This window comes from Podarcis vaucheri (assembly GCF_965113315.1).
Source record: "Podarcis vaucheri genome assembly, chromosome: 7".
Taxonomy (NCBI): domain Eukaryota; kingdom Metazoa; phylum Chordata; class Lepidosauria; order Squamata; family Lacertidae; genus Podarcis; species Podarcis vaucheri.
The window spans coordinates 55,282,149-55,354,237 of NC_138765.1; the positions used below are offsets into that span (position 1 = coordinate 55,282,149).

The window sequence follows — 72,089 nt, forward strand, 5'->3', positions numbered from 1 at the left end:
TAATTTTCCCCTTTTCTTCCTAATGTTTCAACAAATGAAACTGATTTGTAAAAATGTTACATGGGGAAAAAATATGAGAGAGAGACATTCCACACACTTTTGTAAATCAAGAAAATCTTTAATTAAAAAACAAACAAACAAATAATTGATTGATTTTTTTAAAAAATGGGTTGGATGCACATCAAGTGATCTGAACTTAGTTCCTGTTGAACTTGATGGGACTTAAGGCATGACTGATTTGACTCATTGTTTTCAACTTTACTGACAATGCAGACCTAGGTGTGTTTGCTTAGAAGCAAGCTCCGCTGTGTTTACTGAGACCTACTCCCAGATATGTGTGTATAGGATTGCAGTATTAAGTGCAATAGACACACCAAGCTGAGAGGGTGCTGTAACAATGACTTCGAATGGAAGGAGAGAGGTGGGGGGACGGGGACGAAGACCAAGTTTTGGCATCATACAGGGTGCCGCTGAAATGTGAACGCCCAAAGTCCGCCACTGCTTACGTTCTTTATAATATTTGAGAACACACACCCGTGGTAGGTAAGAAGTTTAGGAAACTATGCATAGCATGGAGATAGTGGATGGAGGAAAGTTTTTCTCCCTCTCCTAACACCAGAACTCATGGACATCCAATGAAACTGAATGTTGGAAAATTCAGGATAGACCAAATGAAAAACTCCTTTATGCGGTATGTAGTTAAACTATGAAACTTGCTCCCACATGTGAAAGTAATGGCCACCAATTTGGAAGGCTTTTAAAAAGGCTACTATCTATGATGGCTTAGTTCTACCTCCATAACCAAAGGCAGTGGGCTTCTGACTACCAGTTGCTGGGAATCACTCATTAAGACCATACTATTACTCATTCTTTGTAGTTCTATCTGAGAAATGCACCTTGTAATATGGTGCCACGATGCTTCAACCTTGTTAATGCTGAATCTATTCCTGTGCTAACTTACAAATCAAACTGGTTTGCTTCCTGTCATGTTATATTTGCTTCCAGGTTTCCAGGGTAAGCCCTCTGCTATTTGTATTACTGTTGAATGAATGTTGGGCAGCTCTGTTATACCCTTCCCTGTCTGGAGCAGCAGAGAAGCAGAAGTAAGTTAGAAAAGTCTAGCCACTCATTTGTGCCCTGGATGACTGAATCACTGGTTCTTGTCACTTGAAGGTCTGCACTGGCAGCCTAGTACTGCTTCACTGTAAACTCCCAACACTTGTTTTGGAATATTTTCAGTACAAGAACCTAGGCCACTACAAAATCATTGCCACCAGTTAAACCTTAAATGAATGAACCCAAGTTAGTCAATTATTAACTTCAGTGGGTCTGCTCTGAGTAGGTAAAGGACCCCTGGACGGTTAAGTCCAGTCGACTTTGAGGTGCAGCACTCACCTCCGCTTTCAGGCTGAAGGAGCCGGCATGTGTCTGCAGACAGTTTTTCCGGGTCATGTGGCCAGCATGACTGAACCACTTCTGGCACAACGGGACACCGTGATGGAAGCCAGAGCGCACAGAAATGCCATTTACCTTCCCACCACAGTGGTACCTATTTATCTACTTGCACTGGTGTGCTTTCAAACTGCTAGGTTGGCAGAAGCTGGGACAAAGCAAAAGGAACTCACCCCGTCACGCGGATTCGAACTGCCGACCTTACAGTCAGCAAGCCCAAGGGGCTCAGTGGTTTAGACCACAGTGCCACCTGTGCAGCCTCGTCTCCATTCTACAGACAAATTATCCTAAATCTACAATGCAAAAAATAAGCCTAACTTCCCACTTCCAAATATCTATGCAAAAGTGGTTGCTTTTTTGTTGGAAGGGTTGGGATGCAACTTAGCTTGCACCAGGGGCTGATGCGTCTGCACTAGAAGGAGTAGCTAGAGAGAGGAACCTCCATGTTTCCTAGACCAGGCTTCCTCAACCTCAGCCCGCCAGATGTTTTTGGCCTACAACTCCCATGATCCCTAGCTAGCAGGACCAGTGGTCAGAGATGATGGGAATTGTAGTCTCAAAACATCTGCAGGGCCAAGGTTGAGGAAGCCTGTCCTAGACTGTCCTCTCTGACTTGTTCTGACCTTCCCTCAGGTGCTTGGCTCATTTCCTGTTTCCTGCTTCTCACCTGGGGAGAGGAGAAACAGTTTGTTTCTCTCCTGCTGAGATGCAACAGCAAGCATGGCTCAAGGTACATCTACCTACTTTGGATAGAATGAGGGCTCTTTCCTATCATGCATGCATTTCCTATAATAAGTGTAGCTTTCTTGTTTTCTTAAATTCAGAGCCTCAGTGTGATTATATTCAGGGTAAAGTTTGCTCCTCCAACAGAGATTCAGTGTCAAGTGCTAATGCCACCATCCAGCTGGCTACTGCTAGAAGCAGGATGCCGAGCCATTGGTCTTATTCCAAAGAGCTCCACATAAAATGACAGAGAAGAAAGGGAACATCTAGTCCAGTCTGCTGCTCAGGGCAGGAACTATAATGCATCAGCAGAACCGTGAAGTGTGCACTAAATGCCCTGCTTGCTGGAGGACACTTTACCCTGGATGTATACACAGTGATACTTTGAAGATGGAAAATATGGAAGTGTGCTCCTCCAGTAGGGAATCCGCATTGAACTTCTGATGGGCATTTTAACTCCAAATGCCAACAGTTCCCCCTCCATCTGTGAAACAGTCCAAATCCAGTCAAAATTCTACTCTTTCTGGTTTTTTTATCTACAAAACGTGTTCAAATTGATTACCGTATTTTTCGCTCTATAAGACACACCAGACACAAGATGCACCTAGTTTTTGGAGGAGGAAAACAAGAAAAAAAAAATATTCTGAATCTCAGAAGCCAGAAAAGCAAGAGGGATTGCTGCGCAGTGAAAGCAGCAATCCCTCTTGCTGTTCTCGCTTCTGTGATAGCTGTGCAGCCTGCATTCACTCCATAAGACGCACACACATTTCCCCTTACTTTTTAGGAGAGAAAAAGTGAGTCCTATAGAGCAAAAAATACGGTAAATAACTTGAAGTGATACATGCAAAAATGAATATGATTATGATAGATACGTCCCTCCCTCTCTGTCTCTCTGTTTTAAAGAAGTAGTTTCAAAAGGGATTTAATCTGCACAAAGTTCATACTAATTCAGCATTTTGGGCAATTATTCCTGTCTTCCTCCAAGATTCAAGATTTTATAATGCCAGAGATGCACTCCTTTTCAGCAGTTTCAATGGCAATTCAATTTAAATGAATATATAACAGCCCTGTGGAAAATAATAAGGGAAAGGTAGCCTTTTTTTAAAGGGGCATCCACTGGGAAGATCGCCAACACAAACTTCATTTCATAAATGGGACCTGTGTGTGAACACAGAGGTAGGGATAGATGATTCACTTTTGCATGTCTTTATTCATAAATTTGTCCAATCCCATCCGATCCCATTTGCGACTCTTTCATTTAAAATGCACAGTAATTTTGCAAAAATACACCTACAATGCATTCTGGTATGCTTTGAGGTGGGAAATGTATCCCAAAAGTCTGGATAAGTACAAAAGCCAAAGGATAACTGTATTCCAATTCACATATTTGTCTGGGAAATGCAAACTGTTCCATTTTAAAATGCAAGCTGAACAAAATCCTCAAGCATCCAATTCTTAAACTGGAGTGTTCTCACCATGTACTTAAATAGTGGATAGTGATTTTTTAAAAAACTTTTCATAATTTTCTGTAAGATTAACAGTGCTAACTCCTTGCCAGCCTACTGAGAAATAAGCCCATTGAGTTTAGCATGTCTCATCACCAGGTATGTGGGTACAAGATTTCAGTCCTCTAATCTTCCAATTTCACCCATCGTGTTTGCTCCTTCTCTGACCCTAAACCTTACTTCACAGATTATTATATCCTGGAGTATTATTATGATTAACAATAATTATTGATATACTGGAGATACTTCCCAAAAGTTGCAATTTGAAATTGCAGATGATTAAAAAATGGTACAATTAAAAACAACAACAACCATCAACTGCCAATGGCCTACAAAAACAAGAAGAAAGCTTTCTTTTCATAGTTGTTCTAAACTGTTTTTAATATTGTGTTTTAATGCTGTTACCTGTCCAGGGACCTTAGGGCGAAGGGCAGGTTATAATTATTAATTGCTACTATTATTACTACATATTTTTTATATCCAAGACCCACCCTATTCCTGTGAATGCAATTTGTTTTAACTGTTTTTAATGTTGTTATAACCCACCTTGGGACCTGCTGGTGGTGGGTAATAAATTCAATGTTGATGCTGCTGACAATAATAATATTCCAGCAGTAGAATCTCTGGATCTAGTGGTCAACACTTCCCCAATCTTCTGTGCCCCCCCTCTATTTCTTTCAATGGGATCCTTACTGGGAAACTTCTCAATGGATTCTGGCTGTTATCATTTTGCCTTTCAATTTTAGCTTTCTCCGGGCTGAAATTAACTAGCATGAAATCCTAGTTAAAGACTCCCTCTCCCTTCCCCCCTGAACACACCTCCCTCTTCTCCTCTCTGGACCCACCACAGTTCCCGGCCTCTCTGGAGATCTACCTTTCTCGAAGCTGTTTCTTCTCAGACCTGATTATTCTGAGCCCAAGGGGGATTTCTCTCGGCTCAGCTTACAATGAAATTATCAATAACTTCGGCAGAGGCAATTAATGGCACAAATGCCTCGCTGTGTGGATCAAGCTTGGCATGTAGCTGGCCATTTCTGCAGGTTGGGATTGTGTGTGGGTTTTTCTTTTTTTAGTAAAGCAACATTCTTCAAGTGGAAAGAGAAGGAAAGAAAAATACCCCATCACAAGCCCTAACTGAAATAGTAATAGCAAGAAGTCCGGGGGGAGCGGGGAGGAGGAAATGTCAATGCATACTGGAGAAATTTTTCGAGAAGCAATATGTTTGTTCACCTCCCCTCCCCCCTTCCTAAATAATACCTCTCAATCAGATTCCAGAGAAACTTGACATTGAAGCAACCATCCCTTCTAGGAAGTGTACATGTTTGCAGAGTGGTGGAGTTCAAATCCCCCAATGAGAACTGCAGGTTTATTCTCCTGATTATCATATAGATCTGTTGGTCCCAGAAACTTGCTTCCTCTCTTCCCTCCCTGAAAGAACACTCTGCTCCAAAGACCAGTTAACTGGGAGGGAAAAGCAAAGCGAGGCAAATGTTGGCCTCTGTCACTAGCTTCCCAGAATGAACATCAGCAAAGGGCAGGCCAGCTTGCTCCCTTCTGTTGGCCAGAGAAAGAGCAGGTGCTCCAGCACTTTTGTTCTTCTCTCCTCCCCATCCCTTTTCCCTTATGTATCCTTGTAAGCTGGCAGGCAGGGACTGTCTTATCTTTTAATGTATGTAGGCCACTTAGAAAAAGGGTCATGATTACGATGAAGAAGCATTTAGGTTTGGCCTTTACTTATGTCAGACAATAAAGTGTCAAGCCTGATCTCCTGTACCTGTACAAGGAAGGAGGAAAGATGACACATCTTGAATTGTGGGCATGCCTGCCAAGGGGCTTGGTCTGCAGGCTCCAGGTGAGATTTTGCAGTTACAGATGGCTCAGTGTTGAGTGAACCAGCCAAACCAGAAGATGCCTTGGATGCCAACTATTCCACAGGCCATTGAGCTCAGACTAAACAGGCAGGTCCCCTTTTCATGCAATGCACCTTTTGACAGGGAAGTGAAGATAAGGCCCCAAGGTTTCTAGAGTGGATGAGTTCACCCCACCAGGCCTCTGCCCCTGCAAAGACAGAGCCTTCCCCATGCTTTTTGATCTGGGCTTCCATGTGTATTGAACAGACACTGCTACAGGTAGACCCCAAGTAGGCAACAGCCCTCTCCGCTTTTGAGCCTGTCCCCAGTAACTGGCTTCCAGTGGTAGGCTGCCCCTGAACATGGAACATTTAAAGCCCTAAACAGCCTCAGCCCTGTATACTTGAAGGAGCATCCCCATCCCCATCATTGAGCCTGGACACTGAGGTCCAGTTCTGAGGACCTTCTGGTGGTTCCCTCACTGCGAGAAGTGAAGTTGCAGGGTACCAGGCAGAGGGCCTTCTTGGTAGTGGCGCCCGCCTGTGAAACACCCTCCCATCAGATATCAAATAGATAAACAATTATATCACTTTCTGAATGCAGCCATGTTTGGGGAAGCTTTCAGTGCTTGATGTTTTGTTGTGTTCTTTTATATTGTGTTGAAAGCTGCCCAGAGTATCTGGGGCAACCCAGTCAGATGGGCAGGGTACAAAAAAATACATCATCATCATCATCGGCTCTCAGCTGTTGCTGTGCAGCCACCAATGGTGTTTTAGACACCATTGCATTGAATCCAAGGGCACTCATGAAGCTGTCATGAAGACCAATGTTGACGACAAAGGAATGGGCCACCCAGCCAGCTTCCAAAAACTTTACAGACTCCAATGCAGTCTTGTCCCACCAGGTCTATTCTTATCGCAGCAAGAATCCACATCTCTGCTGGGAATCAGACACCAAGTGTGTCTGGTTATGGTCCGTTTAAGCCACACATGACAGCAGTCACCCTGTTCTTTTGCAAAGACCACGGCAGGGGTAATAGGGGAGGGGGAATATTTATTTCGCACAAGGATTTGCCAACTGGATTCCCTCCACCCCAAGCTGTCTGACAGTCATGAACATTTTTACTGGCTTGTGAATGCATTTCAGGGGGCCTGGTAGCTGCCATGACATACCACACCACGAAGCACTGGATGTTCTCTAGCGTTCATGAGGGAGCCTCCATTCATTTCCCTGGAGGAGGGCAGCTTTTCATAGACTCCTCCTGCGCACTTGGATTTAGTCCCCATCACACCAAAGTGAAGATGGAAGGCATCGTAACATGAAAGAGTTCCTTTGGAGCACTCTAAATTCTACTCAGAGGAGATCCAGGTCACACTATATAGCACTTTTTCAGTCCTGGTCCATTCCACCTCCACAGGCGTAGCTTCCCCCAAAGAATCCTGGGAATTGTGGCTTGTTCTAGGTTCTGCGAACCTGAAGGTTAACAGCTCTCTTAACAAACTATTCTCCAGGATTCTTGAGGAGCAGCTGTGATTGTTTAAAGATAACATTAAACAACTAGCGTGGATGCAACCCCATTGGATGTAATTTAGTTGTATATAAACCTCTATGCTTGCAATGATTTTTGGGGCCAATGCATTAAGAGTGTTGGGCTAGGACTGGGGAGACCCCAGGTATAGACCCACAACTCAGTCATGAGGCACATTGGGAGACCTAGGGGCAGTCACTTTCACTCAGTGTAACCCACCTTACAGGGGTGTTATAAGGATTAAAAAAATGAAGAGAACCCCATATGCCACCTGGAATTCCTTGGAGAAAAATCAGGGGGTAAATGTAATTAATAAAGATTAAAACCCAAACATTTTATTTATTTATTTATTTTATTTATTAGACACGTATCACCATCATAAGATCTCACGGTGGTTCGCAAGATAAACATTCAAGGTAAAAGGTAAATATAGCTTGGGGCAGGGCCCGGATGAGGCCCTGATGTGTTGACTCAGAATACCACAGCTCTACAAGGTATACACCACAGCCTGCATCAGTCCTTGTTAAAATTCAGAGGGAGGAATCAAGGAGAAATGGTTATGTCAGCAGTGAGACACACCAATCAAGAGGTGCAGATATTTAATTCTTACCGAATTCAAAATCTGGCACAATTTCAGTACTCTATCACATTTTTGGACCCCCCCCCCTTTCCGATGTTTCCTTGGAACATTACTTAGACCATAACTCCCTGTTCCCTGCTCTCCACACACACACCCCCCCCCCGATGCCCACATACCAAACCTCTCAATTAGTATGACTTTTTATGATCAGTTTTATTTGGTTACTTAAATAACGTCTAACTTACCTTTCCACCCCAAAGAGTACTGACGGTGGTTACCAGTAAAACAGACCATAAAATATAAAAACCGTAAACATAAAACCAAACAAACTGGGGAATGTAGGAGAGGGAATGATAGATGCTTAAAAACCATGCGGAGATGCATGGCCTAAGATTTCAATGGATGTTTGATGCGCCAATTGCGCTGCCTGCTGGCCACTCATGGAATTTATGACTGCTAAGAAGCGAGTGACTTTGGAAAACTCTGTAACGTACCAGCTGATCCTATGCAAGTTTATTTGAAAGTGAGCAAACCTGCATAGAGTTCTAGCCATAAAGTGTTAAAAAAAGAATTATTTTTTTAAAGGTAAGGACCTGCATACCTTTATGATGCTGACACTTTTGTAAATGCATTTACAAGGATGTTGCTCAAAAGGGGGACATGCTGGTGAATTCTAGCCAGGCAGACATATGCTCCTAAATCATATTACGACAATTCATTTAGGTTTCTTTTTTCTTTTTTTAAAAGTATTTCTGGAGTTTTCTCTCCATTTCCTGGTACATCAGATTTTGAATCCTCTTGCTGTTTGGAATGGAAATGAATCTTGAAATGCCAGAAATAGCCCCAAGGTATTGGGATATACTCCTTTCTGTGAAAAGCTCTCCAAATCTAATGGTCAGCAAGCAAAGCCACACCTGGAAGAAGCAGGATATAATAATGCTTCCCTGGGGATTTGCAAGGAACCAGGAGTTTATGTACAATAGGAATTGCTGCGCCTGTTTACATGCAGCAGCAAAGAATGACTCCCATATATCAACAACTTGAGTGATTGTTTCCTTTCGGAGATGAAAACTTTGCTTTCTGTAAATGAAACAGTCCAAAGTCATAGAAATCATCCACGAAGGCAACCAGCTCTTAATATAGCAACTGTTAAAATTCTTACCAAAACAAGAGGAAGGTATTTTTATTTTCTCTTTTGCAAGACTGTGGCACTCCAGTTATTGGTGAGCTCTCATCTGCCCCAGTCAACATGGGCAATTGTCAAAATTGCACCCACCCTCTGGAATACCTTTCTACATGCTGTTTATAAGGCAGGGACAGTGGCAAGCTTTAAGCACCACATGATAACTAACTGGTACAAATTGGTGTGGGAAACAGCTCTCTTAGAAAGACTGACAAACAGATGTGGATGTGCTGGGGACAAAATAAGAAAGACAATTTTACTTCTGTCTGGTTTGATTTCATAATGTATGCTCTGCCAGTGTCCCAGAAAATGAACAACCCCCCTCCTCCTGCCATCTGGTTAACTTAGCTGCAATCTCTTTTTAACAATATCTCTACTCCTCTCACGTATTATAGCCTTCTTACCTGCAAGGAAGTAAGAAACGCAGTTGTCAATGCTGATACCATTTCACAATAGAGAAAAACCACTACCACACCTTTCTGGGGAAACTCAGATACTGGAAAGGCTACTATATCATAGCTACATGGATGTTTTTATTTTATATTTTGTATTCTACCAAAACTTTGTATTTTAATGGTCTAAGTCAATATTTTTGATAATGCGTTATCCACATGCTCTCATATATAGTGGTACCTCAGGTTACAAACACTTCGGGTTACAGACTTCGCTAACCCAAAAGTAGTACCTTGTGTTAAGAACTTTACCTCAGGAAGAGAACAGAAATCGTGTGGCAGCGGCGTGGCGGCAGCAGGAGGCCCAATTAGCTAAAGTGGTACCTCAGGTTAAGAACAGTTTCAGGTTAAGAATGGACATCCAGAACGAATTAAGTTCGTAACCAGAGGTACCACTGTATGCAAGTTATCTCACCATTTTGTTTATTCTATTTATAGGGAAATAAAATTAAAAAGAAAGCAAAAACACACGCCTGCTCTCCACCAGGGACTCCAATTTTACTCAACCCACAGTCTATTAATTGGTCTAATCATTTGCTTAAACAATGTTGCAATTTTATTTTCTATTTTTCTGGCTGATTAGCTATATTTTTATTCCCCACAGAGGTTTCTATAGATTAAAAACCCAGTGTACAGAACAGGAAATGGACCATCCTTTGGATCATCTGACTTGAAAATCACTATGCTTTTTGGAAACCATGATCCCCAACCCAAAGAGTTACTTAAAGTAGGTGGAGGTGGTATGTGTTTACCATCACAAGAAAAATGTTGGCCCCATCTTCTGAGCATTTCCCATTGCATCAGAAATTGCATTTGAAATTTTGCAGAATTTCCAAAGGAGCTTGAAATGCAATATCTGCAGGGTGGCATGGAAAGATGGTGCTACTATTTAAGAAGAGCAGGTTAGAAGCCCCTTTTGATGGATGGAGCTCACACAGGACAGTTCTTTGTTTGACCATCCCTGGGGTCACATGTTCCCTGCCCTCGGAGTAGGTGGCTAACTCTGAATACAACTTAGTTTAATTACAACTTAAGAGTTAGCTACACTCGTTATTTTGAATGGGTCTCCTCTGTATAGGATGAGAACCCCGGATGCAAGCCATAAGCTCCAGTAGTATAATATGGCGAACAGCAGTGGCTCAGAGACACAACAACTGCTTTACACTCAGAAAGACCCAGGTTTGAGTCTAGGCACCTCTAAGCAGGACTGGAAAAGGAACTTCCTGAAATCCCAGAGAGCTGCTGCCAGTCAGTGTTGAGAACACTGAGGTAGATGGACCAATGGTCTGACTCTGTAGAAGGCAGCTTCCTACATTCCTAGTGCTCAAGCTCTTGGGAAAAAAAGAAGGGAAGGGAAGAGGCATTTTCCCATTGTGTTGGTTTCTTTCAAACTGTTGCAGGGCATCAATATAATTGCTTTTAGCTTTTGTTTCCCTAAGGCAAAAAAAGGGGAGTTGCAAAAAAGAGAAGGCAGAACAGGCTGTGGGATTTTGCCCAGAGAGCAACTCTACAACCTTGAAAAGGTTTTCTTTAATGCTTTCTGAAAGGTCTGCCTCTCTTGGGGCATCATAATGGGCTTAAAATATACTTAAGAGTACATCCTGGAGCTATGAAAAATATTTCCAACTCTTGTATTTTCTTTTTCAAAGAAAGAGAACATCGCAATGCTTATTTTGACTTTTTGCCTGAGATCGGCTGCAAAAGAGCTTCTGTTTAGAAAAAAAGGTTCAGCCACAATCCCACCAGTTTTTCAGGAAACAAAGAAACATACAATTAGAGAGGGAGGGGAAATCCAAGAGATTAGTTTTATTCTGTAAAAGGCATTTGTGCACACGTGTTCTAAATGCACTCTTCACATCAACTCTTCCCCACAGAGGATCCTTTCTGAACCTGGTGCTCTCCAGAGGTTGTCTGACCACGTTCCCCATCAGCCCCAGCTAGCATGGCTAATGGTCAGGGATGGTGGGACTTGTAGTCCAGCAACACAAGGTCCCCTATCCCTCATTTCAAAAGCAGCATTCTCTGCTGCCTGGAAGAGACGGAAGAATGACTCTATTCAGAAGAGGCATTCCCCTCTTTCACAAGGGAATGGGGAACCTGCAGCCCTCCAAATATTGTGGGACTCTCACTTCCATCAGCCCCAGCCAGCATGGCCTAATAGTCAGGGATGATGGGAGCTCTAATGCAGTAGTTGTACTCAAATATCAAGTATTATAATTCATATCTGAATGCAGCGAAATAGTAAATAGATATAAAGGGAGCAGCAGCAGAGAGCTGGGCAGGTGCGTATAATTTTGATTCATCAAGCAATACCATGGCCAAATAGGATTTGCACAAAGTGGTCTAAATGGTTTCTCCATAGAATGTATGTTTACATGGTCAGTTCAAAGTGGTTTAAACTGATTTATACCAGCAGAAGTACAAGGTGTCAAGAGCAGTGATATGCTAGAAGGGACTTTTCCATTTCTTGACTGTGGTGATGGGGCATATCACATCTTTGCCTGCTCCACCATCTTTAAAAACTGAAAGAAAACACCTCCATGTCAGCATAAAGCTAGCAAACAGGGAATGGGCTGGGTTAGAACTATTCTTGACGGGCTAGTTCTCGACTTAAGGGAACATGCAGAGGCGGCAGACTCATTGGTTCTGCCATGTAGACCAAGCCCTGACATTGCCCCCTGCTGAGGATTCTGGGTAATGTAGCTTTGATTAGCTTGGGGGGAATCCATGGCCCTCCAGATTTGCTAGACTATAGCTCCTATCATCCTTGAGTGCTGGCTATGCTAACTGGGACTGATGGGAGTTGGAGTCCAACATCTGGAGTAGCTAAAAAAATCTGTTCTAAAGCCTCAGCATTCATTAAAATACCAGTTATTTTTGTGAAGACCCAGGGTCCCTGTCCAAAGAAGTAGCCTCCAAGATCGATAAGATCACCCAATTTTGAAAACCCTTCAAGCACGCTGTACTCCATTGGTGTACCCAGATCTGCACCTGCTTGTCCATTCAGCTTCACCTGGGCCTGCTTCCTGCTTTGCTCAGCTGGCTCCTGGCGAGTTCTACTCTCAGTGGACTACCATGGAGGCTTAAGCCCTGTAGAGCCACAACAGCAGCATCAGCTGCGGCTTTATCACTGTAATTGAGAAATGCCCGGTGTTGTGCTCCTTGCCATGTCAGTCTTGCAGGGATTGCGTGGCACTGTCTCAGGGCAGCCTTTAACTCGCCCACTCTGGTCCCTTGAGGAATGCTGCCCACATACACAGCGACAGGTGCATCAGGGAGGGGAGAGCTGTCTGGTGATGCCCCACCTTCTGCACTTGCTTGGGACAGGCTGGCCTGATCCTGGAAACTGCTTCTTTCAGGTCTGCTCTTCTTGGCAACTCTCACTGGCTTGTCAGCAGCTGGAACATCTCGCTGTTCGTCCTTGAGGGCAACATCCTTGCCTTCTTGTTTCTCTCTGTGGCGGAGGTTCTTGAGGACCGGGATCTTCCCCAGCATTTCGTGATTGATCTAAAGCATGGAGAAGAGTTAGTTCCCCTGCTCCTTAAATTGAACCCAAACTTCAAAACGCAAGACCAGGCAATCACACAGTTCTGCCAGTAGCATTGGATGACGTAAGAGATACACAAAGCACACCTAGCATCTGTGAAGACTAAGCTGCTGCTGAGAAATACTACCCATTTCACCAATGTTGGCTATTCATATTACAGCACATTGTCCTGACAGACTTGCCAGGCATGATCCAGTGCTGTGCTGGATCCTTCCTCCACAACTTTCCCCAGTGGCTCCCCCATTCTAGGTGGGTAGAGCTGTGATGGGGGGCAGGAGGAGAGCACTGTTCATGTTAATAACATTTATAACCTGTTTTTCCTTTGGTACGCTCAGAGACCTTTCATTCTGGCTCTGATCTAGTCTGGACAATAGCACTTACAACTCCATTACTTGCAAAAAATTAGACAGTTTCTCTTCACCCTTCACCTTAGTTATGATTTAGATTGTAAGCTCTTTCAGAGAGAAGAACCCATCTCCCTCCCCCCCTTTTGCTTGAGAAACTCTGGTTAAAACAGCAAGAGATAAATGTGCAGTTTAAAACGTAAACAGTACAAAAACACCATTCATTTAATTATACCTGGCCTTTTCTCCAAAGAAACTCAAGGTGGTGGAAACGCAACACCCTTAAAAAAATCCTCACAACAATCCTATGAGGTAGGGTTAGCTTGAGAAGCAGCAACTGCCCCAAGGTCACCCAGTGAATTTCATGGCTGAGTGGGAACTTGAACCCAGGGCTTTTCACTTCTAGCCCGACACGCCACCTTCCCAAACCTGTGGCCCTCCAGACGTTGTTGAACTACAGCTCCCATCATCCCCTCACTGTTGGATCTTCTGCCTGGGAGCTGATGGGTGGTTTGAGTCCAGCAACTTTGGGGGAGTACACCATGTTGGCTTCCCCTGCTCTAACCACAATACAACACTGGCTTTTGACTAATAAAAGCAGCGCTCCCAGGCAAATTATTAGCGGCATGAAAAAAAGGAGCTTCCAGCCAATTGCTGGACAATGTCAGCGCTTGAACAGCATCTCTGCTGATTCCAGAGAAAGCATTTTCAGCTGTGCAAACTGCCCTTTGGAGAGTATTTGGTGACGTCATATGCAAAGCACACCAAACTGGCTTGGAACAGTGTTTTTTATTTGCTCTGCTTCTCCTGGAGCCCCGATTTAGAACCTCCTGTTGGTTTTCGTCAAATTTCCTTGCGGAATGCACAAACACTCTGCTAAATGGTCCAAAGAGAGTTGTTCTCCCTCCAGACCCACTTTCACATCACTGATCACTCCTGGACCCAATGCAAATAAATGCCTCTTGAGTCAAATCCAACTCCTCTCTCTATGTATTTGGAGTCTTTATTTAGCTAAGTCATAACAGCAAAAGAGGAGGGTGGGATCCTTGTTCAAGACATGGGAATGATTTGCCTCCCTGCTCTCTCTTGAAGACAACTCCTAACTTCAGGCACTATGTCCGGTCCAAGCAGCCATACCTTCAACCATTCCCAGGATTAGCAGAAGCAATGATGAAAAACCAAGCAAAATATATACAAAGAGAGCAGAATAATTCTAATTTTCATAAGAAGAGTCTTTTGGATCAAGCCAATGGTCCATCTAGTCCAGCATCCTGTTCTCACAGCGGCCAACCAGATGTCTGTGGGAAAGCAGGACCCCAGCCCAAGAGCACGCTCCCCTTCTGTGGTTTCCAGCAACTGGTATTCAGAGGCACTGCTGCCTCTGACTGGAAGCAGAGTATTGACATCATGGCTAGTCGCCAACACTAGCCTGATCCTCCATGAATTTGTCCAGTCCTCTTTTAAAGCCAGCCAGGTTGGTGGCCACCACTGCTTCCAAAGTTCCAAAGTTCAGCTATACATTGCAGTAATAATAATAATAATAATAATAATAATAATAATAATAATAATAATTTATTATTTGTACCCCGCCCATCTGGCTGGGTTTCCCCAACCACTCTGGGCAGCTTCCAACAAAGATTAAAAATAAGAAGTCCTTTTATCTGTCCTGAATCTTCTAGCGACCGGCTTCATTTGATGTCCACGAGTTCTAGTGTTAGGAGTTCTCCCCATTGCTTTGATGGCTGCCATATCTAGTGTCAGGATGCAACCTCCATAAATAACTTCCTCAGCCATCTCTGGCTCCCCCACTTCTAATCGCAAGCAAGATCTGCCTAGCTCTGGCAAAGGCTGCCCTCCCTCCCACCACCCAGGAACTCTTTCATCCCTTGTGTTGCTTTTCACACTCCAGCAGACAGGATTGGTCTGCAGGGAAGACTGTATATCAAAAACTCTGTTATCTGGGGGGGGGGGGGAGAGAGAGAGAGAGAGAGAGATTAAAGCCTGTGATCTACCTTGGGACAAAGGTTGTGCTTCCTTTCGTCCTGCCATCTGTTCGCAAAGGCAGATTTGGGTTGTAATCTTCCTCTTTAGCTCAGCAACTGCTGCATTTCTGGCCAACTAAATTTGGAGTTGTTGTGGGGGGGGGACCATCACAACAGCTGCCACGGGAGAGTAAAGACATAAGGAGAACAAATAGATATCCCCCACCCACCCCACAAAAATCCCCACCGCAAACAAAAAGAGAAATAAATTTTACATTTTGTGGAGAATGGGGCTAAGAGAGAAGTTTTCATCTCTCTCTCAAGAAATTTCTGGGTGCAGTTGATGGAAACCTCAGGAGGGGAGGCTGCTCTTGCACTTGGATTGGACGATTCGGCCGAATGTTGGAAGATTCAAGGGAAATAAAATTAAATACTTCTTCATGTAGTGCATAGTTAATCTATGGAACTCACTCCCACAGGAAGCAGCGATGGCCACCAATCTGGATGACTTTCAAAGAGGATTGGACAACTTTGTGCAGCAGAAGGCTATCAGTGGCTGCTAGTCACAATGGCTATGCTGTGTGTCCACTGTCAGAGGCCCTGTACTGCTGAATACCAGGTCCTGGGGTACAAAACTGGGGAGAGAGCTCTGGTGCTTGAATCCTGCTTGTGGGTTTCTCACAGGCATCTGGCCGACTACCGTGAGAATAGGATGCTGGGCTAGACCTTTGGTCTGATTGCTTTCTGACGTGCTACTTTTGCTGCAACCATTTTTGGTTCTGCAACAAACCACTTGCAGGGCTATGCAGCGGTAAAGGCAGGTGGAGATACTTTTAAACAAACAAGGAAATAAAAAGAAATCTGCAGGCTCCCCTCTCCATCCCTCAGTGCTTTTGTTATGAAGTAATGAACACAACATTACTTCATTAGGCTGAATGGGGCTCTGACCTACCAGCTTCAAGCCTGCCTTCTTACTTACAACCAATCAGGGGGCAGTGGTGCCCGTCAATGGCTCATTGGCTCCACCTACTGTCGGTTCCCCTGCCTTCCGCCCCACCAGAGCCAATGGGCACCACAGCAACACACCTGAGCCAATCAGCCTGAAGATTCAAATTGAGATGTTTTTTGTCCCCACCCCACTCTGCTTCCAATATTCCTGAGCTGCTCTCTATTCCTAGACATCCTGGCAGTATTTAACAATGAAAACAAACAGATTCAGACAAGAATGTACAATGTTTAAAAAACTTTGGAATGGCAAACAGGGTGGGGGTGGGATGGAGGATTAGCTGCAACGCTTTTTCGGTTATGAGATGGTATGATAATGATTGGCAGGGGGTTGGACTCGATGGCCCTTGTGGTCTCTTCCAACTCTATGATTCTATGATTCTTCCCAAACTTCAAATTATAAACAACTAGTATAAATAAATGGCAATAACTTAAAATTTTAGCAGAATTACTCAGGCAAACTTCCTCACTTACATTAACGTATTTATAAGTATTATATTTATATCAGGATAATAATTATTATTCTGATGCAATTTTTTGTATATTTGTATGATTGTATGAATCGATAAACTGCTCACTGCCTCTGGTTGAATTATTTGTCATTCTGTTATTGGTCTTCTAATATCGTGCTTCTTCCTCCTATTTATTTTTCGTCTCAAATTTTGTATGAATGCAAACATCAAATCAATTTTTAAAAACCACACATTGATATACTTTATAAAACAACAACAGGCCCATACGCCTGTCCACATACTAGCTTTATTCTCGGTGGGTGGTAAAAATAACAGCTCCCCTTAAAAATGGAAAGTCACACTCCCCCCCTGCCCACCCCCACACATAGGGCTATCTTTGCTTCCTCTAGTCCAGCCTTCTGCTACCAAATTGAATTAAATAATAGACTGTACCCAGTGTTTTTCCTTTTCAGAGCAGAACCACTGAAATCAGAAGACGTGACTAATTTAGGCCCATTCATTTGAATGGGTCTAATCTGCATAGGACTAACATTGCATCTAACCCACTAGCCCTACGCCTCAGACTTTGATGCTAATAGTTAGTTGTTGTCACCAACAAGCTATTCATTTATAGCACATCTAATGCACATTCTGCAAGACACTTGAAATGCCCAGCAAACTGCTGATTACAGAACAGGCCGCCTACCTTGTGCCAGAGGATCCCTTGTGGCTTGGGGTGGTTGCACCCTGTCTTGATTATTCTCGTTGGGGTAAGGATGTAATCCACAGTTAGGTCATGGTCGCCCAGCAGATCTTCTGGTATGTCAACCACCTGTATTAAGGAGGAGGAAAAATATCATCAGTTCATAGGTGGCTTTCAAATGCAGAGCCCTTTAGCACCATAAGAAGGCAAGGAGAGCCTGCTGGATCAGGCCAATGGCCCACCTAGGTCAGCATCCTGTTCTCACAGTGGCCAACCAGATGCCTACAGGAAACTCTCAAACAGGACTAGCACAAGAGCATTTCCCCCTCCTGCCATTTTCCAGCAACTGGTATTCAGAAGCCTCTGACTGTGGAGGCAAAGCATATTCATCACAGCTCTAGCAGCCATTAACCACTTATCCACCATGAATTTGTCTTATCCTCTTTTAAAGCCATTCTAGTTGGTGATCATCATCGCCTCCTGCAGGAGTGAGTTCCATTCAGAGAAGAGAAGAAATACTGCAGTCAGAGCAAATAGCTCAGCTGAAATTTAAATCCATTGCCTGCTTCATCACAGAGGCTCATGATCTCCTCTAGTTTTTGCTTCCACGGTTGATCTTGCATCCAAATATTTTTCCTTTACAAAGAGATTATTGAATTTAGGAAATCAGTAGGCTTCTGGGGAGTGCAATATTTGGTGCTTCGCTTGTCTCGTTTCCCCTGACCATGATCTGAAGGGGCAGAGTTTAATTCTGCAAAGTGCTTACTTTGAATATCACACAGAAATCACCAAATTTGTTTCCTAGCTCAGATCTTGCCCAGTGCCCAGGAAGCCTCACCCTGCCAGGTAGCGAGTTGCCCCAGTTCCATGCAGCTGTTGTTACCTGGCAGTCATGAACGGCTGTGACAACTACTGTGTCCTCTCTTACAGCTCCCATGGAGACCATCATTGCATACTCCAGGTCTGCAAAGCCTTCTCCTTTCCCGATTCGGAAGCCTGCAGTGAGAAAGTGAGAGACCACAAAAAGAAACAACCACAGGGATGAATTACTTATATAAGCAGGAATTGCCTGCTGGATTAGGCCAAGGGCCCATCCAGGCCAATACTCTGTTTTCACAGAGACTTAGCAGATGCCTCTATTGGGAAGCCTACAAGAAGGACCTGAGAACTCTCCCCTCCTGTGGTTTCCAGAAACTGGTGTTCAGAAACATTACTGCTTATGCCCAAGGAGGCAGAACATAGCCATTGTGGTTAGTAGCTATTGGTAGCCTTCTCCTCTGTGAATTTATCCAATCCTCTTTTAAATCTGTCCAAGTTGGTGGCCATCACTGCCTCCTGTGGCAGAGAGTTCCATAGTTACTGGACTAACAAAATCTGTTAGGTTGGCTCATCATAGATGCTTTTGTTTATTATTTCATCCACCCTTCAGCTAAATCTACAAGGATTCTTCTGAAGAAAAGCCAATACACTTGCTTTTTTTTCTAGATTATGCAGCCAGTGTCAGAAGAGGGATTCCTTGGCAGACCTTGGGCTCTCAAATTTTAGCGGTGCCCCATGCGGTGCTAAAATTCAGCACTGCCCGACACTCGTGCACCATTCTACAACATTGTTATGGCACCCCCTGCAGCACAAATTTTTACCCAGTGTGGCCGCCTCTAAAACTACCTCTGCAGGATTTATCTTTGCTGGAGTCAGAGAGATAAGTACTGTACCTTTTTCTAAGAGGAAGTCTGCCACCTACAGTCCTGGAAAATCATTACACACACTCTCTCTTCTCTAGTCATAAACTTAGCTGTACAAATGTGGTGACTGATGCCACCAGGATTGGTAGGGCATAAGGCAAGGAGAGCAATTGTAGGTGGAGCCAGAACCAATAATAGGCAGGCCCAGAGCCAATGAGAGGCAGACTCAACTACTTCCAGTTTTGTCCCCATCCTCCCTTCTGAGTTCTACAAGGGCAACACTGAGACTGAGGAGGAAGCCACCCCCTGGACTGGGGGCTGACTGAGGGGAGACTGAGGTTGGTTGGGCAGTATCCCATGTGACCAGCCTCCACTGCAGCTTATCTAACCAAAACAGCATGACTCACCCTCAGGAGGAAGGTCTCAGCAGGCTAGAGATAACTCCAAGGTTTGGAAAAGTGCAAGGAAATAGCTAGTGTGTGTTGGGGGAGACCCTGAGAGGGCAAAAATTCGGCCATTGGAGCCCAATGAGAACTGAGCATATTCAGTGGGCATGGACTACTGCAGGGGGAATGGAATATTGAGAGGAAGGGTGAGGGAATTGGAGTAGAATAGCCTGAACAGAACCACTGCACAGTGTGGACCCAGCCTGGAAAACTAATTGCCTTTATTTATTCATAATGAGGTCTGTATAGTTCAACTAACTCTCACAGCAGCCAGCTTGGATGGCTACAAAAGAGGACTGAACAAATTCATGCAGGATACATGATCAATGGCTGCTAGCCATGATGGTTACGCTCTGCCCTCCATAGCGAGAGGCAGGAATGCTTCTAAACACCAGTTGCTGGAAACTGCAGGAAGGCAGAATGCTCTTGTGCTTGGGCCTGCTTGCAGGCTTTCCAACTGAGGCACCTAATTGGCCATTGTGAGAAGCAGGAAGATGGATTAGATGGGCCACTGACCTGATCCAGGTAGCATCCACTCTTCTCTTCCTTACATTATAGTAAAAATTCAGCTGCTGACTTTCATTCAGAATTAAAACTTTGACGTAGCCTTGCATCTAGCCAGTGGCGTAGCGTGGGGGGTGCAGGGGGGGCCGGCCGCACCGGGCGCAACATCTGGGGGTTAGGGTTAGGCGGCACAAATCCACGGGTTAGGGGCGCAAATTACTTGCCTTGCCCCGGGTGCTGACAACCCACGCTACGCCACTGCATCTAGCCAAGATACTGATGCTCCACTGGCTCCCAAATATGACCACCTCATATCTCACTCCTCCTTTTGTGATTGGTAGACATTCCTTGTTGCAAGCCACGACTCAAAGACAGCGCAGGCTGGTCTTGTTAGGGTGAATGGGGCACTGTTCTAACAACCTTGGCCTGCCCTCAGCCAGTCCCTACCTGCCTGCCTTCTTACAACCTTTCTGGGAGTGCTGCAGCCTGTCAACTTCCCTGTTTGTTAAGTCTCAGTATTGCCCTTGTAGAACTCAGCAGGCAGGAGGAGGATGGGACAAAACTAGAATTAGTGGACTCTTCCTGCTATGGGCACCACCTACTGTCAACCTCCCTGCCTTCGGCTCTACAGCTCCCAATGGGCACCAGTCACAACTGCTCAAAGACCATGATCTTACACCGTGGTCTTTTCAGACCCGTGGCCCACCTTTGCATGCAAAAGACCCCACATGTTCAATCCCCGGCATCACCAGGAAGGTCTGGGAATGTCCTCTGTCTGTAACCCTGCAGAGCTGCTGCCAGTCCGTGTAGACAAGACTGAGCTAGATGGACCAATAGCCTGTCTTGATATGAAGCTGCTTCCTATGTTGCTATCCAACTTGGGGGTATACTGCCTTGGTACATGGGGGCTCTGATCTCAAGTATAATGACTAATATGAACATACGAAGAGCCTTGCTGGATCATATCAATGGTGTGGCCCACCTTGTCCATCTTCTCAACTGGACACTTCGAGGAAGCTCATAAGCAGGGCAGGAAGGCAACAGCCCTCCCTCACTATCTTTTCACCTGTCAACTGATACTCAGTGGAGTGTATACTACCACTAAACATGGAGGTTCTATTCCATTTAGATAATCTGCCCAGGCTTAGCTATCTGGAATTTGTTTCAGCAGCTTCCCTCTGGCTGAAGTTCCCAGCCACATGGTTTTCTGCCAAGTACCTTTCTCAGAGACAGCCACAGATCCTACCACAACTGGTCCACGTGGACCTTTGCGTCCAGCCCAACAGGTACGCTGTAATCCCGAACACCCTGAAAAAGAAAAGAAAGAGAGGAGGGAGAGAAGAGTGGATGCTCACCGTCAGCCTGAATTGCTCTCTTCTCCCTCCCCCTTGCAAACCTCCCCCCACCGCATGAAACAACAGTCTATTGAGAGAGAACAGAAGCCTCCTCTATCCAGCACAGCCGGTCCTGCTCTCTTCTTGGAAGCCAGCCAAGTTGTTCTTCTGGGATTCTCAAGCAATTGGGAATGTCAGCTTGGAGGAAATCCCATCCTAAACCCAATTTCAGAAATGCCAGGTTTTCCATTCTGCCACTGACCTGAACGTGCTCATTCTCGAACAAAGGAGCTTCAAAGGGAGTTTCCAGCACAAGCTGCAGAAGGACAACTTAATCAGGCAGTTCAGTTCTGTCACCTGCAGCTTCCATTGCGATCATGGATTCCTCTTCCACTGGAGTTATGTTACTATCAGTTTTTGCCACGGCGGATGGTCATCTTGCTTACATTTAAACTTATAGTGGATTTATTCATATCCACATTGTATGTTTAAAGCACTATCCTACCACTTTAACAGTCACAGGGAACCTTGGGAACTATCGTTTGTGCTGGCCTCACAGGGTGCTGACCTCACAGAGCTATAGTTCCCACACCCTCAACAAGCTACCGTTCCCAGGATTCTCCAAGACTGTTAAAATGTATGGTGTGAATGTGACCATAATCAGAGACTGCATTTTTTACATTTAGTTCCATTTGACAGCACTGCCTATATGAATATACACCAATATATGTATGTATATATGTACACGTATGTGAACCTATTAACTAACTACTAGCTAAGTAACACAGGTGGCGCTGTGGGTTAAACCACAGAGCCTAGGACTTGCTGATCAGAAGGTCAGCGGTTCGAATCCCCACGACGGGGTGAGCTCCCGTTGCTTGGTCCCTGCTCCTGCTAACCTAGCAGTTCGAAAGCACGTCAAGTGCAAGTAGATAAATAGGTACCGCTCCGGCAGGAAGGTAAACGGCTTTTCCGTGCGCTGCTCTGGTTCGCCAGAAGCAGCTTAGTCATGCTGGCCACATGACCCGGAAGATGTACGCCAGCTCCCCTGGCCAACAAAGCGAGATGAGCGCTGCAACCCCAGAGTCGGTCATGACTGGATCTAATGGTCAGGGGTCCCTTTACCTTTAACTAAGTAACGTTTTAGCTATTAATAATATTTTGACTATATTAATATCCCACCTTTTACTCCAAGGAGCACAAGGTGGTGTACATGGTTCTGTCCCTCCCTATTTTATCATCACAACAACCCTGTGAGGTAGCTAAGGCTGAGAGACAGTGACTGCCACCAAGCCACCCAGTGAGCTTCATGGCTGGTTGGGGAACTGAATCCTGGTCTCCCAGGTCCTAGTCCCGTGAGGTTAAACACACTACATGCACCTGACAAAGTGGATTTTAGCCCACGAAAGCTTATGCCATGGGATAAATCTGTGGCTCTTTAAAAGGCATTGCAACAAGATCCTGTGCTTGTTTGTTTTTCTGCAACAGATTAACACCGGCACTCCTCTGGAAAATATATCCCATAACGCCTGCCTGCTTTTGGCATTCCAACACTGGAGGGCGCCAAAACCCCACTTTACGACCTACAAGACAGCAACAAGCCATTCCTTATAGGGGATGCTGTTGATTTGGCCTGGAATGGTAGAAATGCTTTGCAGTCTGCACATACCAATACGAAAAAATCAAGAAAGCGAGGAAACAGAAACATCTAGCAAATCACTTTTCAATCGCCTTCTAGCTAGTCCCATTGATGCTCAGCAGTCTTTTTGAAGCACAGTAGAAATCAATTAACCAAAAAAACTGTTCTTGCTTCCTCCTCCCTGCCGTTCTTACTTGAGAGGTGGCACATTTTCTTAGCATCTCTTTGGTTGCTCCAGGGGGAGGGATGATCCTGTTGAACAGCCCCGTCCGCAGGCGTGGGGTTGGCACCAAGAGAGCTTTCCTGGCCTGGGAGAAGAGGAGACAGGAGGGTGTTCACACAAAAATGAGCCTACAAAATCGCCCCTCGCGAAGGTCTGGTTACCTGCAGCGCAGCCAGCCGGATTCCCTCCAGAGGTTTGTCAGGATCCACCTTGACCTCCCTGGCTTTATCAAAGACATCCCATGCTTGGGCGGAGCCGCTCATCTCGAAAGATCCCTGCGCCAGGGAGAAAGTGGGGAAAGCAGCATACTCACTTCCAGAGCTAAAAAGCGGGCATTCTTCTGGGGGGCATCAGGGTTGACTTTAACAGTCCTGGCACTTTGGAACTCCTGCAAATCAGGAAGCCTTGCAGAAGCACGTGGTGCATCCTGTTTTGGTGAGATATCTCTCGTAAGAAGCGACATGTGGAAGAGGCTTAGCCCTTAGGATCATGAGAATCTGCTTTCTACCAAGTCAGTCCATCCGTATTGTCGACAGGAGCCTTTTGCAACCTTGGGTCCCCAGATGTTGTCAGACTACAACTCCCATCATCCCTAGCTAGCTGGACCAGTGGTCAGGGATGATGGGAGTTGTAGTGCAACACCTGTGGACTCTACAGTGGCTCTCCAGGGTTTCAGGCAGGGCTCTTTGCCAGCCCTGCATGCTGGGGATTGAACCTGAGACTTTCTGCATGCAAAGTAGATGTTCTGATCACTGAGCTATAGCCCTTAGAACAGGGCGGTCCAACTTCTCATACCAAGTGGACCACGAGATTACTTTGACACAGAACCCACGGGCCGCACACTGCCTTGTCACACAGTGTGGAGGGGGAGCAAAGCCAAAATTTGATGACCCCACAATCCTCACACTGCCTTTCCTTTGGAATAAGAAAGGCTCTAGGCCAGGGGTAGGCAACTTAAGGCCCGGGAGCCAGATGCGGCCCAATCGCCTTCTAAATGGTCCGGGAACCAGCTTGTTTTTACATGAGTGGAATGTGTCCTTTTATTTAAAATGCATCTCAGTTATTTGTGGGGCCTGCCTGGTGTTTTTACATGAGTAGAATGTGTGCTTTTATTTAAAATGCACCTCTGGGTTATTTGTGGGGTATAGGAATTCGTTCATACTTTTTTCCAAAATATAATCCTGCCCACCACAAGGTCTGAGGGACGGTGGACCAGCCCACGGCTGAAAAAGGTTGCTGACCCCTGGTCTAGGCTTTGGGAAGGAGATGCATGGCTCTGGCAGGGTCCTGGAGACTTTCCAGCTTCTTCCCAAAGCTGGAAAAAGCACTAAATAGACTTTGGTGGGGAGGAGGAAGGACTCTAGGACCCTGTCAGAGCCCTCATGCCTCCTTCCCAAAGCCTACTGCCTCACTTACCAGGCTTTGGGAAGGTAACACAAGGGCTGTGGGAAGGGCATCAAATGTTGCCGAGGGCCACCCCAAAAGGCCTCAAGGGCCGCATGAAGAAGCCGAATGAAATTTGCAGGTGATACCGGATGCCGTGTTACTCAGTAAACTCACTGTCAGTATTTCGTCAAAACCTGTCCCAACCATTGACAGCCTTCCTCTGTAGGAATAAGCAGGAATGTGTTCCAATAGATGTTGTGTGTTTTAATTTTCACCTGGAGGCCATGTTGTCATACCTTGAAATTGGGAATCCGGTGATGGACAGGTCTTGGGAAATCAGCCAAGTTATTTGCTTCCATGTAGTCCCAAATTTTATGGCGGATGTCCCACTTGGAAACTCCTTGCAATAAATAAGAGAACGTAAGAGTCAGGATGGATTCACACTGGCATTTTCCATATAAGCCTGGACAAAATCCAATGCTAGACATATTCAGAGCAGACCCTTGAGAAGTACACTGATTTCAACAGGTCTACTGAAGGAATTGGGTGGCGCTGTGGGTTAAACCACAGAGCCTAGGAGTTGCCGATCAGAAGGTCGGTGGTTCAAATCCCCATGACGGGGTGAGCTCCTGTTGCTTGGTCCCTGCTCCTGCCAACCTAGCAGTTTGAAAGCACGCCAAAGTGCAAGTAGATAAATAGGTACTACTCTAGCAGGAAGGTAAACCGCGTTTCCGTGCGCTGCTCTGGTTCGCCAGAAGCGGCGTAGTCATGCTGGCCACATGACCCGGAAGCTGTACGCCGGCTCCCTCGGCCAATAAAGCGAGATGAGCACCGCAACCCCAGAGTCAGTCATGACTGGACCTAATGGTCAGGGGTCCCTTTACTTTTACTCTAGGTATACCTTATAGTGCAAGCACAACCATTTCTACTTAGAAGCAAGTCCTCTTGAACTCCCTGGGGCTCAGTTACGAAGAAAGTGGGGTTTGGACTGCAGCCTTAATCAAGTATTTATTTATTCTTTATAAATTTAATAAATTAGAAGCATTCTATTTTTTAACAGTTTCCAGCGCCCCTTCAGAATCTAGATCAGTCTAGATGGTGGGGAATAGGCTATAGCTCAGTGGGAAGAGCATCTGCTTTGTATGCAGAAGGCCCCAGGTTCAATCTCCTGGCAGGGTTGGGAATGTTCCCTGGAGAGCTGCTGCCAGTCAGTGTAGACAGCACAGAGCTAGATGGACCAATGGTCTGATCTAAGGCAGTTTGATATGTTCCTATGCAGATTGCACAGAAACCTGCACACAGCTTCCTCCCTTCCCTCAGCACCTCTGTGGTTGATTTATTTGCAATTGAAAAGGCACACAAGTGCCCCAACCCCCAGTTTAGCAGGAGTAGACCACCTGCACCTAAACCAGAGGTAAGAGCAAGCCTTCTTCCTGGCTTAGTTTCCCAAGTAGGAGGCAAACAAAGCGGGAGCTAGTTGGCTAGTGAGCCAGGTGTTTACAGAATAAGGCAGCATGTTGGACAGCCAGATATTGAGGTGGAGGGACTGAATGCATCCCTGAACCGCAGGGCCTAGTTTCCTGGCTCACCTCCCTTCATAGTAGAACTCAGGACTGGCCCAAGACATTTTGGCACCCAAGGCGGACGGCAAACTGGTGCCCGCCCCCCCCCCAGGGAAGAAGGAGTAAGTGAAGAGCTATTATCAAGAATGGGGGGCAGGGGGGAGAGAAAGATCGACATTGGTATTTGCCACCCCTGTGGGATCCTGCCGCCTGAGGCAGTTGCCTCCCTTGAATAGCTGTCAACTTTTCCCTTTTCTTGCGAGGAATCCTATTCGGAATAAGGGAATTTCCCTTAAAAGGGGGGGGGGCGTTGACAGCTATGCTCCCTTGGCCTCATAGGTGGGCCGGTCCTGGCAGAACCAACTACCAGAGCTCCAGTTCTGCCCCATGCACCCCACTTGCCACATAGGAACAAGGGGTCAGAATACTCCTTAACCGCCACGACTTGGATTCTGTTTCGGGGCTGCCTCAGCAGCTGATGCCCAGATCGGCCACCTTTTGCACATCGAAGGTGCCAAGGATTGGCATTCTGCGAGCAAAGCATGCGCTTTGCCAGGAAGGTCCTTGCCCCACTTCGTAAAGACCAGCGTCCCCTTCATTACCGGGGCTGCCCGTTTGCTGCGCCAGCTCCATGCCTGCCCCGGAGCTGACCGAGTCAGCCCAGCCAGTTACATTGTCGCTCCTCCTCCAGCTGCCGTTCGCTCCACGTGCTGACACGGACTACGGCAACCCAGAAGGGACAGCACTGAGCGCGGAAGAAGGTACCGGAGTCCGCAGCTCCTCCGGCGACCGCTGCATGCTTACCTGCGCGCAGTTCGGCAAGCGCAAAGGGTGCGTTGCAAGCGGCAGAGTCTGGATGTTTCATTCACCACCGCCGGGAGAAAATGAAAGAAACGTTAAAAGGTCCAGCAATGGCATCTAAATACTGCAGTCAATAAAGGATGAGAAGTTTGCAGTTAAATATTTGATTAAAAATTGCATAGAGGTGAAAACAGTGCTCCTGAAGCAAGCAAGCAAGCAAGCAAGCAAACAAACAAACAAACAAACAAACAACCCCCCTTCCTCTGTTACTCACTAATGTTCTTTCCAGCAGACTAAATACGGTTACCCCTATAGAATTTTCAATAAACTGGGCACTTTAGGATAATTATTTGTTTACTTTGAATTTATAGCTTGATCCGGTTCACGCACGTTTACTTGGAAAAAACATTTGTCAAGGATGAATGATGCTCGCTTCCAGCCTTTAAAGTTCAGATGTTGCTCTCTATTGTTTTCTTCCTTCCTTCCTTCCTTCCTTCCTTCCTTCCTTCCTTCCTTTCTTGTTTTACAAAAGTATGTGGAATGCCGCTTTTTTTAAGTTACATTTTCTAGGAACAGAGAGCGAGTGATAGGTGAAAAGAAAGATGCATAGCGCAATCATATGCTTACTCAGAAGTAGGTCCAGGGGTGCTAACTTGAATAAAATATTGGGGGCGCACACACACCATTTGAACGGGAATGCTCATCAATTGGGGTGGGGGGATGGCCTCCTCAATTTTTTAAATTTTTTTTGGGAGGGGGCGAAGTGACCTCGGCCCCTAGGATTTGGTTCTTATGAGTAAGTCCTACACCGTCCAATGGGTGTTACTGTACGGGCAGATACGTTCTACAATGTGTGCGCTGCTGTTATTTACCCATAAGGTGTCGCTGTCTCCATTCCACAGGCGGGAGGGTTTTCCAGGGCATCGTTCAATTCACTCTTTTAAGCTGTGGAGGGCAGCAAACTCCAGCTCGTGAGCTTGGCGCGAACGCCTTTAGATGATGCTCCAAAGCAACAGGCGTTATAACTGTTGTCTTTTCCGACAAACATATCCCCGAAGACGGCAGCAATGGGAAAGTTTAAAAGGGGATGAAGGAAGCGATCAAGGTAAAGGTAAATGCCACTCTACCCATGCAACATCCGCTGAATTTATTTAAATTTATTTAAATTAGATAAATAATAGTAAGTCCGAAGAAGCGTTCTGTGTATCTGGGAAGCTTGCTTCGAGGATTTTAAAGACGCATCGGAGCGATATAGCTTATCCCTCCCGTTCCAATCACTCCTATTTTACGATAAGGCGATTATTTTAATTTCGGAAGGAGTTAATCTGAGATACAAAACATTGTTTGGATAGTTTATTTAAAGGTGCGTGGGATTTATTTATTTCCCTTTCCCTCTTTTTGTTTGCTTGCTTGTTTGTTTTTGTGGGAATCTATGAATAATTTTCTTTTTTCTTTTTTTCTTTGGTAACTCAGTTAAATAGTCTTGGAACTTCAGAAACAGGGTAGAAGAACGGAAATCAGGAGCAATCATTCCAAAAATAGATGGGAAATCTCCCCGTCTCTTTTCATTTCAATTTCTTATAAAATACTGGCTAGCGAGTCTGTTTTTCAGAAATAAGAAGGTTGCCATTTCCCGTTACTGTGTATCCAGTTTGTCTGCATTGCCTGTCAAATCCGTGACATGCTTTTCACATATTCAGTTACATTCCGAGGGAAATTGGGAAACTGGATTTAATTGTAACAGCGTGATGGATTAAACAGAACAAAGTTTGGAAGAGGGCATTTCAAGAATATTTGCAACCTCATCATGTCTTAATTTCAAATTTCCTTAGCAATTTTATTTCTTTTCTTCTTACAAGGCGTATTTTGGGTGTTCTTATTTGAAGGGCTTCCATGAAATCTCAGGACCATGAAATCTCACGACAACAAACAAATTCTGATATATGGTACTATTCCCCCCACCTCAAGTCATTTATCCATCCTTTCACAAAACAGCTGGCTACAAGACCAATGTGTTCCAAAAGAAAGAGTATTTATATCCCCCTCCCTCTAAAAAAAGAATACAGATTCAGAATCTCTAGAAATACTTCAAAGGATATGGATATTTTTTCTTGTATTTTTTTGTTTAATATGGTCGGTATTTTGAGGCTCTCTCCTTTTCAGATAAATAAATTCCCAAATGGGCCTCCTAACAGTGAAATGCTCCTCTGCCTCAGATCTTTCCAGTTTGCAAAAGATCCTGTACTAGCTATCAATACCTTGGAATCTTTCTCCCAAGATCCTAGAGGCTTGCCATCATCATTATTTTAGAAGCACTGAAAAATAAAGGATTGAAATCAGTCACATCAAGTCAAATAGAAGCTTGGGGCGGCAAAAGGAGCCGTCGACACTTATAGGTCTGTTATCAGTTTGGAAATGTTCTGCCTCACTTTCTAGCCTCACACTTACCTAGGAATAAAGCCCCCCTCCATCGTAGTGGGATTAAAAAACATACCCGCCTAGGAATTGCACCGTAAAACATTCCGGTGAGCACTTCACCCGTCCCCGGAGCCATATCATTCATTTTAAAAATCGCAGCAGAAATTTTGTGGGAAAAGCACATTTAAACCGGGGTGGGGAGGAAGGAATCAAGCCTAAATGAGTTTGGATATGGTTTAAACATCGAAATTGACTGTCAGATTTTTAATAATAATAATGGAATTGGAAGTGAAGGAATAAAATATAATTGTTTTCCTCTCCTCTCCACCCCGTTTTCAGTTGTTTTGCACAGCGGAGCGTCCCGACCCGGGAAATTATGGGGGGGGGGGAGAGAGATCACACCTAGGTTGCGGTCTCGCGTCCCTAATTAACCAAACCTAATTGCCTCTAATGGAATAATTAGAGGGTCGAATTGGGCGGCGGCGAGGGGGCGTCGTCAGTCTAACAAAATCCCTTTCAAGCCATCTTTTTAAAGAAACTGAATGTCTAAATTGAAGCACATTAGCTGTGAAGTCGTTAGGCACTCTCGACGCGCAAGAAATCTCAACTGAAATCTACACAATTTCATTCGAAGCAAGAGCCTCGGTGGTAAAAAGAAAAAAGAAAAAAAAGAGAGCGGGGGAAGCACTTTCCTTGGAACTTAATCTCAGGTATTTAGGACCGAGGTGTTAAATGAGGTTAGGACGGAGGTGTCAAGTAATTCTATTTTTAAAAAAACAACTTTGCTTTTTCCTTTGCAGTGCAAATCGATTTGGCGCATCGGGTACACGGGAGCGAACAAATCCCCTGCGCTGTCTTAAGCGCCCTTTAAAATTTAAGAAAAGAGCCTAGACTGGCGCTCAGGCATTGTTATCGCTGGTGTCGGATGAGGAGAGATTTCATTTTTTAAAAAAGTCGAACGACCCTGAAAAGGAAAATTCGCTTCATATAGGAGATTTGCCAGTGCGGGGAAATATTTTAGAACAGTAGCCTTTTCGGAGATGGTGGCTCCAATCTTTAAAATAGATGGAATTAAATTGAGAACGCGGATGCCTTTGCGTAATGGCTTCTGATTCGGCTTTAAACCGAATCAGACCTCGGATCCCACCGATCGCACCTCTCCCACCCTGCTCCTCGCGCTCCAGAATCGCCCCTGTTCCACCCGCGAAGGCGGACGCCAGAAGCCACCCCGAACTTCGCCGCGCTTCCCGGAGCCCCGCCGCGTTCTTACGGCGCTCTCCTCCGACTCTCCCATTGGCTCTCCCGAGCCCGAGCCGGGCCGCCATTGGATGAGACCGCAGGGCGGAGGCGTGGCCAGTGAGGAGTAAAAACGGGCCTTCCGCAAGGGAAGTTTTGGAAACTTTTCTCCAGCCCTCGATGGGGAGTTCGCCTGGCGCGGGGCTTCCCGGAGGCTCCCCTCGCGCTGTGCTCCAGAGTGGCGCGCGCGTCGCCGGCACAGGAACCGTTTATTTGGATTCCGACGGCTTGTTTTTGTTTACACGCGCTCCGCTTTCACCCGGGACAAACGGAGCCGGCGGGTCGCGAGCCTTTGCGGGCAGAGAGAGCGGAGCAAGCGAGAGCCCTGAGCGATAGGGCTTCATCCCTTTCTTCTTGCAAGATTATTGCTGTCATTCCCCTCCCTCCTTTGCGAAAATCTGCCTCTCCATCCATCCAGTTGGCCTGTCGTCGCGCTTTTTTGTTTTTGCTTTTTTGCTTTTGCTTCTCAGAAAGAAAGAAAACAAACAAACAAACTTGGTACGCCGGTGCACTGATTGCACTGCTCCTCTTTCCAAGAGCATCGTCGTCACTTTTCAACCATGCGGGAGGAGATCCCAGCGACAGATCGCCGCGCAAGAGCTTGAGAGTTTCGACCATTTTGCAAAGCAGCTTCGGAGAATGTTTTGGCTCTGAGGAGGAGGAGGAGGAGGCCTCGCTCAGCGGAGGAGATTGGAGGGGGCGGGCGGGGGGCAGCGATTTGGCCTCCCGAGAACAACGCGACTAGGCCATAGGGGGGCACATTTCCCCCTTCCTTCTTCGCCCTCCCTCTAGCAGATCTGACTTTGTTGTCGTTTTTGGAGGGAGGGGATTTTTTTTGAAAAAACCGACGCCATGCAGGCCCGCTACTCCGTCTCGGACCCCAACGCCCTGGGAGTGGTCCCTTATCTGAGCGAGCAGAACTATTACCGGACGGCTGGGACTTACGGCAGCATGGCGGGCTCCATGGGGGTCTACCCGGGGCACCCCGACCAGTACGCGGGCGGTATGGGGCGCTCGTACGGGCCTTACCACCCTCACCAGCCCACGGCGCCCAAAGACTTGGTGAAGCCGCCCTACAGCTACATCGCCCTGATCACCATGGCGATCCAGAACGCGCCGGATAAGAAGATCACCTTGAACGGCATCTACCAGTTCATCATGGACCGCTTCCCTTTCTACCGGGAAAACAAGCAGGGCTGGCAAAACTCCATTCGCCACAACCTCTCGCTCAACGAGTGCTTCGTGAAGGTGCCTCGCGACGACAAGAAGCCGGGCAAAGGGAGCTACTGGACCCTCGATCCGGATTCTTACAATATGTTCGAGAACGGCAGCTTCCTCCGACGCCGCCGGCGCTTCAAGAAGAAAGACGTCTCCAAGGAGAAGGACGACACGCTCCGGGAAAGGCACCTCAAGGAGCCCCTGAAGGCCGCCGACGTCTCCAAGGACACGCCGCAGTCCAACAACGCCGGCGGCAACGCCTCCTTGTCCGCCTCTGCCCCGCCGCCGCCTTCTTCCTCGGCCGCCCCGTCTGAGAAGAAGATCGTCATCAAGAGCGAGGCTTCCTCGCCGGACCTGCCCATCATCACCAAGGTAGAGACCCTCAGCCCAGAGAGCGGCAGCGCCCTGCAGGACAGCCCGCGGAGCGTGGCGTCCACGCCGTCGGTGTCCACCGAGAGCTCGCTGCCGGGTGATCCCCACCACCCGGGCGCCGGCACCAACGGGCTGTCGGGGTTCAGCGTGGAGAACATCATGACTCTACGGACTTCGCCGCCGGGCGAGCTCAGCCCCGTCAGCAGGACGGCCGGGATGGTGTCCTCCTTGCCCCTCGGGTACGCCCAGGCGCAAGCCCCGTCCATCTACAGCCAGGCCTGTAGCCAGGGGGGCTTGGGGGAATCCGGGGGCAGCTACCAATGCAGCATGCGCGCCATGAGCCTCTACACGGGCGAGAGGAACGCTCACCTGTGTGTGCCCACCACCTTGGAGGAAGCCGCCGCCTCCATCTCGGAGCAGCAGCAAAGCAACGGCGCCTCTTCTCCCCTCACCTCCATGAATCTGGCCTCGGGCGGGGGGCAGCAGCAGGAGGGGACCCTCACCCCCAGCCACCACCACCATCACCACCACCATCACCACCACGCTCTCCCTCACCACCAAGCCGGCAGCCAAGCCACGGCCGCCGCTGCCTCCTGGTACCTGAACCACACGTCGGAGATCAACCACCACCTGCCCAGCCACGCCTTCGGGGCGCAACAGCAGAACTTCTCCAACGTGCGGGAAATGTTCAACACTCACCGGCTGGGGCTAGAGACCTCGACAGCGCTGAGCGAGCAACAGGTGAGCACCAACTCCACCTGTCAGATCCCCTATAGAGCTGCGCCCTCCATATACCGCCACACCACCACCCCTTATTCCTATGACTGCACTAAGTATTGATTGAGCGACTCCTGGGAAACACAAACAAACAAACAAACAAACAAACAAACAAACAAGGGAGGGGGTTTAAGCCAACCCTTCAGATTGCATAGAAGGAAATTAGCGCTGTGCTTTGTTTTTAAACGACCTCTTATTCAAACGAAAGACTGGGGCGAAAAAGTGACCCGCCTCACAAAATAGAACTTTACGAACCCTAAAATCCCTGTTTGGGGTGCGCGCGTGTGCGTGCGGGGGGGTGTTCTTCAGTGCCTTCTTTCAATTCAAGTTAATTATACTTGGGGGAGTTGAGGAGGCATCTTTTTAACGAAAGTTAAATATATTAGTAAAGGACAGTGGCAAAACTTATTTTGTGAAAAGAAAAAAGGACGGTGATCTCGGACAATGTTAACTTATAGAGAATCACCATTTCCACAACGACCATTTATAGGAATTTTTTTTTGAAAGGGAAAGAAATAATTATAGATACAGCTATATAAAAGTATACGTTTTGGTGTTGGGGGTTTTGGGGGGGATTTTTTTTTTGGAGGGGAGTTTCTGTTTATTGCGTTGTAAATATGTGTGGAAATCAGGCTTAAGTGGAGAGCCATTATTAATATAATATTTAAAGTTGAGTTCACTGGATTATTCCTTTAAAAATTTCCCATGTTGCCCATCTTTTTCCATCTGTCAAATTAATGATCAGTACACGTCCTCCTGTTTTCTTCGGGTTTTGTGAACAAATACGCATCAAAAGTCCCTTTTCCCTTTTAAAAGTGAATTACAAAAAAATGAATAATTTATTGTTGTTTCCCCTTGATGAACTGTTGTGGATGGGAAGTATTGGAAAACACACACATTTGTTTAAAGAGTAAAGTATCTGATACTTTCAGTAGAAAAACAGAGAGATAGAAAACAACAAGTGTGTGATTTTTTAAAAAAATTGTAAAATAGATTTCCCACTCTGAACTGATCCTTTAAAAACCGACAAAATGCATTTAGGGGGAAAAACACATTCTCTTTGAATTCTCTGTCACGTTTGTTTTGTCTTATGTGGTCTTAATTGTTGTACTCATTCTTGGAAAAAAATAAATAAATCCGTGCTGTTTATTTCTCCTCAAAAAGTCTGCCGCATGTTTGTGTGAATTTCTGCAGTTTTCCTGCTTACAGCCCTCCTCCCCTTTCACTCTTCACCCTTCGAAAATATGATAAGAAAAACGAAGTGCAGGCCTGCAAGGCAGCTGAGGAGATGGGGGAAAAAATCGAGACCAGGGAGGTCTCTGAGAGGCGCGTCACTTGTGAATGGTCTTGACACGGGATCAGGACAAGAACGGCCCCAGGCAATGTAGGGTTAGCCTTCGAAGTTCAAAACCCGGTTTAAAGCTGCAATTCTAAATATGTTTCATGGAAAGTATCCCCAACGGATGCCTTGACTCTCACTTCCGAGTAAAATCGCCCTCCAGAGTTGCGCTAGGGTCACTTGTGGATAAGTGCGAAGCTGTCGGAACGAAAATCGCTGTCGCGCATAGGAGCAATCCTAACGCTCTTTACCTGGGAGTAAGCCCCAATAAATTTTATGGGACTTCCTTTTGAGTAGTTAAGATCGCGCCGTTGGAGAGCTTTAGTGTAGCTCCTAATGAGGAGGAATAATAACAATACTGTAATAATAATAATAATAATAATAATAATAATAATAATAATAATAATAATAATAGAATAAAAATCTCCTAGCAATCACGGGGGGCGGGGGGAGTTCCTGCCACAGATGTAGTAAATCGGAGTGAAACCCATTCCCCAACGAGAGGAATGGGAACATTCACTACCCCGATTCTTAAATCCACCGGCTTGCAGACAAAATAATATAGATTAAAAAAATATTAAAGCAGGCAATGTAACGCTTATTTTTTAAATGAAGCAGTTTAATTATGCTCTCCTACACCATTTTTCATTCTCTTTGTCCCCCCTCCCCACCTTATTTTCGGGTAGATTATTTTCTATTCATTTACCCCCCCCCCCTTTATTCCGGTTTGGGCTGGAAGACAAAAGAAGAAGAAAAGAGGCTGGTTTCCTAAGTTGGTTCCGAAATCTTGATGTCTATAAATAATAATAATAATAATAATAATAATAATAATAATAATAATAATAATAATAGCTTTTATATCTCGGCGCTTAGATAAACGAACATTGTCATTGCTTGTGTTTTAAATGTGTCACACACAGGAGAATGCCCAAGGGAGTTCACCTGGGTTTTGTTCTCCACATCCCCCTCCCCCCAAAAAGCTGCGCTACAACACTTTTCAAATTAACATCCCGATTCGAATTAATAGATTCGAAGTAGTGTCCCGATTGCGATGCGATTTATCTGCTGGCAAGCAGCTCTACCGATTTAATACCTGAGTCTGATTTCAAAGGAAAGGCTGATCGAATAGGATCCCCTAGACCGCTTACTGGGAAGCAAGTCTCACTAAACAAACTGGGATCTGCTCCCCCAAAATGGGATCAAGGACTGCAGTCGTGCAAGCGAATCCCTCTGCAGCCCCGTAGCTTCCGCCTCGAAGGGAGAATCCCACGAAGTTCCATAGGACGTCCAAGGAATTGCGTCCTTAACCAAAATCTCTATCAGCGCAATAGGAACTTCTTACAGGAGGTTAGATTGGTAAGCTTCGCCCTGGATTCCCCATTCCCTTATACCGCCTTCAGCACCACTGCTGTTTAATAATAATAATAATAATAATAATAATAATAATAATAATAATAATAATAGGCGTGGCCTGGATTTTTGTTGGGGGGGAGCAAGCCTTTTGTGTCGGGCGGGGCAGGCCTCTTGTTAGGGGGGGTGCAGAACCTCAGCTATGTATTTTTATTGATTTTCATTGATGGGGGGGGGACAGCTGCCCCTCCGTGCCCCTCCTTGGCTACGCCCATGATGATAATACATAAATAGGTAATGTGTTTCTGAGCATGGATAAAGCGCTACTCTTTCCCGCTAGCCTGCAAGCATTTTGCAACAACGGCGAAGTGTCTGTGTTTGTGAAGGATAGGCTGGTAGTGAAGAAAGGCAATATACATTTGAGTCGCGGTGGGTCTCCGCTTAGAAGGTACCGTAAATTGTTATTTCTTAACCTTCAGGATTAAGAATCTATTACAGCCCATAGCTATGGCCACATTTCAAATGGGGGGGGGGGGTTTAAAAAGATGTTTAGGGTGGGGTGCTAGATACTGGGATCTCTTGTTTTCTCTTCTCTTTCCTTTTTTAAAAATAAAAAAATCTGTTTTCTAATAAATGTTTTACCTAGTTATTAGTAACCCCCCCCTTCCACTCAAAATCCAATATTTGGATGAATTTACATTGATTTCAAGCCTTCTGTGGAAGAGAATAAAGGTGGACAGTTTGGGGCAGGTGGGGAAGAGCTGTAGCAAAAAATACATCTAAAGAATAAAAGTACTGTATGGGAGGGAGGGGCAGGGTGTACCCCAGGATTAGGAATGTGTGACCCTCTAGAAGTTGTTGAACTCCAACTCCCATCAGCCCCAGCCAGCGGACTAAAAAGGGAAGATGGGAACTATAGTAAAAACCAACCAACCCCTTCTGAAGGGCCAGTTTCTCCATCTCTAGTTATAAAGCCTCTTTTGGTGGGATATGGCAACCTCTCTGCTTCTGCCTGTAATAATGGGGACAATCTACTGGTCTACCCTGCAGGGCTGTGTTGAGGACGGCTGAAAGAAATGCATGGCAGAACTAGGCGTAGGGGAAGTCACTAGCTGATTTTTGATGGGCAGCCCAGTGCCTGCAGATTGCGAGGATTCTTGCGAAGAATCTTGTCTCAGCCAAGCTAGGCATCTCTTATACTCAACCAAGAGTGTATGTTTAGGATCACAAGAGTACAGATTAGCTGTGCCTTTTTAGAGTTTCAAGCATAAAAGGAGCTTCATAGGTGAGGTGTTGAGGAGCCTTTAGTGACTCAGTTATTTATGGACTGCAACTCCTATCATCCCTGACCATTGGCCACACTAGCTAGGGCTGATGGGAGCCACAGTCCAACACTCCTGATCTAGTGCCTGGTTTTCACAGTGGCTGCCCAGATGCCTCTGGAAAGCCCACAAGCAGGACCTGAAAGGAACAGACCTCCCCTGTGGTTTGCAACTGGTATTATACAGAGGGATACTTCCTTTATATGTGAAAGCTCCATTTCGCTATCATGATGGAAAGCTATTGGCAGAACCTCTCCTCTTCCATGAAGTTGGCCAATGCTGCTTTTAAAGCTGCCACCACATCTTGTGGCAGTGAATTCCATAGCACAGTCTGTTAAAGAGCATTTTCTTTTATGCATCCCGCATTGACATAATTAGATGACCCCAGATTTGTGCATTATAAGAGATAAAAACTGTGCCCTGTTTACTTCTGCCATGTTTATAACCATGTTCCATGTCCTCGTTTAGTTGTCACTCTTCTCAAACCCCAAACCATTTTGCCTTTCCTTCTTGGGAAAGCCCGAATCCCATTTGGTTGCCGTCTTCTGTGCTTTCCCCAGTTCTGTGACACATCCAGCTCAAGCAAAGAGAGTACTAAATAGTCACTCTTACTTTGAAAATACAACACACAGTAGTGGATCATAGAGTTTCTTTTAAACAACAAATCCAGACCCCTCAAGATTAAATGTAGACTGTCCCTGATATATGGGGAGCATTTAAGGGAAAGTGCTATATACCAATTGCCAAGTTATTAAAATCCCTGCATCTAGTCTTTCCATTTGCCTATCTATCCACCAGTAAGACAGAGTTACTACCTGCCTAAGCGTGTATACCCAGATATACTTTTGCTGAAGGAGAATTTCTCTCAAGTAAATGGCCACAGAATAGTGGGTCTCACAATTTTATTGAGACGGTAAACTTAAATTGGTTCAGAGAGGAGCTCAGTTTGTTAGGGAGGAGGGAATTTACAATAATCAAAGATGTACATTTAGGACACACTTGTAAATATTTTCAGGGTATTTATTTTGGCCCAGGTATTGTAATTAGAGAATTGTTAAAAATCAAACATGGCATTTCTTTTAATAAACATGAATGTTTCAGTTTATTAAATTGTTGTCTTATTTTCAAAATATTTTAGAGAGGTTTTGTGTATATGCCCATTTGTTTAAATTGAAGAACTTGGAAACAGTCAATTAAAATTCTGCATCTGGTCGGCATTCCCTACTTTATTATAGGATCCAAAATGTTTACTATCTAGTCATACAGCAATCTAGTTGTAGCTCCTATTTTGGGGATAATTAGCACATTTATTTCTCATGGAGCCCTTTAGGATCATAGCAAAAGAAAGAGAGAATACTCTATCAGCTACCTACTGATATTCCTGATACCAGGACTTTGGGTGCAAGTCACATCCCCAAATTATAAAGAATTGTAATAATTGCAATAGTCTGCTCACAGCTTTCTCTCTGGAGGGTCCCCCTCTCAGTCTTCTTTTCAGGAACTCCTGAAAAAGCAGAACTTTTTTATTTTTAAAAATACTGTTATACAACCATCCCTGCCTCAAATGACTGCTACAATTAAAGAATGAATAGTTCCTGGATTGCAAAGTCCCACTGATTGCAGCAGCAATGGGACTCAACTTCTTGATTTCATCCTACCCTCTTCTATGTGTTTACTTCTGCCCTGCTCAATTTCATGTTTTAAACATTGGGTTATGGAGGTTCTGGGTTTAAAGCCAACATTAGCCTAAGAATTTTGCTCTTGTTGTTCAGCTGGAAACTTTGGCTGATTTCCCACGCTTGATGTGGGCCAGTGGCAATGGTGGTGGAGGAAGGAGGCCCACCCTTCAATTTAAATTTAAAAAGTGAGATGATTAGTTACGATTATTATTAACCACTGAGCAGACCTAGCTTCAGTCAGGGATGGGGAAACCTGTGGCACTCCAGATGTTGATGGACTACAACTCCCATCAGCCCCAGATAGCATACTCAATGGTTAGGGATGGGGGAACTGCAGTCAAGAAACAGGAAGGACCACAGATTCCCCATTCTTGGTGTGTGGTAGGACAGTCCCAGCCCATCCCCCCCATCCTTGTCTGTTATGCTGCTTGCAGCCCCCGCTCTGCAGGAGGTGAAATAAAGCCGATGGTACCTCTAAGCATGTGCAGACTGCTTCCCTCAAGTATTAGATAGCTGTTATTCAGAGGAAATTCTCTGAGGCAAATCCATGTATTTAAGGCAAGCTCTACAATCCATCACTCCCCAAAGTCTTGTACCTTGAAGACTGAAATTTAAAATAAGTGTTTGTGTACACAAACCCTCTTTGTCAGATGCATGAAGTGAAATCTTAGTTGGTAGATATATAAAGGATAGAATTGTCAGGTGGGAGTTGAATGCCAATGAGATGTGAAAATTACAGTGTGAGTCAATAAGAAGGGAAATAAATAGCCCTGGAATATTGCTTGAAGTCAGACAATTCTTTCTAGAGGAATTGTTGAATCCATTAGGGCTGATTTTCCTCTACCAAAGGAAGGACCTGATAATGGTTGATTTTACAATAGAGCATCCAAGGGGTGACTTGGTGATCCCTGGACTTGACTGGATTTTTTTATACTCCTAGCAAAGGAGGATTTTATAGCTTTCTCACAAATGGGGCATTCAGCAGTACAACACTTCGGGTAATCATGGGACATACTATGTTGCACATGCAACTGCGTCAAAATCACTTGATTTTTCAATCCTTGGTGATTCACATTTGCATGTGTGAACAGACTCTGTCCAGAAAGGTGATATTGGAGGTGACATGAACGTTTGATCTGTTATATGTGATTGGTGACGCTGGCTCAATTATATGCAATTTGATGCTGGTAATGGCTGGCTTTTTGTGCTGACGACTGTAATATATTTTACCACCTTATATACCTTTTCAAATTACCTTTCTTTCCCCTTAAACATACTTTTATCCTCTTCCCAACACCATCTTTGTTTCTTTGAAAAATGCAGAACTGTTATTGCTGAAATCTTATTTGAGGCAGTGGCACTGGATGTGTTCCCGCACCAGGTTTCTAAAAGTATAAAAAGTTCAGGATATTAATTTTTTTTTGGGGGGGGGACACACTCCCAGTGGACATTCAAATTCATTTCTAATGAAAGAAGGCCTACTTTTGTTTTACTGTTGCTGATACCTAGATTTAAGTTTTAACTAGAATCAATTCAACTAAAAATGCAATGGTTTGGTGTTTTGGTTCAGTCTTAATTACTCTATTGCTTGGAGGTAAATCCCAGTGATTTCAATGCAATATGCTTCCTATGATGGATGCTTAAGATTACAGCCTCCTTTTATCCCTGCCTACAAGAGATTTCATCCATATAAGCCTAAACTGCTGAAGTCTTTTTCCTTCCTTCTTTTTTTAAAACAGTCCTCCAGTTCTTCTCTCTCTGCCTCCGAGTGACAAAAGCTTTCACCATTTACTTCCAGTTATTATTATTTTTTTCTCCTTGAAGGAGACAACTAAATTTAGATTTCAGTGACAGGAAAGCCAAATAATAATTTTAAATGTAAACCCCAAGTTTTAAAAGGGAACAAGTTTTAAAATCTAAAACCAGGTTTTAAAAGGAAACACGGCCCCCATGCCTGAGGAAATGTTGGATATGTTCCGTGTCAACCTTAATTTTTCCTTAAAAGTGAGTCACTGGCTGTAGTATTATTGGACCAAGCCGGATTGCTGTAGCTGCATTTGGGTTGTATTTTGTTTCAGAAAGGAAGAAAATAAATCCTGGGAAACTTGGGGGTGAGCAGGCAAAGACAATAAAACCACCCAAACTGCTCTATCAACAGTATGCATATATCATAGCTACCGTAGTTCAGTAGTTATTAATGATGGGATTCATTATTGTTGTTTAAATTTGTATACTGCCTTTCATCCTAAAATCACAGGGCGGCTCACAACATAAAAATACAACATAAGAACACAAAATACATAAAACAAAAACAAACCAATAACCACCCTTCCTACATTTTTTTAAAAAAAAAATTAAAGAAGAGGCACAGTTGCTACTGTGATAGCTAAATGAAACCTCCGCTTTCAGAAGAAACATACATTTGAATATCAGATTCTGTGCACAATCAGTGGGATGTTGAACTGGCTGCTGGTGGAAACAAATTGCATTAACTCCTTAGCCTTCAATGGACGGGTTGGGAGTCCAGACCCACTGCCAGGTTGTGGCCTGATGTAAGATGGGTCGCAACAGCAATATAACCACCATAGAAATATATAGGAAAGAATTAAGCAACAGTGTGAAAAAGCTGAAGACTTCTGCTTTAACTAGATGGGACCTGGGGTTAGATCCAGCAGAATTCAGATTGTAAAGGAATAGGCCCTTCCCTTTCACTCAACCTACCCCATAATCATCCTCTAAATAAATAGCTGGAATTGTGAGTGTGCAGGAAGTAGCCTGTCACCAGGGGGTAGGGGGAGTACAATAATAGGATGGAGCTGATTCTTCTACAAAGCTTACTATGGCTGTGTCCATTTCACAGATGGTCAAGCTCCTGCTTTCAGTTAGGCTCTGACTGCTAACAAAGGAAAGTTTACAACATCTGGAGCTTTTTTTGTTTAGACAAAAGGGAAGTAAGGAGACCTGCTAGTGATGAATAAATTTATGCATGGTTTGTATTAAGAGCTCTTCCCCTACTCTCTCTCCCCAATATAATACTAGAACGTGGGGCCATGCAGTGAATCTGAATATTCAGGACAGGCAAAAGGTGGTGTTTCTGCATACAGAACATAGTTAAGACTATGGAATTTGCTATAGCAAGATGCAGGGCTGGATGGTTAGACAGATTCGTGGAGGAGAAGGCTGTACCTGATGGTTATGTTCTGTCTCCAGTGTCAGAGGCAGTATATACCACTGGGAATTGCAAGTGGGGAAAGTGCTGTTGCACTTGCCCAGGTCCTCCTCAAGAGCTTCCAATAAGCACCAGGTTGGCCACTGTGAGAGGAGGATTCTGGGCTGGATGGACCTTTGAGCTGATCCAACAGGGCTCTTCTGATTCTCCTATGATGCTACCTGACATCTCTGCAGACCAAGCAGTTTTTTTTCCAAAACCTGACCAGGGTCTGCCTACTTAAGAAGACAGGATGTGGGTCCTGCCCTCCTTACACTGGCGGAATGGCTGTAGGGAGACGAAGCCTTCCTTGAAGAACAATGGCTTGTTTGTTACTCCGGGGTCTATAAGACTCTGCCTCTCTGCCTCCTGCATGGACTTTGAGTTTATTTTGGCCTCGCGGAGCCTGTGCAAGGGAATATCGAGAAATCCAAATGCCAAACTCACTTAGAACTTTAGACACGAGGAGCAGGGGGCGTAAGAAGTGTCTATCCCTCCCCCCCGCCACCCCATCCCAATTTAATCTGGCAAAGTATGTCCTGACAAACAATGGGAGCTTTTTTGTATCATGTGTCTCTTTCCAGTGCTGTCAGCCAAAGCAACAAACAACAGCGCTTCCTCCCTGTTACATGACAGAAGAGAGTTTTAACTGATTCTTTTAGAAATTCACCTGCTGTGAATTAAAGGAAGGGATACAGCCAATGGGGGTTCCTTGATTGCTCACTTTTGGAAACATACGGGTCACCTGCTACAGGGCATTGCTGGGTCCTTTTTGCAAGCCAGTTTAAGAGCACAAGAAGCTGTCTTAGAGTCAGATTCTTGGACTGTAGCCTGATCAGTACTGCCTACACAGACTGGTAGCAGCTCTCCAGGGTTTCAGACAGTGAATCTCTCTCAGTCGTATATTGAGATGCTGGGAATTGAACCAGGGAACTTTTGAACTCTGGTCAAACCTTGCCCCTCAGCATAATTGCCTGGCTGAAAAGCCGAGCCTATGGTGGACTGGAGCTCAGAGACAGAAAACTTGCTTGTGGTGCAGAAGGTCCCAGCTTCAGTTCCCAGCATCTCTGGTTAAAAAGGATCAGATTATAATTATTTGAAAATATGCTGGGAGTACAAAATGCAGAATGAAGCATATTACCATGTCGTATGCACAAAAGTACTGGAAGATTATAATTAGAAGAATAACAAAAACATGGAAACGTGAAGTTCCCTTAGATCCAGTGCTGACATTGCTAAACAAAACACCCACCGTAAAGAGACAACAAAAGAAACATACATCCTGTCTGTTAACTAACTTCTGAAAAGCATCTTCAGTAGCTGCCTAAATAACAAGACTCTGGACACTTGTCTAATTTCAGCTGGGAGCTTATTCCAGAGGGCTGGAGCTGTAACACCAAAAGCCCAGTTTCTAGTACAAACCAAGTGCACCTCTGGTACATGCAGTGTATATGCAGTGGAGTGCAGTCTCTTAGGTAACCAGATCCCAAGTTCTTTAAGGCTTTAAATGCTAAAAGCAGTTCAGGCCAGGCTGATCTTTCCTTGCTGGTGTTCTTCCTGAATAGCAATCAGTGGTCCTTTGGCTGATGGATGCAACCACAGTGTTGTCTCCTCCTTGCTTTTGCAAGTGACATTTGGAGGAGAATCTTCTTTCTGGCAAGGAAGCTCCTTGGATGGGTTCAGACTGAATGCACATTTAATCAATAGATAAATGGACTAAAAATCATAAGATTTAACATTGGTTTAACCAGGTTGTAGTTCCAGTTAGGGTAGTTGGTGCTATTCGTATTCAGTGCTTTATTCAGCAATCTATTAACACAATTACTGTTGTTATTACTACTGATAATAAACATGACTATTTACACAGCATTGTAGCCAGAAAAAAATGCCTTTTGACAGTTTTCCTTCACAACCACCATGTGAGAAGCTTCACTAGTGCTTGCATTTTTACAAACTGTAGAAAACCGAGGTTGGGGGCATATGCCTTGCCTCAGTTTATGAGATTTGCACCCAGGTCCTGCAAATCCAGTGCTTGTTACCACAGCTGCAACAATTATTTAATGGCAGCTTCTTCAGTTGCTACAACCACAGAAACATTTATAGAGTAGTTCAGAATATTTCAAAGCAAGGCTGAGCAGAAAGGATTTTCTGGTCGATTCCAATAATTTGCAATAGATCACCAAGCGTTTCCGTTTCTTAATTGTCTAGGGATAGCAGCACTGAGAGGATGTTTCCTACCTAAATAAGGTTGCTGAAATGAAGAAAGCAGCAATTTTGGGTGTGAAAGGCCATGCACTCAACTCAGTCCTGATAAACAAATTCCTCAGAAGGACCCTCCCTTAAAAAAACCAAATCTAAATATATGTCTTTTGCACATGGTTCCCGTGTGCAGATATTGGATTTTTAGTAACAAAGCAGCCCCAAAGCATATAAGATAAACTTGATGTCTGCCCACCCCCTGCTCTAAAGTTCTTCACATGCATGTAAAGGTAAAGGTAAAGGGACCCCTGACCATTTAGGTCCAGTCATGACCGACTCTGGGGTTGCGGCGCTCATCTAACTTTATTGGCCAAGGGAGCCGGCGTACAGCTTCTGGGTCATGTGGCCAGCATGACTAAGCCACTTCTGACGCAACCAGAGCAGCGCACGGAAATGCCATTTACCTTCCCACTGGAGCGGTACCTATTCATCTACTTGCACATTTGGGTGTGCTTTCGAACTGCTAGGTTGGCAGGAGCAGGCATTGAGCAACAGGAGCTCACCCATCACGGGGATTCGAACCACCAACCTTCTGATTGGCAAGTCCTATGTTACTATTCACCCCCATATTGAAGATGTGGGAGAGGACTGAGGCTGTGAGAAGGTGGTTTGCCTATTTTGTGGCTAAGGCAGCCCTTAAACCAGGGATTTTATAGCTCAGGTTTCTGTGCCACCGAGCTATATCAGCTCTCTCACACCACCAGTGTGGTGTAGCAGTTAAGGATGCCCATTGAGGGAGGTTCAGCTGAGCTCCACACTTAGCCATGAAAGCCACTGGGCAAGATTGGACCAGTTACTTCCTCTTCTCTCTCCCTCCCTCTTTTTCTTTCACCTACCTCACAGGCTTGGTGTGAGGAGAAAAATGTCAGCTGCCTCGAGTTCCTTGAAGGGAAAGGTGCCAAATACATATGTACTAATTTCATGTTAATTTTATGATGATTAAAAGCCACATTAAAAAGATGATGGGCAAGATCATTTTTAGAGCATTTTTTGAAGGCTCAAAATGCCATACTATTTTATTCTGCCCGTACACTCCAGGTTCTTGCTATTTATTTGTTTCATTTTTATACCCCCCACTTTCTCTCATGGGAGTTCAGAGTGATGTAATGACATCAAAACACAATCTACACATCATTTCTGAAAACACACTATTCAACACTAAATCGAAGTCCAGTCGTACCTTGGTTCTCAAATGCCTTGTGACTCAAAAATTTTGGCTCGCGAATGCCGCAAACCCAGAAGTAAGTGTTCTGGTGTGCGAACTTTTTTGGGCAGCCAAATGTCCGACGTGGCTTCTGTAGCTTCTGATTGAGTGCAGGAAGCTCCTGCAGCCAATCTGAAGTAGTGCCTTGGTTTCCGAAAGTTTTCAGAAGTCAAACAGACTTCTGGAATGGATTCTGTTTGAGAACCAAGGTACGACTGTAATGTCAAGACTGCAATATACTGGGGGTGAGCTGGGGGGCGGGCTAGTAGTCCTCCAGATTTTGCTGGATTCCAATTGCTATCAGGCCCCGGCAGTATCAGAGGTGCGAACTTAAGAGCGGTGGACTCGTAATCTGGTGAACTGGGTTCGATTCCCCACTCTTCCACATGCAGCTGCTGGGTGACTTTGGGCTAGTCACACTTCTCTGAAGTCTCTCAGCCTCACTCACCTCACAGAGTGTTTGTTGTGGGGGAGGAAGGGAAAGGAGAATGTTAGCTGCTTTGAGACTCCTTAAAGGTAAAGGTAAAGGTACCCCTGCCCGAACGGGCCAGTCTTGACAGACTGTGGGGTTTGTGCGCCCATCTCACATTTATTGGCCGGGGGCCAGCGCTGTCCGGGGACACTTCCGGGTCACGTGGCCAGTGTGACATCGCTGCTCTTGGCGAGCCAGAGCCGCACACGGAACGCCGTTTACCTTCCCGCTGGTAAGCGGTCCCTATTTATCTACTTGCACCCGGGGGTGCTTTCGAACTGCTAGGTGGGCAGGTGCTGGGACCGAACAGCGGGAGCGCACCCCGCCGCGGGGATTCGAACCGCCGACCTTTCGATCGGCAAGCCCTAGGCGTTGAGGCTTTAGCCCACAGCGCCACCCGTGTCCCTTCGTTGAGACTCCTTAGGGTAGTGATAAAGTGGGATATTAAATCCAAACTCCTCCTCCCCCTCTTCTTCTTCTTCTCCCCACCCCACACAATCCATCACATGATGCAGTGCACTCACACCATTTGAGTGGCAATGCCCAGCAACTTTGGGGGGGCATGGCCCCCTCAAATATTTTAGGGGGGGGGGCGAGGCCTTCATTCCCTATAAATTGACTCCTATGGCCAGTAGTGAGGGATGATGGGACTTGTAGTTCAGCAAAACATCTGGAGGGCAAAAGGTTAGCAACTCATGCCACAAACATTTGTGTTTCAAAAGCCCGCAAGAAAAACATGTCTTTAGCCCCCAAATAAATGTGAACAATGTAGGAAGCAGGTGCACTTCCCCAGGAGGCAGTTCCAGAAACGGTGCCACCATGGAGAAGGACCTGTCCCAAGCCATACTCACTGGCTGTGCTGTGAAGAGGACTTTGCTGCAGATCTCAAAGCACTGGCAGGCAGGAATTGGGGGAGGTGAACCTGCAAGTACTTGGTCCCTGTGCCATTTAGGGCTTTGTACAGGAGCACTACAATCTTGAATTATTGCTGATTATGATATGATAGTAATATATTAATTGATTTTAACTGATTTCATAAGAATCCTATACCACTTGATTTTTTAGTAAAAAAACCTCTCAAGGCAATCTGCTTTTTTTTAATTAACAGGAAAAACAGTTGAAAACAACTATTTAAAACATTTTTAAAAATTAAAATCAATTACAAGTTAAGAACAGATGAAAATATACACAAACTTTCTACATATCTGGGCAGGCTTGCCTAAATGGAGATGTTTTTAGCAGGCACCGAAAAGAGTGCAGTAAAGGCATCTGCATGATATCAATAGGCAGGGAGTTCCATAGTGTGGGTGGTGCCAAACTAGTACTAATATTAATTCAGTTAGATTAAACTGGCCCCCTCTAGCATGTGAGGGGGCCAGTTTAATTAAATCGTATCATTTGACATTTGAATAACTGGCATTAATAATTGTATTAATTGGGCACAATCGGTATTGTCATAATGAGACTGCTATTGGAATGATATTGGAAAATCAATCAAAAATATATTAAATAAAAGTAATAATTAAATTAATACAGTTAATGAGAAGCACAGTGTTTCTCGAACTATTGCTAGCTGGAAATAAAAGGTATTGGAGCAATGAAATTCATTATACACTTCTTTGTAATTAAGACTACCTATCTGTGCACCCCCACTATAGAATTATCCTCCTCTCTGGGAGAAACTGAATGGAAAGTGGTAAGGCTGTACTCCTGGCAGAGGACAGCAGGCTGGTCTAGGGGAAGTTTCTTTGGGCTCTCCAGGGGTGGCAACTTGAATAAACTATTGGGGGGGGGGCCCAGGTAAGCCCCGCCCCACATAATAGATCACATGACATGGTACAAACACAATTTGAATGGCAATGCCCATCAACTTAGGGGGTGACTGATTTTCTCAAATAATTTTTTTTTGGGGGGGCGAAGACCCCTCAGTGACTTGGCTGCTATGGGGCTCTCCAAAACATTTCCATTCCTTAAGTGAAGCGGAAGGGCAGTAGTTCAGTGGTAGAGCATCTGCTTTGCATGCAGAATTTTTGGGGTTCAGTCTCCCGCTGCTTGAATCCTAATAGTGCGGCTCTCTGTATAGGCAAGTGAGCTAGATGGACCAGTGCTTTGACTCAGTAAAACTTTAATGTCCAACTCCATCCAACTCACAACCCCCCTCCCAGGTATCAGCCAGAGGGCAGGGGCAAAACTAGGCTTTATTTCACCCGGGTCAAAGATTCAGCTTGGCATCCCTCCACTCACATCTGCGGGCATACCCCCACAGACCGGGAGCCTCAGTGACAAGCATTGGGACGCCCCTGGAGGCCCGCAGGAAAAAACCCGGCTAGCTTCACCCCCGTAGCTATTTCCCATATCGTCGTCTACCCGTGGGCGTAGCCAAGGGGGGGGCAGCCGCCCCCCTAGATCCACAAATATTATTGTAAAGTATTCAAAGTACTCAATTATCTAAGGTTCTGTCCCCCCCCCAGCAGAAGCCTCCCCCCCCATTTATGGGGTATTACCCCTGATTTCCCAAGAAAAGCTCACAACTTTGGCTGGCTACGCCCATGTGTCTACCTGATCCTTTCTTAACTGGTTCCAGTTGCAGATAGGTAGCCGTGTTGGTCTGCCGTAGTCAAAATAAAAAAATTCCTTCCAGTAGCACCTTAAAGACCAACTAAGTTAGTTCTTGGTATGAGCTTTCGTGTGTATCTGAAGAAGTGTGCATGCACACGAAAGCTCATACCAAGAACTAACTTAGTTGGTCTTTAAGGTGCTACTGGAAGGATTTTTTTTATTCTTTCTTAACTGGATATACCAGCGATTTAACCTGGGAACTTTTGCGTGCAAAGCAAGTGACTGACTGTCGAGCGACGACCTTTTCCTATTTCTCTGCCCTCTGATCATTTCCAAGGAATGAAGCCGGCTTCAGTGGAAGCTTTGGAAACTCTTTGTGCTCCTAAGTGCGGTGGCTGCTACTAATGCTCAAAGGGAAAGCTCTTTGCATATGCTCAGAAACCATTTACCCACGCCTTTCTTCTTATTGTGTTTTTTTTTATAAATGTAAGTTCCCTCTCTCTCCAGCCACGAGGCGTTCTAGTCAATTTCATTCATTTTCGGCAATGGAGAAGAGACATTAAATTAGCCAATCACAAGCTCGGGGGCCTTTGATTGGTAGCCTGAGCGTCTCTAGTGTGTTACCGTATTTCTCCTCATTCTAGGAAACTGCCGCATTTTTTTTTTCCTTTTTAAGAGTCCCATCCACCCCACCCTTACAAACGTGGCCAGCGTCAGTTATCTCTGGAGTCGCGTGCAAACCTGCTCCTAAATCCGACTACCCTGCGCTCTAAAGGAGTATTATTTATTATGGTCCTTTTTTAATCCTCCCACTACCCTTTTGTCGCAGAGAGAGCGCCGATATTCCAGCCGTCTTTCCCACGAAAGGGTTAGGCAGAGAAAAAAAAGAGAGAGAGATGATAACTTCCTTGGGGACTTCATTTCGGTTTCCCCGCGATTTGAGCTCCGGAGCCTGCTGAGGAGCCAGAACCAACCGGGACTTTGATCCGCTTTCACTTTTATGATCCGAATTGATGTTCAGTGGGGAGCGGGCGGGGATACTTCGAACGACTGGCTCCTGAGTCAAGATTCTATTTTCAACAACCTCGCCCCACGCCCTGGCTGCCCATTGTACTTACACAGCAGATGCTCTCCGGTCCTCAATCATGGAAACCCCACCGAAATCATTGAGTGGACTTAATTGCTTAATATGTTCAGGAGTAGGGATCTGGTGGCTTCAGGAAGACTGAAGAGGAGGCAACCGCACCCATTCGATCCACTCTTTCTCTCCTGGTTTTTAATTTTGGCATTCTTTCCTCAAAAAGTAGCCCCATTTATTTTAACAGAATTTATTTCCGGGTAAGTGTTCTTGGCACTGCGGGTGGAATGTTTTTCTTCTCCCTTTTTTCTTCCATGAATTTGGATCTTAAAACCACGTGTTTCCCCTCTGCACGTTCAAGCTCTGCAATGGGCATGTTACATTATGGATGTATGTTTACCTGTGTTCTTAATAGGTATTATTTATTTCATACCCATCTAGTAGTCATTCTGTTTTTATTTATCCTTCAAATATTTAATAAAGCACAAGGGGTTTTGACTTGCAATCAGCTTTTGATGTTCACAGCTTTGGCCCGGCTTTCAAAGCAGCCCTCTCAAGCTTAAAACTATTTCAGTAATGATGCAAGTAAATGGATTAGCAAATATAAGAGCTTTGCATCATACATAAATCATAATGAATACTCAAATACTAAATGTGCTGCTGCTCTCTCTCTCTCTGTGTAAACACATACATACAAGTTGCAATTCTATGCACAGATCTTTGGGAGTAAATCCCATTGATAGCACATCAGATGGGGAGTAAAACCCATTGAAATTAATGAGTTTTCTTCTAAGTAAATGTGCATAGGACAGGGCTGATAAACATATAATTAAGTACCTGCACACAGTCTCAAGTGTGTGTGTTTGTGTATCTCATGAACACACACTTTCTGTTTCTCAAATGATAGGAAAACTAAATACATTTATATACTTTGTCAAAAAACTACAGGGTGGTTTACAAATAGAATACAAATGTCAATACATTATGTAACATAAAACATAACATAACACAACACAGCAAAACATAACATAACATAACATAACATAACATAACATAACAATAACATCTACACAAGATAAAAATCAAAACAGTTATGTAGATACAATTATAATAATGGGGAATGCATAATAAAATGCAGATTCTTGTAACAGCAGCAGCAGCATAAAAAATAAAAGAGGGGAAAATCAGCAGCAAAGTATCTAAAACGCAAAAACTGTGAACTGATACAGAATCTCCTCCCTGTCCAAAGCTAGCTCTTAATCCTGGCCTCCAAAGAAAACGACAGGCCCAGCCAGCTCTCATCTGTGACCTTTTCTTTCCTCTACCTTTGCCCTTCCCTTTTTGGTTTGCCCCCATAAATATTTCTGCAAATGCTGGAGTTCTTCCAAGCTTTCTGATACTTCCTTTATATGGATGGTGCCATTTGGGCGTATAAAGTTCTGCACTTTGATATTTTTTTACACACACACATTGAATTTACTTATTGCATTTATATCACACCTTTTCCTCCAAGGATCTCAAGGTGGCATACATGGTCCTTCCCCTTCTCAACCAGTCCCCAAAACAACCCTGTTGAGAGGCTGAGAGGCACAGTGATGGATCAATGTTATGTCACCCTGTGAGCTCCTTGGCTGAGTGTGGATTTGAACCCTGGTCCGGCCTAGACCAACACTCCATCTATATCGTAGCTAGCAGTCATTGATAGAGCTCTCTTCTCCAAATTTATCCACTTCCAATTGAAAGCCATCTAAAGTAGTGACCATCCACACATTGTGGAGCAACCAGAATTTTGTTGGACCAGTAGACTAAGTCTACAAGGAACCAACTCATAAGAAGTCCAAGCTTGTTGGAGCAGGCAAGTGGCCCATCTAGTCAAGCATCCTGTTCTTACAGTGGCCAAGCAAATGTTTATAGGATGCCCACAAACAGGATCTGAGAGCAAGAGCATTCTCTGCACTTGGGATTCCTAGCAACTGGTATTCAGAAGCACACTGCCTCCCACACTGGAGGTAGACATCCATGATTTCTAGCACTGAGAAGGAAAAACAAAATCTTTCCACATTCATTTTCTCCACACTATTCACCTCAGCTATAGCTTCCCACCCTCACCCCACCCCACGCAGAACTCAGGCTGAAAAATACCCCCCACATCCACCCTGATATAAAATGCAGTACAATTCTGGGAGATTTATTTTCAGTAATAAATCCCTAGCATAGTACTTGCCTTTTCATAGTTGCCACATGCTGCTCTTATATATGGAGGTTCCATTTTGATATCATGGCTAAGTCACTGATACACCCCCCCCCCCGCAAACCACCTAGATTTGCTTAACCCCACTTGTAGTGATTTATGTATAAGAACATATGAACATGTCTTGATTCAAGGCAAAGCGTGAAGACCTCTGCCCAACACTGAAGTGCTGCCCCTCTTCTCTGAAAATATCTTCAACCAGTCTCCTTTCCCCCATCTCAGATTATGTGATTTAGCTGTGTGATTTTGCCCGTGCACTCTCAATCAAGCCAATTTCCAAAGTGATAGGAACTAGTAACTTGATTTTTTTTGGAAAACGGAAACAGATGGTTCACAGGGTGATAAATTTTCCCCTTATCTGAGTTGCAGGAAAGGGGGGTGGAGCTTGTGGGACAGAAAAGGGGAGGGCATAAGGAAGCAAAGTTTGTGTGCATGTGCGTGCGTGTGGGGGATCCTCTATTTTCCCATACTTACTCTGCCCCCACGCATTCCTTTTTTTCTGAATTGCAACCACCTTCGATGCAACCCATGACGCCAGTAAATAAAAATAGAGATAAATATCAAGCCCACTGAACGTTTACACAAAACCCAAGCATCCCAAATGCCTAATGTAAGCACCAAGCAGCTGTGTGCACTTCTAAAGTTGTTATAAATCCCTTTCTTTGTTATAAACAGGAAAGTACATAATATAAAGCAACAGGCCTGAGCACACGGAGACTCAGGCTCCCCTGGGACTTTGCCAAGTATTCCCCTCTTCATGACGTTTTGGGGATTGCCATTTCAGTGTGACCTCAAAACAGAGGTCATAAAATCATACCCATAATATAATAACCTAAGCCAAACCCAGTGGGGTCTTGGGGGTAGGGAAATACAAAATTGATTGGTGATGGTGGTGGGAGATCAGGCCCTCAAATTGGGGGCTAGTCACCTCCGGAGTATGGCTTCCTAACACATCCTTTTCTTTATAGAACCTGAAGCACACTTAGCACACTGAAAGGCTGTGTTCCTGAGCTTGTACATGTTCTGATTGGTTATATTGTTCTTTTCCAGAGCACCCATGTAAATTGGCCTGCTTTCCTTCTTCAAAGCAAATAAAGGATATTGAAAGGATACTTTTTAGATGATGTGTGTTTTTAACAAGTTGTCTGAAAGATTTATAATTGTGCATTCAAACAGAAACCCATGTTTATGGATTTGCTCCAGCACTGATGTTCTTTGCCCACAAACAAAATGGTACTGGTTCTTTCTAGGTTTGCTTTTGTGGTGGTGGGGTGTGGCAGGGACTTGGACATGGCAAGGGTTCCACCCCAAATGGCCCCAACTCCTCCTAATCACTTTGGTTTGAACTTGCTTGCCCACTGTCCAGTGGTGGTTGGTGCTGGACGTTGGGACTGATAGGGCAGAGGGTGGGGAGGTCCATAGTAGGCAGAGTCAGAGCCAATGAGAGGGGAAGCTAATTCTTTCTAGTCCCCCCACCACCTTCTTCTCTCTGCTGAGTTCTGCATGGGCAATGCAGGGACTGAGGAATGTTGTTTATGTTGTACCTTTGTACTGTTTTATTGTTGTTAGCCGCCCTGAGCCCGGCTTCGGCTGGGGAGGGCGGGATATAAATAAAATTTATTATTATTATTATTATTATTATAAGCTGACAGCCAGTGCTGGTTGCTTGAAGGCAGACAGGTGACACCTGGTGGAAGTTGGTGGAGCAGTGTCCCATTGACTGTAATAGTCCATTCTCCACTGCCTCTGTCTCTGGGTCTAATGCACATCACTACCTCAGAGGGAGAGGGCAAGGCTGCTGAAGGCTGCTGTTCCATGCTGCTGTCACTACTCACACATCAGGAAAGGATAGGTCAACAACAGCAAACAGTAGACAGCTCTGGGAATTGGCAGTGCCCTCCCCACTCTGTTGGAGTGGGGGTTTCATCAGCAGGCTGCCAATGCTTACCCAAGCCAGCCCTGCCACATGCATAAAATCCTGTTCTTCTCATGATCTTTGAGCCACCTTCCCATGCTGCTTCATGTGAAGGTTCAAATGCATTGCAGGCTCACTTCTCAAGACAAATCAGGAGAGACTATCTGAAGAAGTGTGCATGCACATGAAAGCTCATACCAATAACAAACTTAGTTGGTCTCTAAGGTACTACTGGAAGGATTTTTTGTTTTGTTTTGTTTCTCTATTGTCAGTTTGTGGTGGTTGGTCACCAGACCACATGGACAACAGGGAGTGTTGCAGAACCAACACACAGAACTGTGGCCTTCCAGATATTGTTGGACTTCAACTCCCATCAGCCTCAGACAGCAAGGCGAATGGAGGATGGGAGCCATAGGAGCCAACTCCTAGGGGCTGTGGGGGCTTTAGCCCCCACAATAAAATATTTGAGAGGGCAGGCCCCCACAAAGTCGATGCACATTCCCATTCAAATGGTGTGTGTGCATTGTGTCATGTGATCCATTAAGGGGGAGCTTACCCCCCCAATATTTTATGATGGGAGCCATGGAGGATAGGAGTCCAGCAACATCTGGAGGGCCGCAGGTTCCCCATCTGTGAGCTACCAGAATGAACATTTTGTTTAAAACAAGTTTATTTTCATGCTTTTATTTCCTACATTTGCAATGTTTACAGCTGACACAATCCAGATGCCAGCCTGTTTTCACACTAGGAAGTAAAAGAAGAAGAAGAAACCCTAGAAAATAAGGCAGAAGTGTTGTGGTGCCTTTCTCTCTTGTGTTCTTTGCAACACGTGTGAATGCTGCCAGTGCAAGGTTGAGCGTGGGAGAGAAATTGCACACTCACAAGCGCCATACACCACACAGGTTTTACATTGGTACTGACAGGCTGATTTAAGGAAAAGCAGACACAAGAGGCAGCCTGGTTTTTCTTTTTCACAAGGCTTCAATTGGCTTAGTTTTAAATCAGCTCCGGATGTCAATGTAACCTATTGGCTGAGATGCAACACACACATGAGATTGTTCTGCTGAGTTCTCTCCAGGGGTGGATGGACCTGCCAAGAGGCAGCTGGTCTGGGGGGTGGAATCATGAAAGGACAGCAAATGGTCAAGTTCTTTACTTTCTCCAGTCCCCATGTTGGGTTTCTGCCACAGGCACCAAAACGTTCAACACCATCACATGTCATCTCTTGTATTAACTGCAGTTGCACATGGGATAAGTTGTGGGAGAGGGGCTTAGGCATCAGAGATGGCTGGTGTCTGTTGGAACTGGTGGGACAGAAGGCAAAGAGACCAGCAGAAGGTGGAGCCAGAGCCAATCACAGGTGCAGCCAACTAATTTTAGTTTTGCCATCATCGCTGCTGCTCTCTATAAGGGACAACACTGAGAGTAAGTAGGAAGCTGACAGCCTAGACTGGTTGTAAAGAAGCAGGAAGTGAGGGTGTAGCTAAGGGCAGACCAAGATTGGTGGGGCAGTGCCCCATGTGCCCTAATGAACCAGCCTCCATTGTCAAGCATCTTTCTTGGGGTCACTTATAGCAGGAGAAAGAATATGGCATGGTAGAGGCTTTGGTCCTTCGTGCACATACTCATTCTCTTCTTCCCTAATAAATTTTGGGAAGTTTTTCCAAGCACTCTCAGACCTGGGAGAATTAATTGGTATACAATCTGATTGATATACAGGGCAAGCATAAATGAGCCCCGAGGCTGCAATACAATGCACAGTTATTGGGGAGTAAGCTGCTCTGAATTCAGTGGAATCCCTCCCCCAATAAATACGCGTAGGGCTGGGTTTTAGAGGGAGGGAGGCACATGAAACAACATTTAAAGAATTACATGGTGTGTGGAAAGAGGGCCATAGAATCATTTTTCTCCCTTTCTTATTTCACAAGATTTATATACTGCTTGATTGCAGTAAAACCTAAAAGCAGTTTACAAAAAGAGTAACTCCAGAACTGGGATTGTTCAGTGGCAATGACTACAGGACAAAAGAAAGTCCTTCTTCACAAACCAGGCAGAATTAAGCTATGAAATTCATTCAGAAGATGTGCTGCTGCTGGCTACTAGCATAGATTCTTCAAAGGGACATCTCATCAGACCAGTTATTGGATTGGAAGAAATCCATATACCAAGGACTCATAATAAATTGACGCGGGGGGAGGGGGTTGCTTTTATACCCTGCTTGTGGGTTTCTTCTCAAAAACGCATCTGGCAACCCACTGCTGAAACAGAAAGCTGTTCTGGCCTGATCCAGATGGGCTGGAGTGGGCAACCAGTGGTTCTCCAGATATTGATGGATGCCAGTTCTCACAATCTTTGACCATGCTGGCTGAAAATGAAAGGCACTGGGAGTCCAGAGAGATAAGAAGATAATAAGAGCCCTGTTGAATCAGTTGCCAGGCCCATCCAGTCCAGCAAGCTGCTCCAACAGTGACAGCAGATGTCTCTGGAAAGCCCAGATGTGGCATACAAGTACAATGGGTTTCTTCTGCTCCTGATCTGCAGAACCTGATGCTCAGAGGTACACGAGATGCAACATGACTAGTAGCCATTGATTGCTTCTCCCATGCATTTGTCTCTCTCTTAAAGTGCCCTGGAGCTTCCCACCATTATCTTGGAGTCCCCAATTCCACAACTATTTCTTTCCTGAAATCTCCCAACATCTGGAGGGCCACAGCACACATAGCCCTGTCCTTGTAGTAGGGTAGGGATGGGGAATCTGTGGCCCTCCAGATGCTGCTGATTACAATTCCCATTATCTCTAACTGTTGGCCATGCTGGCTGGGGCTGATGGGAGTTGGAGTTCCAACAACATCTGAAGGGCCACAGATAGGAGTTTAGTATAGGGATAGAGAAAGCGACCTTCTACTGAGTCAGTCCATTGGTCCACCAAGTCCAGTATTGTCTACACTGAGCTCCCTGAAGATGCTGGGGCCTGAACCTGGGACCTTCTGCATGCAGACCAGATGCTCTCCCACTGAAATATAGCAAGAAGGTACAGGAAGCTACCTTATACAGAGTCAAATTGTTGGTCCATCTAGCCCAGTATTGTCTACACTGACTGGCAGCGGTTCTCCTGCAATTCTGGCAGGGGAAATCCCAGCCCTACCTGGGGACGCCGCAGATTGGGCCTGGGACCTTCTGCACGCAGAGCACATGCTTTGCCACTGAGCCACGGCCCTTCCCCATCCCCGGAATGGAAAGAGAGCCAGAAAGCCAGGATAACGAGCTCCCCGCTGGCTCCCCGTCTTTTCCCTTCTAAGCTGCAGCAGCGAATAAGATCTCTTGCTTTTGTGTGTGCTTCCAAGGGTTGGGGTGGGTGGGAGGAAGGAGCGGGGTGGGGTGGGGGTGGGTGGACGTGAGATTTCAAACATCAGATCAGTGCGTTTATATATTGGGTGCCCGGAAATTTTTCCAAATAAACACAGCTTGATTCGTCTTGGGTGGGCAGACTTATCAACAGACTAATGCTATAAACAAATGAAGGGAGCGCGGGGGAGACCCATTGGCTGGTACGGCCGAGCCACGTGGAACGGCTGCAGTCGCCGCGCAGAGTTCTAATTAATGTGGGTGGGCCGAGGGCGCACAAACGGCTGTTTATCGGAGACAATTTATTTTCCAGCGCTAAGTCAACATATAATCGCAAACTTACAACAATTATTTCACATTTCCTCCCGCCCCCCTTCTTCTTCTCCTTTCTCTCTCTCCCCCATCCACCCCCCTTGGGGGAAAAAAAGCGCTATGAAGCAGCGACAGGAGGGGAAGAGCCCAAAGCGAGGCGAGCAGGGACGGGCGCCACCACGATCCTTGCAGCGCAGGCAGATCTGGGGGAGTCCTAGAGGGAGCCCCACTTTCCCTTAGCCCTGGCAAGCCCGAGTCACTTCGGATCTGCCATGAGCCAGCTGTACAGAGGCTCCCTCCCCGCTGCCCTGGGCAGCTCCCCCATGGTATACCTGTACGGGACAGAGCGGGGAGGGCTCCCCGGGGCTCTGGGCTTCGCCTCGGCGGGGGTGCTGTCGCGGCAGGAGCCTCCGCAGAAGCCTCCGTACAGCTACATCGCGCTGATCGCCATGGCGATCAAGGAAGCGCCAGAGCAGAAGGTGACGCTCAACGGGATCTACCAGTTCATCATGGAGAGATTCCCGTTCTACCACGACAACAAGCAGGGCTGGCAGAACTCCATCCGGCACAACCTCTCGCTCAACGACTGCTTCGTCAAGGTCCCCCGGGAGAAGGGGCGGCCGGGCAAAGGGAGCTACTGGACGCTGGACCCCCGGTGCCTCGACATGTTCGAGCACGGGAACTACCGGCGGAGGAAGAGGAAGCCCAAAGCAGCGGGGAGCGCCGTCGGTGGAGAGGATGCCGAGGGGATGGAGAGGGACGGAGAAGCCTCTTCTGGTGGTGGTGCAGAGGCGCCTGAGGAGCAAGGCAAGAAGCCTCGGGAGAGCCACCGCCATTACCATCACCACCACCACCACCTCCTCACCACTAGCTCCGCCGTCGAGGAAGACCTGGCGCCAACTTTGGGCAAGGATGAAGACTCCAGGGTCAGGCTGGACCTCACGAAGGGAGGGGAGAAAGGAGGAGGGAACGGCCCTGGATCAGGCCCAAGCGGACTCCGCCATCACCTCCAGGTGACCCCGTCCGGATGCGCGACTATTAGGAGCCACTCGGCGCGCCCCGAGTCTTCCCTGAAGGATCACGCGCTCGTCGAGGGAGAGGGCGCCTTGGGGGATGCTGGGGCGAGGTTCCCCCAGGAATCCGCACCTTCAGGGGCACCCGCAGCCAACCCGGCGGACCCCGACGCCCCGAGGAGTTCCGCTAAGCCTCAGAGTTTCAGCATAGACAGCATCCTCTCCAAGAAAGCCCTCCACAGGCCGGCCAAAGGCATCTCCAAACTGGACGGCCTCGCCGGCGATTGCCTCCTCGCCGGCGTCGAGACGCGCACGGCTTTCAACGCTTCGCTGGTGCTAGATTCCCAGATTCAAGGGAGATTTTACCAGCTGGGAATCCCTTTCCTGTCTTACGTGCCTCTCCGCTTCCCTGAGACGGTGTTTCACTTCCAATAAACCCTCCCTCGACGGCCGCTCGCTTCTGAGTTGGTTCCGAAGACGCTGCAAACCAAGGAGACGTCGGACAGGTGGGTGGCTCGGTATTCCTGCCGAGGGAGACTGGGATGGGATTCTCACATGCAGTGTCTAACCCGGGTCAGCCCTCTCAAGTCTTCCTCCCCACCCTCCCAAAAACAGCGGAAATCGTCTGTCTTGATCTCTGGAATGTAAACGCCTGTTACGCTACTCCTTTACTTCGAAGTCAGCTCAGCTGATTGCTTTCACTTCGAGTCATTTTCACTTTCGAGCTCGAAGACGATCTTCGGGAAGCGCCGCGGCTTGCTTAACTGCTTTGCAGATCGCACCTCCAAAGGGAATGAGTTCATTCCTGGACTTGGGGCGTCCCCCACCCACGCACCCACTTGCTTGTTTGATAGATAATGTATGAACGCTCGAGCATCGCAATAACTTGCTAGGTGGTACGACCCGGTGCCCACTTTCCTGGGGAAACTTTCCTTTCGATTAAAGCGTGCCTAGGATTGCGTTGCGAGGCTGAGACCTTAAGCAAACCGGGCTCAGCAGTCCATCTCACGAAAACGCTGCGTGGGATTTACTTCTGAGTAAACAGAACATGCAAATCACGTTCTGGGCAGCGGAATTTCAGTTTTCTCTTCATCTCTTTCCCTCCCCGGTTCTGTGCCTCTCTCATTCTTTTATTCCAGTCGTTTTGGCATGTCTGATTTGATAGCCTCTGGCCTCCGAAGAAATGGCACCTAATCGTTTCGTTCAAAGTGACCGTCGACGTTTTCTGAAATGGGAAAGAAAGTGCCGTAGAATTCTGAATGAATACGAATACAGCTGTTTTCTAAATAATAATAATAATAACAATAATAATCCATGCTGAATTGACTTTCCCCCCTACACACACACGCACACAGGCGCGCAGCTCTAGGTGGGGGTCATTTCAGACGGTTTGCTTTTCAATAGCGTGTCTTTGTTTAGACAGAAAACAGCACATGGTGCTTTTTGGGGGGCGGGGGGTGAGCTGTCTGCATCTCAAACTGGACCTCGTTAGAGTCACTAACAAAACAACTGACCACTCTAAAGAACCCCCACCTGAAACCCTGCTTAAAGGAAAGCTAGGGAAACCCTCCAGAAATATGAATTAACACTTTCTCCTAGCTTTTAATAATAATATTATTTTTTTAAAAAATCTAAAGTTACATCATAGACAATCTTTTATTCTTGCTATAAATAAACAAGGCTCTCTTTTGTATATTAGTCATAAAATATCTTTATGATTTTTTTGTCATAAAAAGCCTATTTTTTGAATTTTCATTATGAAACAAAAACCTATATTCAATAAAATATTTTGTCAAATCAAGGCTTAATTATTCATTTTGTCGTTTTTGACCATTACTTCCTATGCAGGCTCCTATGCAGGGTGGGATGTGTGTGTATTTGATTATGACAACATGCTCAGAAGGCCAAGAACCTATGCATGGCAGCTGACAAGTAAATGTATCACATTGTTTTCAGTAGGATTCATTCCCCAATAAATGTGCAGAGGCTTTGGGGAGGACCATAGCTCAGTGGCAGAGCAGCTGCTTTGCATGCAGAAGGTCCCAGGTTCAATCCCTGGCATCTCCAAATGGGGCTGAGAGTGTCTCCTGCCTGAAACTTTGAGAGCTTCTAGCAGTCAGTGTAGATAATACTGAGCTAGACTGCCCAATGCTACCCAAGTGGGGAATCCTGCCCACCACAAACAACAGGTTTTATGTGCCCCCAAATTTAGTTTAGCTGTTGACCTTTTTTGGGGGGGACTCAGAATTGTTGAGCTTTTTTTGGGGGGGGATTGCTCACCTGTAACAGAGCGACGGAGGGGGTGGGGACTTCTACTCCATTGCTTTTCACTGCCACCAATTGAGAGGGACTGGTATGCAGTAAGAATACATTTGATGCCCCCCAGAATTTGATGCCCGGGTGCACCACACCCCTTGCACCCCTGGGTAAAGACAGCTCTGAGGAAAACTCATCTTTATTCATTATGAGGTAAAAGTAAATTCAAGAAATTATAGTAAAACACAATAGCACCATCTTATGCATGTTTACTCAAGAGTAAGCCACATGAAGTTCAATGGGCTTAGTCACAGCACATAAATGTGTACAAGGTTAGAAGCTTCATATCAAAAACAGATTCAAGAGTTGGCCTGAAAGTCTGGCTTTGCTTCACAGGCAGAAGCTATTGGGCTCAGTCCCTGACACCTCTAGGCAAGACTGTCTGAAACGCTTGAAAGCTACAGCCTGTCATTGTTGACAGTGCTGAAGTCAATGGGCCAATTGGTCTGACTCAGTGTCCGGTGGCTTCCTGTGTTCCTCTCTCATGCCCTTCTGGAGCCTATAAATGGCAGCCTTGCTGGAGAAGAACCTTCCTGAAGGAAAACCAAAGTTAGATGAACCTGCAGCCCTTGCATGGCTATAAGCTCCTTCGTCCCCGACCATTAGCCATACCAGCTGGGGCTGATGGCAGTTATTGAACCCCAACAATCATTTGGGAGGCCCACAGGTCCCCCATCCACTTCACAGTGTAACTGATGCACCCCACCTCTGGTTTTCTAAAGAAAAGAGTTCTGTTAGGGCAATCACACATCTCCCCAACAAACCAAGCTTAAAATAGAATAATTGCTGGGGAAATGCAATTCTCCTTCTTTTCTCCACAAAATAGCTATTGGAAGTTGGAGTCATGCCCACAATGTGCTTGGATGTAGAATAATAGGCTATATCAATGAAATCATTTGTGATTGATAATTATATATTGATGTTTATTAATGGCATTGACAAATGTTTATACAGTGGTACCTCTGGTTACGAACCTAATTCATTCTGGAGGTCTGTTCTTAACCTGAAACCGTTCTTAACCTGAGGTAACTTTAGCTAATGGGGCTTCCTGCTGCTGCCGCGCCGCTGGCGCGTGATTTCTGTTCTCATCCTGAGGTAAAGTTCTTAACCTGAGATACTATTTCTGGGTTAGCGGAGTCTGTAACCCAAAGTGTTTGTAACCTGAGGTGTTTGTAACCCAAGGTACCACTGTAGTTATATTAATATTTACTGTTGATGTTTGTAATCTGCCAGCAGTATATACACATGGGGTTTTATTGCTCTCTCTTTCTCTCTCTGTGTGTGTATCTTGGATGGCTTTAAAAACAACTGGAGAAATTCGCGGATGAAGATGATGACTATGTCAGTCATTTGACCACTGTCCTCAGCCATTTGAAGGAAAAAAAAATCTCCTGCACCCTTTGAGGATGCTGTCCAGACAAGGGTGACAAATATGGCGGCAGGCCAGGACACCAAGCCCTCGGAGGAGTGGTTGAAGGAGAAGGGCATGTTTAGAGTAAAGAAGAGGCACTAGGCTAGCCATCATCAAACAGCTGAAGTGCTTCCACATAGATGGTGAAACAAATTTCTATTTCTTCTGAAAGTAGGTCCTGAACCAACAGGCAAAAATATAAAAATAATAATGTCTAAAAGTTACATGAAATATCCTACTCCTCAGAGGATGGTGGATTCTCTTGAAGTTTCTTAACAGAGGCTGGCTGGCTACCTATCAGGTTCTTTGCAGGAGTGAAGAAGTCATAAGAACCACCTTGTTGATGTTTTTTCTTACACACCATGTTAGTCAAAACCCACAAGTTTCTTGCTGTTGTCAAATGGTCCTCACCAACTCAGGGAATGACTAACAACACTCCTGGAGATGAGCTCAGTGTTGCAGCTGGAATATACAGTAAAATATACTAGTTTATGGAAGGAACCTTAGTATTCCAGAGGCAAGATGGAATGGGGTGTCCATTTTCTCCCCAGGCCTGTTTCACTCTTCAAGGAGGAAAGAAAGTCCTTATTACAAAGTTCAGGCTTGCACCCCTCCCCTCCTGACACACCACTGCAACATCCTGGTTCTTCATAACCACACCACTTCACCCTCCAGCTGCCAAGTTCCTGTAAATTCCTACCCAAATGGGAAATGCTTGGTTTTGTGTGCAGGGTCAGAGCCGCACACACAAAAATAAATCTCTCCCACCCCATTTCGATATCCCTGGCTAAACAAAACACACACATACACACTCAGCTTTGCCCACAACTTGGCTTTCAGCCTTTTTTTCTGTTGGCTCTTGAGAACTCCTGATCCACCACAGTTCCATGGCTCACAGCCCAGACCCTAAACTTTAGGACTGTCCTAATGCATCTCCTCAAAACGTTGGAGAAACCCAACATCATGGATTTATTAACCTCTCCTTGATCCAACGTTGGTGACTTTTGGCTCAGAGGGGAGAGACTGTCAGCCAAACACAAACACAGCTCTTCCAAGTAAGGAGTCTTCCTTCCTTCCGCAAATTTTCCTGGCTAGAGTGTTACTGCAGGGACTGACAGAGCTTATCTGCACATGCAGGGAAAGCACATGGTCCCTGTTGGACCTGTACCACTTCAGAATGCAGGGTTGCCTGTTTTAATAATGCCCCACCTTAAAACAACAACAACCCTCCTTGCATGTGGAAAATTTGCTTATAAAAGTGGGTTCTAGCCTAACACTCTCTCAGTGGCGTAGCGTGGGTTGTCAGCACCCGGGGCAAGGCAAGTAATTTGCGCCCCCTAACCCATGGATTTGCGCCCCCTAACCTGTGGATTTGCGCCCCCTAACCCCCAGATGTTGCGCCCGGTGCGGCTGGCCCCCCTGCACCCCCCACGCTATGCCACTGCACTCTCTCATACACTACAGTACTAACTGCAAGGTTTTCATTCCCCTTCACATGTTTTTTTTTAAATCATTTGAACTTGACACCCCTACTTGCATTCTGAAGTGGTGTGGTCCCAGGAGATCTGTATGTAGCATGTTATTCTTTTCAACATGTTAACTAACAATGGTTTGAACAAACCACAGTTTTAGGACGTAACAGGAAACTGCTGTTTGTTCCAAACCACAACCATAGGCTTGTGCAGGAAGGCTGGGAATAATATGGAGGAAAGGATCTGTAAAAAAAGGAAGGGGGTGGGGGAAATGGAAAGGAAGTGAAAAATCCAGAAGCCTGAGCCTTGCCACGTAAACCATGGGGTTCCTAACCTTATTGGGCCCTTGGGCAAAAAATGGGGGAACCATTGTGAGCACCACACACATGTTGCATATTAGCTCCCATAGCAACTTATCCTATTGGCTATAAGCTTTCCAGTTTTCTATTGATTTTTAAGCCTAATTTCAGCATAGGAAAATAGGAAACTGCCTTATACTGAGTGAGACCATTGGCCCATCCAACTCAGTATTTTATACACTATTGTCAACATACTGGGGATGATGGCGACCAGGGGAGCTGTGCTCCTGCTCGGCGTGCTATTTGGGTGCTCACTGGTGATGGGTGTGGGACATATCATTCACTAAAGCAGTCAAATACAACATTTCCTGTTTCCTAGAGTGGACACACAGGGGAATGTTGCTCCAGACAGGGAGGACTTCCTGTCATACCTGCTCTGGAGCATCTGTGTGTGACCAGGTAGAGGGACGTGACCCTAGCTTCCCTACAATCTTTAAAAACTGAATTTGGACTGGTCATCCCTTTGAACAGAGGGTGTCTTCTAATAGAGAAATGCTCTCTGTAAAGTAGGAGATATACCCACCCTTGACCTGGGGCAGCAGCATCTAAAGATGCTTTGGTACTTGAGGTAGAAAATCCAAACAGCGTTCCTTTCTCATAGGATAGTCTGCATTTGATCCCCTCCCCTTCAAAAATACACAAGTGGTACACACACACATCCACATGTCAGGGTGGCTATGATGAAGCAGTTTATTGTTTTATAGCATACCCTGTCTTTATCACCCCAATACACTCAAAATTCATTTTCAAAATCCTCCTCCTCCCTCCTCCTCCCTCCTCCTCCCTTTTCTTTTCCTGCTTCTTCTCCTTTATTTACAATGCACAAGGGAATAGGTCTCTGCTCTAAAAAGCTAAGATTTGATACCAGCTGCACAACAGAAAAGAGAAGAGGAAAATGGAGTTGCTTTAAGCAGGGGGAGACTTTGCTATGATTTCAGCTGCATTTGCATAGGAATAGGTGCATTATGGGATGAGGATGAAAGCACATATATAAGAACAGACAAACAGTTCTCAGACTCAGTTGTACAATTAAATAATTGCATGTTGGTTAGCCTTTAACAGGTCTCCACATTTGCTGCTTGAGATGCCTGCACGGAGTCAGCCAATCAGATTCAACATCTCCACTCTGAGGATTTTAAACAGAAGTACATTGGTCAGATTTCAAGCCTAAGTCATGCCCACACACCATGTTCAGCAATGCAGTGCAATGCAATGCAATGCAATGGGCATATCTCCATACCACAGCAACTTGTGTTGCAGTGCTCCTGCAGCTATAACTAACACACACTGTCTCTCATCCTCTCTTGCCCTGTGCCACCCTCTGTCAGAACCAGCTCCCACAAATGTGTTCGCCACATACCCCCACTTTGCAGGTGAGTTGAATTATTGTATTTCTGGGAATTTCTGAATGGTTGAATTTTATTAAACAAAATTCCATTGGCAGATTTATGGCTTAACGTTGCCCCAGATATGTTTTTGCTATGTTCACATTCACATTCACCCATAGTACATAGTAGATGGGGCAGTAAATCTCTGTGGAGCTCTGCCCCTTCAGACTGTAGGTGAGGACCTACACAGTGGAATGATTCCCCATAACAACCCCCTCCCCCATAAACTCCTAGCTTCACATAAAAAACTAGCATCTCAGGGATAAGGCTAGGCTAGAACCCCTTTTGCCTGACACACTAGTTTTCTATATGCAGGGTGTTTGTTGTTTGTTTGCTGCTGTTTTGGAGGGTGAGGGCATAGAGGAACATTCCACCAGCTGAGCATCCATCTTTATTCTAAAGTGGTACAGTTAACAGACAGGCTGGCCACCTTGTTTCCTTGGTGTTATTTTGTACCAGGCACCAGATTTTTTGACTCCTTCCTTCCTTTCCTCAAACTTTAAAGAAAACTTTGCTTATACTGTAGATGGTGGAAGGGAGAAGTTCAAATCAGTTCATGTTTAAAGGCACACCTACCTAATTGTTTTCAAAATAATGCATGAACTGAAAAGCAGCCAAACTTCAAAATTTGCACATATCCACATTTTGCAATGAAGCTCTCTAGAGAAATAATGAGTACAAATATGCATAGATTTTGGTCAAGTGTGTATAAAAAGGCACATGCTCGTGACCAGAATATTAGAATAACATTAAAATACATTATATTAGGGGAAATTGTTTTGCAAAGGAGGGTACAACTGGCCAAATCATATACATAAATGTGTATATTAGAATAAATTCCCTGGTGAATTTTCATGTGGACTTTTTTAACAACAACAACAACATGTGGAAATGTGCAGAAAAATGAAAATCTGACAGAAATTGGATTGACAGGATTGGAAAAATGAGGAATCAAAACTAACAAGATTTGAGTTGGAAAGCTATCCTTCCTTACAGGACACCTTTCCCTCTGAAAGTTAGCACCTTCAAACAGGTGTCATTATCAACTTGTGCCTCCCCAGTCCTTTGAGGATCTAGAAAGTCACACAACAGTTTTTCAAATCAGAAAAAAATCAGGACACAAAAGCTATCCTTTCCCTTCTCTGAAATGGCAAAATTCTGTGACACATATTTTGTTGAACAACCAGAGGCAAGCTTGGCACACTCCTTTTAAGCTAGTGGCAAGTGCCAGGCTATCAGTGGCTGCTGGCCATGATGACTATGTTCCCCCTCTAGGCTGAAGTCTGTCTTCCTCTGAATACTAGTTGCAGGGAATCACAAGTGGGGAGAGTGAGTGCTGTTGCACTTAGGGTCTGCTTGTGGGCTTCCCATTGGGGCATTTGACTGAATACTATACGAACAAGATGCCCGACTAGGTGGCCTCTTAGTGATGAGATGATGCTTTTTCAACGGAAAGGGTAGACGTTTTCCTTCTGAGGTTGCATTTTCTGCCCGCCCACATGAGTCTCTGGGTTTTTATCATGAAATACTTCACCAGACTACCAGATCTATGCAAGTACCAAAAGGCAAACCATAATTCCATCCCCCAGTACCCCCCGCCCACAGAAAGTACTTGATGTTACACAGGCAGTCCTTTTGATTTCAGCCTAAGGAGCAAGAAGAGAGAGCCACTGAGTAAGAAATGTTGCAGATGGGAAAAGGCCCATTAAGGTCTGTTATTCATCTGTCTGGCCATAGCCTGAATTGTTCCCTGTAGGATTCTTTTAATGCTTCATCCAGACATATCATTAAGTGCTTTATAACGGGCCAGATCCTTCAAACAGTGACCTCTCATGGTCTCCAGCGCAAGTTCAGTAGGAGGAAAAAGAGCTTTTGGAATTAGGCTCATGAGCTAGTAAAAAATAGCGAACATGAGTCAGGAGACCAAATAGAGTTCATTGAATATATATTCAAATAGGAAGCAATAGCCTGAGCATGGAAGTGTCAGGGGTATTTCCAAGGTTGGTTTGTGGACTTCACAGACCGTGAAGTTGGTTGTGCAGCCGTTCCATAGGGACTAACACCCAAAATGAATGCAGAAGCTACAGTGTTCAAAGAGGTCCACATCCAATGATTCCTTGAGGTGTTATAGGAGATGTGATGTGTGTCTGCAACATTAGGGCTGGGCCCCATTTTAATATCCAGCACAGGATTCCAGAGCCTATTTCAAGCCTGCACAATCCTTGATCTACCAAGTCAAGTTCAGCTCAACAACTAGTCAGTGGTGGCTGACAAGAGTCTTTATAAGCCTGCTGTTTCTGCTGCCTTCTTGGGACTGCAAAATGGGTGTTTTAAGTATCTAGTAGACACACTACATCACTGTATGGATATAGAGTCACAGGTGTTTAGAACTGGAAGAGAGCTTAGAGGTCAACTCCCACTCAGTGCAGGGTTCAAGTACAGTAGCTGTGGGGCCCTCTGTATGTCAGCTCCAGCAAGAATGGCCAATGGCTAAGGATGATGGGAGTTGTAGTTCAGCAACATCTGCAGAGCCTGAACTACAGCCTTCCTGATAGATGGCTAGCCACTTGTTGATCTTGTTGAGCCACTCTTCAACTCTCAACAGAAATGACCTCACAGGATTTGTCATGAGGACAAAATGGGGAGGGGGGAGCTATGCATGCCAACCTTCAACTTCTTGGAAGGAAGGTAGGATAAAAAGGCAATAAATACAGAAGGTCTAAACAGCTCTGGGAAATATAGTGGGTCTCCTCTCAGCGTCCTTAACAAACTACAGCTCCCAGGACTCTTTGAGGGAAACAACAGTGCTTTAAATGTACGGTGTGAATGTGGCCAACGACATGTTGCAGAATACACTCACAAAAAGACACATGGAGGGGCCCTCCATCTGCTGACCAGGTGGCGAGTGTTATGGGGAGACTTCAATGCCCATCTCCTTTCTTAGTGTTCCTTATCCTTCCATTGGGTTTGGACCAGCTAGCTCTTCAGATAGAGAACATTCCTTTGTAAAGCTGGACACATGGCCACTAGTCACCATGGGAAGGTGAAGACAGATAATTGGATAGGGAAAGAAGCCCAGTTCAATGGGTTATGATCTTTAGGTTTGTGTGTGTGTGTGTGTGTGTGTGTGTGTGTGTAGCAGAGACTAAACCATTAAGTTTAAGGGGTTACCACCCCACCAATCTCAACCAGCCTAAATCTGCCTGCCATCTTCCAACACTGGCTGTCAGCTTCCTTCCCCTTTAAGCTTCTCCCCTATGAAGAAGTTTTTCTCCCTTTCTCATAACACTAGAACTCAGGGAGATCCAATGAAGCTGCATATTGGAAAGGTAAGGACTGATTATTACTTATTCATTCAGCACAAACTATGGAACTCACTCCCATAGGAGGCAGCGATGACCACCAAGTTGGATAGCTTTAAAAGAGGATTAGACAAATCCCTGGAGGAAAAGGCTATTGAGAGATACTAGCCATGTTGGAGGCAGTAATGCTTCTGAATACCAGTGGCTCAAAACTGCAGGAGGGGAAGATGCTCTTGTGCTGTGTTCCAGCTTATGGGTTTGCCACAGGCATGTGGTTGGCTGTGAGAACAGGAAGCTGGACTAGATGAGCCATTGGCCTGATCCATCAGGCTCATCTTATGTTCTTCCTGTTGTCCTTGTAGAATTCAGAAGGGAGGGAGGAAGATGAGGAATAAAGTAGAATTAGTAGGCTCTGCCTGTCATTGGCTCTGGCTCCACCTACTGTTGGCCTCCCTGCCTTTTGCCCTACCTAACCCAATGGCCACCAACCACCACTGAGCGCTCACAGAAACTGCCTACAAACCTTAAGGCTTAGAACCTTGTTCTTGGTGTTTCAAAGAGAGAAATAAAATAAAGCCAAGATCCTTTGAGCTTCACAGCAGGTTCTGATTTGGGGGTTCTTTCCCACACTCCACAGTCAGATTGAAATCATACAGGTTTTTAGACACACACCCCTCCGCTCCATCAGATTACAAGCAATTTAGACAAGAGCTCAGAGAAGAATGAAACATTGTGAATAACATCCATGCAAACGCAATTGCCTTTTAATCCAGCTTCAGTGCCCATTCAGCAAAGCATAAAGAATGTTTGTTTAAAAGATCATTGCTAAATTTAGCATGAGCTCACTCAGCCTAAATCTGAGCGACATTTTTAGAGAGCACATTGCAAATCAGGAATGCATGGAGAAATAAATAAACTTTCCCACATTTCTGGAAACCAGGTCAAAGAAGAAGAAAAAATGCCTGCCGTTTCTTGCACAAGAGAGCTGCTTTTTTTTTTTTTGTACACCGGAAAACACACGGCAAACACAGAGCATGTTTCCTATTTCAGGCTAAATGGAACATGTGTCAGTTCCAGAACTGGAGGATGCCACGATTAACCTTGTAACATGTTGCTATGAGCTCAGGGCTGGTTGCAGGTTTAAGGGACAAACTGCCCTCCTGTGTGGGGCCCCTCCTCCATCAGTAGGGGCCTGGAGGGCTTTTGTAACGTTGATAGAGAACTGTGGGCAGCTTATCAGGATCATTTTGATCCTCCATGATGCACCAGGGAAACACTTCATCCGATTGCATGACAGAAAATTAAAATTGCATCTCTTCAGTTGGAGCACCAAGCCAGGAAAAACAAACAAACGGGGCCCCAGGACAGGCATCAGAAGTGGCCCTGCTGGATCACCAGGGATGCCTGGTGCTGATCTCAGGCCTGCATGATATACCTGTACACAAGGGATGGGAAACATTTTCCAGCCCTCCCTTGCAGGCAGCCCTTCGGGGAGCCATGTACCAGCAGTAGGCGGGGCCAGAGGGAAAACTGGGTGGAGCAATGACTATAGGGAGGAATTCAGCATTTCACTAAGTGAAAGAATTTCTGCCACAATAATTCAACATTGCACTAAGTGAAAGAATTTCTGCCACGATAAACAAGTCCTCACCTAGTATCACAGCTCATTTTACTTCTAAGAATCAGGGAGCTTCAAACAAGGCCTCTCATCCTTCCCTGAAGGGGCAAGAGAATGTATGGGTTTAGCCCTGGAAAAGTTCCCTCTGAGCATGTGCTAAGTGCATCATACCACCAAATAACTACATTCCATATTTTCAATGACATCGAGATCAGATTCTGGTGGCTAAGTCTCTGGCTCAGATTGAGCCCCACTGTCCACTTCTCTCTAGGAAATCTTAACACTTGCAAGCATAATTTTTGCCGCCATGAGAAGCAGTGCCTTGCATTTAAAAAAATACAGATGCTGAGATTTTTCAAGGCACCAAATTCTGCCATAAAATTCTGGATGTTCTGCCTGCTACTGGGTGAATACAGGTGTCCACATACATGGAATGTGGTCAGCTGGTTTACATCCACCCCGAAATTGGAGAGAGGCTGACTTCCACCTGACTCTTTCTGTTATCCCAAGGCGTGAATTTTATCCACAACATTAAAGTCTTAGCAGCATAGCTTTGACAGCGTGCTTTGTTACTACTTCCATCCCATCAGGGACGTGGGTAATCAGAGTTGTTGGCGATCCAGCATTCCAACTTTTACATCTGCAGAGATTAAGTTAAAAAGAGTATGAAGCCCACTGAAATATTCCACATAAGGAGGTCATAAATTTCAACCCACTCCCCCCGTTTTAATCATGTCACTACGATTGCTTCAGAACACGAGGGGAGATCAGGCCGCTACTCTGGAGAGTTATTTATAGGAGATCATTCATCAATAAAAACTTCAAAAGGAAATCACTTAGCCTTCTGTGGGGTAGCCAAAGTAAACTAACATCGAGACAAGCCCATGAAGGAACAAAAGCTAGAAAGAGACCACAAGACGTTTTGTTAAGGAAAATCCTGATTTCCAGAAAGAAATGGGGGTGGTGGGATGGTGCTGGGGGTGGTGGGAGATCGTTGGCAATATGAATCGAGTTAAGCAACTCCATTCCCATTGGAAGGTTAAAGTAAACTGTTAAAACGTTTATATTTATACTGGCCTGGCCTCAAGTTGATTCAACTTCCTCCTTGGGATTTCATGGATGCAATGGAGTTGGGGATCTAAGAGATACATTAAAAAAATTCCCCCGTCTTTGGCGCAGTCCTATGAGCTCTGTTGCTGCAGGCTGCTTTTAAGTTGTAGTTGTGTATATGCTAATGTGCAGCTCAGTGGCAGAGCATCTGCCTTGCAACCAGAAGGTTGAATCCCTAGGATCTCCAGGTAGGTCTAAAATCCTGGAGAACACCTTTGCCAGTCAGTGCAGGCAATACTGAACTAGATGGACTGGCTCAGTATAAGGCAGCTTTCCTATGTTTCTAGATACAGCTATTTTCAGAGGTGAACCCTGAGCCTCGAGTCTGTCCATAGCTCAGCGGCAGAGCAGTAGAGTATCCGCCTTACATACGGAAGGTCCCAGGTTCAATCCCCAGTGTCTCCAGGTAGGGTTGGCAGAGAGACCCCATAAACCTTGGAGAGCTGCTACCAGACAGTGTAGAAAATACTGAGCTAGATTGGACCAATGATCTAACTAGATAAAAGGTATAAATAAATGTTCCCCACAAAAATACTTAGGCTAGAATAAATCACATACACTTAGCTTCCTATGTTCCTGTGCTGCTCTCTCTGTTGCCCAGCCCAGCTCACAGGGTAGCTGTGAATATAATGCTCAATTCCCTACCCACTCATCACCTGGTACACCACTCCAAGCTCCTTGGAGGAAGAGATTCACAAATAGAAGAAAACAACAGCATAATGTAACACTAAAATCAGGTCAATGAAAAATGAATGCAATTCAAATCAACTCCCCACTAAAAGATAATGCAAAGCATTTTCCTCTCCCTACTGCACACCTGTATGGTAATTGGCTGTTTCATGA

The 72,089-nt window shown here is 45.4% G+C and overlaps 3 protein-coding genes across 5 annotated transcripts; 2 read left to right on the forward strand and 1 right to left on the reverse strand.

Annotated features, from left to right (window-relative positions):
- Positions 1-11,059: 11,059 nt before the first annotated feature.
- On the reverse strand, positions 11,060-26,783 carry MTHFSD (methenyltetrahydrofolate synthetase domain containing). Its single transcript, XM_082232988.1, is given in 9 exon segments — positions 11,060-12,780; positions 17,310-17,435; positions 18,190-18,302; positions 21,157-21,192; positions 21,195-21,246; positions 23,106-23,219; positions 23,296-23,409; positions 24,817-24,920; positions 26,685-26,783. Coding segments are annotated over 9 exon segments (1,188 nt in total). The 5' UTR covers positions 26,716-26,783; the 3' UTR covers positions 11,060-12,282.
- Positions 26,784-30,693: 3,910 nt separating this feature from the next.
- Positions 30,694-57,475, forward strand: FOXC2 (forkhead box C2; the record flags this gene model as incomplete). 3 transcript variants are annotated; one of them, XM_082232933.1, is made up of 2 exons in its annotated part: positions 30,694-32,928; positions 57,374-57,475. In XM_082232933.1, exons 1-2 carry the CDS (start codon positions 31,450-31,452, stop codon positions 57,473-57,475), a joined length of 1,581 nt encoding a protein of 526 aa, XP_082089059.1. In that variant the 5' UTR covers positions 30,694-31,449. The 3 variants fall into 3 exon arrangements, with proteins under 3 accessions (XP_082089059.1, XP_082089061.1, XP_082089060.1); XM_082232935.1 differs by lacking the exon at positions 57,374-57,475 and adding an exon at positions 49,188-50,093; XM_082232934.1 differs by lacking the exon at positions 57,374-57,475 and adding an exon at positions 35,994-36,132.
- A 54-nt stretch (positions 57,476-57,529) lies between these two features.
- On the forward strand, positions 57,530-60,067 carry FOXL1 (forkhead box L1; the record flags this gene model as incomplete). Its single annotated transcript, XM_082232991.1, has 1 exon — positions 57,530-60,067. One exon carries the CDS (start codon positions 57,530-57,532, stop codon positions 58,703-58,705), a length of 1,176 nt encoding a protein of 391 aa, XP_082089117.1. The 3' UTR covers positions 58,706-60,067.
- Between the last annotated feature and the right edge of the window lie 12,022 nt (positions 60,068-72,089).